Genomic DNA, 72,089 nt, shown 5'->3' on the forward strand with positions numbered 1-72,089 from the left:
TGTGTCTACCAGATCCCACCCATCTGCCCAAGCCGCCAGTGCCTCCGCCTGTCTTCTACTTTCCGTGGCGTGTAGTGGGGGATGTGACCCATCAAGTGTGAGATCCAACACTGCATTGCAGTCTCCACCCACCACTCAATTTTGTGTTACCCAACCTGATAAAACCCCACTTACATCTTGGAAGAACTGGGATTGCTCCGAATTAGGCGCATAAATACAACCCAGGACTATACACAGGCTGTCTAGCACTCCTCTAAGGAACACAAATCTCCCATCCCTGTCAATCTTTTGCTCCAGGACTCTAAAGGGGACAGTACTCCACATCCAAATGGCTGCACCCCTAGAGAACGCCGAATATTCTGTGGCATATAACTGTCCTTTCCATTTCCGAAACAGTTTAACACCCTCCCCTCTATTCAGGTGGGTTTCTTGTAGAAACGCTATGGACACTTGTCGCCTATTTAATTGTGCTAGAACTCTTTGTCTTTTGTGTACTGAACCCAACCCTCTCACATTCCAGGTGCAGATTTTATAATTATTAGGGGTCGACATGGTAAAGAATGTATTTCACTTTGGACGATACCCTGCTTCTCGACAGTTCCGTCATGACACAATATAGCGTAAGTGCGTAACTTGTACTGAACTCCCCAACTAGAAGGTCCCTCTCTCTAAACTGTGAAGGACCAAACCATCGTACCCAACTGGGGTGTAAACTGATCATAGTGGTGCCTATGCCTGGGGGGGTGTGCCCAGTCGATGTCCTGTAGCAGTTATCCACCAAAAGTCTCACCTTAATAACACCCCGAAATCAACATATGTCTCAGTAACGGTTCCCACCCTCCGAGTCGGCAGGACAAATTTGTGGCTACATTACCAATCTGTACTCGCAGAGTCATACCTCACATGTCCGCTGCCATCGGAGCCTTATGTGCGGGAACAGTTGCACACTTGCGTCCGTGTCCGATGCAGCAGTGCGTGAGCTGGCTTGGCTATTTCTTACCACATCACAGGTCGCATCGTGTTCTGCCAGCGCATCAGTTGTCAAAACTGCAGCTTTAAGGGAGGACCCTGCGGTCTCCCGGTCTCGCCTACTAGTGCAAGGGGGTTCCACTTCCACCTCCATTGGTTGTTCCGCTCGCGATTGTAGGGTGTCCCGATCGTGCTCACTCCGCTCTCGTAGGCCATCGTCTCATGACTGGGGTGGTGTGAGTGATACCTCCATCTATTCCGAGGCTTCTTCCGGGGTATCAAAGAAAAGGGTCTTGTGGTCATGAACAATTCTAAGCCTCGCTGGGAAAAAGAGAGAGTATTTTATGTTCCGTTCCCGCAATGACCGTTTCACCTCCCAAAAGGATGCGCGAGCCTTCTGCACTGCTTGGGTGAAATCCGGGTAGATGGAAATTGTTCTGTTTTTGTATTTCAACTGGGCTTTCTCTCTTGCAACTTTCAGTATTACATCCCGGTCTCTGTAGTGCATAAGTCTTGCTATTAATGGACGGGGAGGGGCCCCCGGCTTCGGTGGCCTAGGGGGTACTCTGTGCGCCCTTTCTATTCTGTACATCGGGGTGAGGTCCTCAGGGTTTATATTCGTCTTCAGCCAGTCTTCCACAAAACTGGTCGGGTTAGCCCCCTCGCTGCATTCCGGCACACCTATAATGTGTATATTGTTGCGACGGGAACGCCCTTCCGCGTCGTCCACCCTCTCCCTTAAACCTTTGATCTGTTTCTCCAGTACCTCCAGTTGTGCGGAGTGGGCAGTCTGTTGGGGGATCAGTTCAGCCAGTGTGAGTTTATGTTCGGCCACTTTTTTTTCTGACAGCTTTTTATGGTCATCTTTCAATAGTGAGAGTCCTGTGGACATCGTGTTCATTCTGGATTCAAGGGCTTCCCTGGAGGCTCTAATTTCCGTTAGTAAAAGGACCAGTTTGGTGTCCTGTGCCCCCACACCCGTCGGTGGGATGATGTCTTCTGTGGAGTAGGCCAGAGGATCCTCCAAACCAATGGAGGGGACCATCGTGCGTGGTGCTGGGTCAGTGCGGCGGAGTCCGTTGCGCACCATTGCGCGGTTTCTCTGCTTGCTCTATGGAAAAAATCACAGCGCCGTGTGCGATCGCCAGTTCCCGGCGTGTGGCCCGCCGTACACTCTCTCGGTGATATCTGGGGTCAGGGCAGCCTCATCACGCGGCCCAAAGCTATCTGCCGAATTGCAAATTTACCGAAAATCCGCAAAATCCGTGAGTGGAACGGATTTTCCGCCCATGCTTAGTAAGCAGTCTCGTAGTGCCCTCTGCAGTGGTTCATGCCCCTCGTGTCCCAGGAGGGTAGGTGGTCCACGCTCCACATAAACCAACCCTGTGCGTGGACAGCACCCAGGGTGATCACCGGGCGCCAGATACTGGATGTGCGGTGTATGCAAGTATTTTTCCGGGCTGCCCCTCAGGTTTCTTTCCACTCGCAGTTGGCCCTAATGCAACGGCGCCATCTCGTAATGACAGCCGTCGCTGTCCGTGGGCGCGTCTTGTCCGGGCGGATTCCCGCAGCTCCGCTGCTTCCACCGGCACCCAAGGCTCCCTCCGCGAAGCCACCCGACTGCACCCAGTCTACCATGCAGTGGGCCCCTGATGCACCGCTTCCCGGGAAACGTGTGGGAAGGTGAGGTGGTACGTCCTGACTCACCGCCGATAATCGGCTCGGGTACCCGGGTGTCGTCGCCTCAGCGTTGGGCCACCGGCACTCAGCGCAGTCGGTCCCCCTGGGCCAGCAGACACAAAGGGATGCGGGGTGAGGGACACAAACCCCGTGGGATGGCAATAAGAACCTCCGTCGGGAGTCTCGTGGGAAGCGGTGGGCGTGCCTTCATGTCTGCCGAACGCAGCTCGCCTCCGGTCCGTCGCTGGTTTCACTGTGGGTCGGGTCGTCTTCTTGCCCACAGGCCCCGTATACGCCACAGAACGATGTTGGGTTCAAGTAGTTCCCGGACCTCAGATCTTCTCCCTTTGCTCGCCGATAGGTACTCCTCGCCCAGTATGCTCAGGAGAGGGGGTATTTAGCACCGAGATTGCAGGATAAATGCCAGAAATGGGGGTTTTTAGACCGAGCGAGCTCGGCTCACGTCCTACATGGTCGGCTGTTAGCCACGCCCCCTCTGTGTACGGCGTCTATATGTGCACGGTGTGTCATAGTACATTCGTCCCACATAATAAGAGACACTTTTTGAAGCAGGGTGCCTAAGGGTCAGTTTTTGCATACTGAGCAAGTGGATTCATTTTCAATAGAAACAGTAGTTTAAACGTGGAGTGTGCTGTTTTACCTCCAGTTAGCAAAGTGGCAGCTATTCCAGAAGATGCAACTGCCAGAGCCTATAATCCTAAAGAGCGTATTTTTGTAAGTATTAGGTTGATTAAGTTAGTTTTCCCAGTCCCTCCTGGTGTGTCTAAGAAGAATATTTTTCCATCTTTTGTTTCCACACTTTCAACAATGGTGTTGTATGCTATTGTTTGATCGGGCACTAAGTTTGGCAAATGTTGTGCAACGTATTGCAGTAGGTTCTCTGTAGAGTTTTCAAGATCAGTATGGTAGTACGGTGTATGTATAGTTCTATTTGTTTGCGGCAGTTTGAAATCTTTTAAAGTTTTTTCACTTAGTACATATCCCGAGTCTTCAAGTAGTATGAGACCCTGGTTAAATATGTCATTACTCATTGGTATTGATTCATCATTTGTTTCTTGACGCCTATTGTGTAGTACATCTTCACACAAATCTTCTTTGTATTGGTCCCATAAAGTGAGAGGATCAGATGGGTTACAAAACAGCAGAAAAATAACAACCAATTACTTAGCTTTGATGGGGAATATGAAAGTGCAGGATCACCTAACGTATGTTTCCAATGTTGGTTGTCTTCAATGAGCCCAAGTTGTTTACATGCTGCTTGATAGGTAGGCATTAGTTGTTCGTTAACAGTTAAAAGACGGTGAAACCCTGTTGGTCCGCGAACATGTTGTAAAAGAATGCGTAAGTGGAAACACTCAGATTGGTTTGGGTGAATAGTGTACATTCTACCAAGATCTGAGTCTTTTTTTACACCAGGGTGTCCTAATACCTGCTGGCCACGTTTTCTGCGTGTGAAATTTGATTTGGACCATGTATAGTATTGTGGAACTTCTTGGTATAGCAATGTTTTTGCAAAGTCGTCGGTGGCACACAATTTAAAGAAGGCAGTAAGCCTTGTGTGGGTTGGGTTCTGTGCTACATGCATAATGTTTTTGTTATTGAAATATACTCTTTGACCATTTTCAAGATGCACAGCTAGATGTGTGACAGTGGGATGGCGTTCATGAATGTGAAACTCTAGAATGCGCCAGACCGCTTCCGAAGTGCTAATGTACCGTCCATTTAGATATGTGTCTATCTCATTGTATTTGTTTTCAATCGCAGAAGTTGCTTGATCAGAGCCTTTGTTAATGTATTTGCAAATTTATTTGATAGCTTTAACAGATTGGCAGTATTCAATATTAATGTGAGCATTGAAAGTGTGACACAGTACTGGTGAATATGGAACGACCCACTGATTATTGACAGTGACTTCCTGTCCTCTAACCGTCATTGTGAAAGTATGTCCACCATGTTCGGTGTTCCTCCTACGGAAAATGGGGTAGCCGTTAACCCCAGTTTCTGTTTCATTAATGAGAGGGCGTCTGTATTTTTTTGTGCAAATCCCGTTTTTCATACACGGTGAAAGAATGTTGTTTTCACCACATGGACCATGTATCATGTTTTTCTTGACAATAAGAAATAGTTTTGGATCGTTAATATGATCAGGCAGCTCAGCGGAGATAATGAGATCAACGTCATCTGCATGAATTTTTGGTTCAAGCCACAATAGTATGTGGACATGAGGTAGTCCTCTCTTTTGCCATTCAATAGTAAATATGTAAGCTTTAGCAGATCCAAAGATACCTTGTTGTGTTAATAGTTTCATTAGTGTTTTTACTTTCAAATTGAATACCCATGCAACAATGTCATGTCTATCGCATGCTTTTTGTTTGGGGAACAATTGATCATTAATTTCTTGCCAGTCTGGATTGCATGTGAAGGTAATGAATAAATCTGGTCCGCCATAGTGCCTGACGTATGTCATAGCATCTTGTGTTTTTTCGTGCATGTACCTTGGTGATCCAGTGAAGGTAGCTGGTAAAATAACGTGCAGTCCAATGTCTTGAGCTTGTAAGTTGTGATCTTGATTGACTTCATCTTTTAAATTGATGTAGTTGTCTGCGCGTAGTTGTTTTTGATTGTGTCTGACAAAGTCTAGTCTTTCTGTGATCATTTTGGCCACCATATCTACAATGTATTGATTGAAGAGATTGCGGAACCAAAGCAAGGTATTGAAAGGTGTATTTCTAACCATAACAGTATAGGCATAGTACTGCATGCATGTAACTATTTTGCTTATTGCAGAGTTTCTTTGTGGTATATTGAGACAATAACCATCTTCACCTTTAGGGAATAGGATGGGGTATTGCAAAGGATCATAGGATCTATGTAATTCAGATACTTTGCGTAGTACTCCCTCTCGGGTATGTAATACAATGTCGCGTGGCCCCTTGTTCTCGTTCACTAAAAGAACTGCAACTTCATCGGTAGTTGGTGCATTAAATCTTCCTGCATGTGTATTTGGTGGGGGTTTATCAGCGTGTATAATAATGCGCAAATCTTCCTCTTGTGAATTCATTTCATAGTTGTTCTTTAGTGAACGAATGTATGTGTTATGATGGTGCAATGTGTCTTGTAGTAGTTGAATACGGTCTGTGTTCACATTTGGCACCATGCATGAGCGTGCGTGTATTTGTTGCTGTTGAGATAGGAAATATATTTGTAGAAACTGTGGCGCTTTCCCTTCTATTGGAAGCATACTTCCAATCAAGTGGTATAACTGTCCCTGTATTTTAAATGTTGGCATGAAATTTCCTTCCCTAACTTCATGCGCACCAATTAATGCCATTTGGAATAGAGTATCATAACGGCGTGTGTTTGTTAAGAAATGATTTGAAAGTGTGTGAGTGCCATCCAGTAGTTGTCTAATGAGTGGTGGTGGATCTTCAATGTTGTTAAGAATTACTTTTCCTTATGAGCAGCAAAGGCCTTTAGGTTCTGCCTTCCATTTAAGTGCATTGCAGTGAGTATAGACATTGTCCATGTCTCCAATTTTTACATGTGTATTGTTGCAGTAGTCATGAAGTGGGTTGTAGTTGAATGCAGACCTGAGAGTGTGTTTGTGTTGTACTGTATGTTGTTCTTGCATAGTTGGAGTTATGAAAGTTTGCTGTTTTTGTATGTTGTGTGTGTGCTGTGGTTGATTGGGAATGAATGTGTGAGTGTTGTCTTTGTTGGTCTTGCTAGTGTTGTTAGTGTGTGTGGTATTAGAGGTTGTTGGCTGTGGAGTACTGTTATCATGCCGTTGTGAATTTGTTGTATTGTTTGTTTGTGAAAGATCTGATGTTGACAGTGCATCGATGTTATGTAATGTTTCTTCATTATTTGTCTGTGTCAGTCTTATGCGCTTATTCCTGTTTGCGCGTTTTTTATATGTAGTCCGTGAAAGATGTGTTTTCCTCTTCACCATATTGAAATGTATGTGTAGTAATTTTGTACAAAAGAGAGAGGAATGTAGTTACATGGATGTTCGCTGTTGGTTTGCTTAAACTTTTTTGCGTACTAATGTGTGTTGAATTGGTCCTTATCCTTTTATTGCGCCACACATAATTAATTTAAGGTGTACTTTTTGAGAGTGTCCCTTTGTGTAAGGGTATTTGCTGCTTTTTTTTCCCTCTAAATAATTAAATTTTGTCTTTTTGTTGTTATTGTGCTTGTAAGTACTGTCAGTGTTGTAGTGGTAACGCAGATTTGAATTGCTATGTTGCTGAAAGTGTATATTTTTTTTGCAGTCTTTGTATGCCTTTAATATTTATTTTTTATTTTTAGGATGGCTGGAAGTAGTGGCAGAGGTTCAAAATCACAAAATGTGACCTGTTTAATGATGATCGGTTTTTTTGGAAGGCTCTATCCTTGCTCTAAGTTTTTTATGCCTTCAATAAAGTTCTGTTTCCTTTTCTCAATTGTGTGGGCAAGCCCTGGCACTGTTGAAGTGATTATGGGCAGTTGTATTATTTTTGTAATTGGTATGTATTCTTTTGATCGTTTTATGTTGTTTGCAAGGTGGTAGGAAAGTGTTGTGTGACCTGTTGAATGAATAAGCTTTTTATTTGGAAGGCTCTTTCCTTGTTTTCCTTTTTCTATCCCTTCAATACAGTTTCCGTTTCGAATTTTGAATTCTGTGGGCAAGTCCTGGCAGTGTTCGTGTGATTATGCTCAGTTGTGTTATTTATGTATTCTTTTCAGCGTATTATGTGACCTGTTTATACAGTTTCTGTTTCGTTTTGGCAATTCTGTGAGCAAGTCCTGTCAGTGTGTATTTTTTTGAGCGTTTTATGTTGTTCGGAATATGGGAGGAAAGTCTTGTCAATGTGCACTCGATCGCGTTTCTCCGTGAAGAAATGTCGGCTTCTTTTCTTCCTGTTTACCCCCCGTTGTTGTTGTCCAAGGGTTAAAGAGTTTTTATTTTTTTTACCAGAAGTCGTGTGTGTGTTTTTCTTTGTGCGTTCTGATTGGTGTACTGTGCGATTAACCCTGCCCCCTGTGTGACGTCATTTGAGAGTCCTCGTCGATAGAAGGCATGGCCGCTTTTTAATGTAATGTGAGGAAGGCGTCCAAGTTGTCTGGGTAACTGAAACGAATCTATGTGTGTATATTTGTTATAACGCGCACCTCTGTTGTTTTACTATAGTTGTCATACCGCGCTCAATGTGTGTATATAAATTCATTGAAAGGGCATTTCCGCTGTATGTGTTGTGATTTGCCAACTAAATTTCGTGTAAGTGCATTTCCGCTCTATGAGTGCATATTGTGCGTTCTAAATTCCGTGAAAGCGCATTTCAGCTGTCTCTGTACTTATGTAAGTGTGTTGTGAATTAGCTTGGCCGATGTTTGTTCTCTGTAGTTGGCATGGCCCTGTAATTGCCCACATTTGTTGTTTGAGACGCCCACGGCCACGTTCTTACAGTCGACCACGCCCCCAAGGGACTACTTTAACACTTTTCGCGTTTTTGCTTTTTTAATGTATATGGTGTAGACATCTAAAGGTTATGTCCTTCTGCAACATCTTCCCTTTCAAGTGGTGTATTGGGTGTAGTGATTGGTGCATTACTTTTGTAGTTTACCTGGCTCAAAGGTTTGTGTTCTCTCTTTATAATAGTAGTATAGATTGATTACAAAGGTAGTAAATAAGGATCTCAACCGCAGGTGAATGATTTACTGAGCAATGATACTGAAATTTAAATTTCAAAAGAAAAGCATAAAATGTTGAAATAGCAATAGCTTTAGAAAAAGGGCACATTTAAAATGATAGACTGATTTTTATTCAACTTTCCAAATGCTTGGACATTTTAAATTGTTAAAAATAATCATTCAAATACTCTTATGAAGAAGACCCAATAGCACAAAAGTGAAGTTAGCTCAAATATTATCCAACAATTAGGAGCAGAAAGATATCCAATACTTTACTGAAACCCAACTGTTGTATTTTACTGCAAGACTGGGGGCATGTGGGCAATTTTCCTTGATTGCATTAGGTTCATTGACAGGAGGCCACTTTTTTCCAAGGATTGACAACCTTCAAGAAGGCTTGCTTCAGGTTGGTGTTTCCCAGAACCAGAATGATGGGCTGAGCAGGAGTACAGAAATCAATGATGAGCCCAAAAATAAACTGGCAATTACTTGATTCGAAATGTAGCACAGCATACTGTGCAAGGACCAGTAAACTGCATGTCGGTAAGAGTGAGCCCTTCATCCTGGCTGCTGCAAAATGAGCCTCTAGTCTTGGCTGACTGAACCCGGATGCATTCTCTTTCATTCACCGGGTGTGTTTACTGAGGGACACACAGATGATTGTGGTGGAAGCAATGTCAAGCAGAACAGGCAAGATGAAGCCAAGAACACCAAATAATTTGGCGTATAATTCTTGTGCTTTCGTATCTTCACTTGCGGAAGAAGAGTTTGCTGTGAGATTAGTTGTGGATTTCTGTGGATGTTCTCCTCCTGAACTCAAGCACATTGACATACTGAGGATGAAGGATCCTACCACAGATCCTAGGAGCAACCGGGGAACCACCTTAGAGATCCTGGGCTTTAAGATGAAGAAAATGCGATTGCTGAAGTCTACGATTTTCACACAGTAGAAGACACAGAGACAGGCGATAAGGCAGGAATTGCAGCTACCAGACCACAATGTCAGTTGAGATAGGACTTGTGATACTTGAGCACTGCGATAAACAGGTGACAATATCATAGTAGCATACTTTGATAACATGTGCCAGAGATCCCCAGAGCCACTAAGATGAGATAGCAGGTGTTCAGTTTTTTTCCTTTGGCTCTGACCCGGAGAACGAAACCCATGATGAATGAACGGTACAAAATTCCAATCCCATATGTTACTGACGTGATAATGAAATATTCTTTATTAAGATTATCTTCAATCATCTTTTTTTATCTTGTTGCAGATAAAGCCACAAACAACTGCTCTGTTGTGTTCTTAGGAGAGGTGGTGAGTGAGTGTCAGAGGCAGGGGTTCTTTCCGTAAATTGCAGACTTCCACCAGCTGCTCCAGGTTCAAGTTACCAACAGGAGCATTCTCCCAACAAGTCTAAATATGACTTAGAATTGATGCAAATCAGGTGGGTTGCATTTTCTACTCCATCAATCACAAGCCCAAACCATTTAATTTACCACCTAGTCCTACGAATGTCATTCACCAAATGCATGCAGTAGGTTTAAATTTCCCTATGCCTACAAACACATTAAGCACACTACAGTACATGTAAACAGATGATCATCTTGGTTGCATTTTGTTTGGCATTGTCCCTCAACATTTTAGGGTTTTGAAAATATAAAATAAAAACAGAAAAGTGAATAGTGATCTTGCATCATCATCATCAACTGAGTAAAATAGTCATCCTTGCCAAATGCATTTTTATGTATTAATTAGTAAGGCACATAGAGCACAACATAATAGCATCTATGCATTTGACAACAAATGCAGTGATCAAATACTGCACACACTACAGCAATGCATGACTGGTCTTACTTCCTTATTAAACATGACCATTGATTGGGTATGGCAGTACTTATGGGAGGGAGGAGCAGGGCACAGCCCTACTTACTCTTATATAGGCTGTGGTGGACAGGGCATCTGTGCACTTCAAAGGCATACCTCTAGAGGCTTCTCTCCACTTCAAAGGCACAATTGTGTATTTAAGAAGGACTTCAGACATCAACTCTTCAGTACATTTCCGGACCTGTAGATACTCTGCCAGGAAGATGAACACTGCAATGGCTGCCACATGGTTGGAGGGGGGAGGGGAATGCTCCATCTTGCTGGGCTTGGGTACAGGGCTGCCTGGTGGGTGTTGTAGTGCAGGCCTCCCCCAAGCCCTCCCTAGGAAGATGGCTACCTACCTGTTAGGTGTAGATGAACACTGCAATTGCTGCCACGTGCTGGGGGGTGAGTGTTCCATCTTGCTGGGCTTGGGTACAGGGCTGGCTGGTGCATGTTGTAGTACAGGCCTGCAACCCCCAGAGTCACCTCACTGGTAAGAAGGCTGCCTACCTGTTAGGTGAAAGTTACCCATACACTGGCTGACACATACTGGGGGGTGAGTGCTCCATCCTGCTCAGGGGTGGGACAGGGGTGCCTGGTGGGAGTTGTGTTGCAGGCCTCCCCCCGCCAGCCCTCCAAAAGAAGATGGCTACCTACCTGTTAGGTGTATATGGAACACTGCAATGGCTGCCACATGCTGGGGGGGGGTGAGTGCTCCATCTTGCTGGGCTTGAGTACAGAGCTGCCTGGTTTGTGTTGTAGTGCAGCCTTCCCCCCTCCCCCCAAGCCTTCCCTGGGACAATGGTTACCAACCTGTTATTTTTTTTTTTGTGATACGATAGCTGCCACATGCTGGAGGTGGGGGTGAGTGCTCCATCCCACTCAGGGGTGGGACAGGGGGGCATGTTGGGAGTTTTAGTGCAGGCCTCCGATCCCCAGAGACACCTCCCTGGTAAGATGGCTGCCTACTTGTTAGGTGAAGGCGACCCATACACTGGCTGACACATGCTGGGGGGTGAGTGCTCCATCCTGCTCAGGGTTGGGACAGGGGTGCCTGGCAGGAGTTGTGTTGCTGGTTGCCTATACACATGCCACCCTGTGAATGTTGTGTAGGTTTGGGGTGATTTGGATGGAGTGAATGTTCCATCTGTGAGGCCTTTGTTGTGTGTTGTGTTATGGTGACTGGACTTGTGCCTAGGAGGTGTAGCTTTGTAGTTGTGCAAGACAGTACATTGCAGTGTGATGGGATATATTTGATTGTACTTACCAGCCTGGACTCCCCCGGCTATTCCTGTGAGACTCTCTGGATGCAGGATGGCAAGCACCTTCTCTTCCCAATCGGTGAATCTTTTGGGTGGGAGTGGAGTGCCACCGCCAGTCCCCGTGGCCAGCTCACGGTTCTTGGCCCTCTTCTTCTTGACAAGTGTCTTGAGATCATGCCACCTCCTTATGATTTCCTGTTTGTTGTGCGGGTGGTCCCTACTGCATTGAACTTCTCAAATATCCTTGCCCACATTTGTGATCTGGTGGCTGCTGGTGTCTGGTGGACCAGGGTGCCAAACAAATGTGACTCAACCCTGATTATCCCATCTACCAATACCCTCAACTCAGTGTCCGTGATTCTGGCATTTTGTGTGCTGCCATGGTGTGTGGTGTGCCAAGGGGTTAGAGGTGCAGGTGTGTAAGTAGTGGTTGTGGTGGGGATGTGTGTGGTGTTTTTATGTGCAAAGGTGTTAGAGGTGTAGGTGTGGTAGTGATGGTGGTGGTGGTGATGTGTGTGTGCTGTATTCTTTTGTCTCTCCTCCCAGATCTGGTAAATTTCCTTCTCTTTGGGAGTGTTGGAAAGGATTGTGGTCAGGGAAGTGGCTGGTTTTATACTCAGCTATGTGGGTGTTTCAAAATGGGTAATTTCTGTCAGGTGTGTTGTGTGGGTTGTCATGGCATTTGTAGATTTTGGTTTTGGCATGGGGGTGTCTCTTTGGGTTGTGTTAGATGGGTTGGGGGCAGGACTAGTTTGCTGGGTGCACTTGGTAGCCTTGGTGAGTGTTTTCAGGTTGGCCGCCATGTTTTTCACGGAGCGTCTTCGGCGGTGGCTATGCTCCAGCCCCTCCGCCGTATCTCCCATTCATCACTGTCTGCGACTGCGGCGGCCCGATACAGTGGAACGTACCACAGTCGCATCGGGGATATCATAATGTGTCGTGCGGTGACTCAGCTGCACTGGCGACGGGTTGGTGTGTTTCCGCAGCGAATCCGATCACCGCAGACGGATTTTCGACAGCTCCGCTTGTGTCCGGCAGTCTTTCGGTAGCTCTTACCGCCGCTGTCGGATTTTTTTTGGCAATTGTCCTAATGGGTCTGCCGGTGTTGATGCGGTGCCGGTGGGCGGTTGTTTTCTGCTACCATTGCGGTCGGGGTGGTTTTCCGACCGTCATCCTAATGGGCCCCTACATTTGGAGACATATTTTAAGTTATAGTTGTCACATCCTATGATGTCCCGTCGCTAGAAGCAAAACAGCAGCAAAGATACGGAAGACGGTCTACACAGTAGGAAAGAGGAAGGTTTTAATAGCTCTCCTAAACTGAGTGAGATTGTTAAGGCTACAAATATGAGGGGGCAGAGAATTCCAGAGAACAGCCACTCTACAGTGGAAAGAACGACCTCCAGCACAAACTTTCCTGACAAGAGGGACCCGCAGCAAATGTTGGCCCATAGAGCGAAGCTGATGGGGGTGAACATAGAAAGAAAGCAAATCTGTCAAGGAGATAGGGGATCCAAGTCTAAAAGCTATACAGAGTGCTTTAAACTCAATCCTTGGAGCCACGGGCAGCCAGTGAAGGTGGCAGAGACTGCCAGACACTGAGCAGACTCTACGCAAGCCCAAAAGAGCTCTAACTCTGGCATTCTGAACTCTCTGTAACCTTAGTACTTCTGCCTTGTTTACCCCTAGGTACAGAGAGTTCACATAATCGAGCCTAGAGATAATCACTGCCTGAATAATGAGCTGTCTGGTCGGAGCATCGAAGAAGCCTAGGATAGGTCTCAGCTCACGAAGGAGACCGAAACAGGTACCCGCTACCTTCTTTGTTCGAGTCTGGAAACTAAGCGAGGAGTCCATCCAGACCCCCAAGTTCTTTGCCACCTGTTTAGGAGGGGGAGGGGTACCTAGATTCCTGGGCCACCAGTGCTCATTCCATAGCCCATGGTCCTTTTCCACCAGCAACACCTCCGACTTACTAGCATTCAGCTGGAGGCAATTGGCTGTCATCCAGTCGGCAACTGCCGCAAGATCACCTTGGAACTTAGCGGCGTTGGCCCTGGAGTTACCAGAAAGTGCTACCACCAGCTGTGTGTCATTGGCGTAGGAGACCACCGTCAGCCCTCTGCTCTTGGCAAAAACAGCCAACGGTTGTACATATAAATTATAGAGCAGAGGACTCAAAGATGAACCCTGTGGTACTCCGTGCTTCTTGGGAAAGGTTGATGAAAAAAGGGGGAGCAGTCACCTGGTAAGACCTATCTGAAAGAAATGATGCAAGCCACTTCAAAGCAAGGCCACAGATGCCTGCCTCTTTCAACCGACGCAGCAAGATGGCATGGGACACCGTATCAAACTTGGCACTGAGATGCACAAGGATCAGTGCCGACGTCTGTCCTGCGTCCAGTGCTGCCCAAAGATGTTCTTGTACCGTCAAAAGCGCTGACTTCGTACCATGGCCAGCACGAAATCCATTTTGCGAGGGGTCAAGTATATTATTGCTGGTCAGGTGGTCCGAATGAATGGAATTAATATATGCTTCCACAATTTTCGCAGTCCAGGGGAGCAATGAAATCGGCCTGAAATTCTCAGTTTTTTTGGCATCCAGGGAAGGTTTTTTGAGCAATGGCAGTACTCTGGCCTGTTTCCATGCTGTAGGAACGATCGCTCAACTAAGTGATTTATTAATCACTTGGCTCAGGGAGGGCAAAATAGTAGGTAGAATTCTCCTGAAGTGGACAACTTTGAAAGGATCGGCGGATGAGCCTGATTTGATTTTTGCACAAAGGGCAAGTAGCTGGTCCTGCTCAATCTGAGGAAATACCTCTAAGGTATTAAGCGTCCAATTGCTAAGTATTTCAGGGCAGTCCAGAGCAGTCATGGGGAAACCTTTGTAGATGTCTTCTATCTTTTTGAAAAAGAATAAGGCAAGTTCCTCACATTGCTAAGTCGATGAAATTAATGGGCCAGCTGTCTCCTTCTGATTTTTTAAATCTGACACAATAGAGAAAATACTCTTCGCAGGATTAATACTATTCCTAATTCTTAAAACATAAAAAGCTGCATGTTCAGTGTGAATTGCCCTGTGGTAGGCCCTTACTGCATCCCAATAATGTGGTTTCATTAGAGGGTCAAAGTCCTTTCTCCAGGATCCTTCACATTTTTTACAGATTTTTTGCAGCAAAGCTAGTTTATCATTATACCACGGATTGGACTTGGACATACGATTAGGGGACCACTTAGCTGGAATTAGCTAATCCAGTCAGAAAAGGCCAAATAAGCTTTGTCAGGATCTGTGGCCAGCTCTGGAACAGAGCTCAAAAGTAGAGTTTCAAATTGATCCCAATTAAGCTTATGCCAAGGGCGTTTTGAGGAATAGGTCTTCTCTAAATTACGTTTGGGAGCTATGCCCTGAATACACAAAGGGACCAAAAAATGGTCAGACCAGGTCATGGGTAACGGCGATAGTGTAATCAGGGAAGGAATGTTGGTAAAAACCGGATCCAGCAGGTGACCGGCTGAGTGAGTGGGACCTGGAACCCGCTGGTCTAGCTGGCAGGCCGCAAAGTCCGCCAATAAATTCACTGCATCTACATCAGTGTGGTTATCAAAATGAAAATTCAAATCTCCCAAGATCGTATAATTGGGAGAGTTGACCAACAAGGTGCATACAGTGTCAATAAATGCTTCCGGTGGGCGATATATTAGTAACCCAGTCATTGTGTAGTTGGAATTAAAGGTGATTTTGAAGCAGGCACATTCGCAGCCTACAATGGGCCGTTTAGTAAAGGAACAAGCATAAACCGGTTTTCACAATGGCTGCTATGCCACCACCTCTTGTGTCTTTATTAAGAGTGTGTATGACATAGCCGTCCGGAAGTGCCAGCCCTGGGATCGCACTGAATCTTCAGAGAGCCAAGTCTCCATTAAGAACAGGGTGTCTGGCCTTTTGGTTTCCAGAAGGTCGAGAACATCCACACAGTGTTATATATGCCCCCAGTAGCGGAAATGACTGAAGGAGGGCGGAGCCACGTCACTCCACACAAACAGCACACGCTGCGATGGACCGGGGAATGGCTGAATGGGAGCAAGGAGCAGTGAACCAAAGTGCAAGGTAAGTAAGTTTAAAAAGATATTCCCCAGAAATAAGCACAAGTTTAAAACAACATCCGCTATCAAAATGCGCCGGCTAGAAATGCGGTGCTACCTGTTGGAACGCGGCCGCGAAAGTACCCTGGTTAAATATGCCCCCAGTAGCGGAAATGACTGAAGGAGGGCGGAGCCACTTCCCTCCACACAAACAGCACACACTGCGGTGGACCGGGTAATGGCTGAATGGGAGCAGGGAGCAGTGAACCAAAGTGCAAGGTAAGTAAGTTTAAAAAGATATTCCCCAGAAATAAGCACAGGTTTAAAACAACATCCGCTATCACAATGCGCCGGCTAGAAATGCGGTGCTACCTGTTGCAGCGCGGCCGCGAAAGTACCCTGGTTAAATATGCCCCCACTAGCGGAAATGACTGAAGGAGGGCGGAGCCACATCCCTCCACACAAACAGCAGACGCTGCGGTGGACCGGGGACTGACTGAATGGGAGCAAGGAGCAGTGAACCAAGGTGCAAGGTAAGTAAGTTTAAAAAGATATTCCCCAGAAATAAGCCCAAGTTTAAAACAACATCCGCTTTCAAAATGTGCCGGCTAGAAATGCGGTGCTACCTGTTGAGGAATAACCCTGCTTAGTCTCTGGGAGATCTACTGCTGTCCAGGAAAGACACAGTACTATGTGGCATCCATAAGGAGTAATAGAGGAATGGAAAAAAGGATTGCAGCTATCTGGACTTTTATCTAAAGAAGATGAAGTTAACTTATTATATCATAATCTAGCAACAGAGCACTACTTGTAATTCTGGCCATTAGTCTCACATAAAGATGAAAACAACAGGTACAAGAAATAGAGAACCAGCCTCATGTCAGTATCTCACAAAACATTTTTACACAAAAGGTGTGCTCGGCTACTTAAAGTAATGCAAGATTCAGGCAAACCACATTTAACTACAAATTATAAGTTTGATACATTTTTATGGAATTTCGTGATAATTTAATGACAAAACAATTCACACACTCATAATTGCCTGATAGCAGAATTAAAAATTAATGAACTTCACGATATACTGCAGTCACAATAACAATTTCATCCACCCCCATTTGTTTGTTGTCTGCACTCTTTATACAGCTCACCCACAAAAGGACATACCAAAAAATAAATCACCACTGGGGTTCTAAAAAATTGAAACTACTAAAAAAGTTAAGAAAATTGAATTTCGGCATGTATTGTTTTTCCATTTCCGTTAACTGTTTAATAATAGCACAAATCATTTCAATGTTGCCTTATTCCATTATATATTACTACGGTTTTGCTTCTTAACTGATATTATTCTTCCTATTACAATTAACTAAAGATAAACATCGATACTTCACCAACTATTTTCTTCACATGATCACATTCACTTTCTATTTATAAACAATTCCTGCAATGTTTTTAATTAATTTAAAAGCAAATTAAGCTATATAATGTCAAACAGTTTTTTCTTAATAGAACAATTTGAATCTTATCTGCTAGATGTCCAGTTTATCCTCTCTTCCCCAGGGTCTTTCAGTCTCTCAGGGGGCGATTACAAGCCCCTTGTTCCACTTTTGCGTCATTTTTAACATGGGAAAAGTGACACAAAAATGGCACAAGGGCCTTGTATATAAGCCCCTCAGATTCTATTAACTCGTCCCTAAGGCTTCACCATCTTCCTATCAGCATGCATGATTAATGGTTACTGTCTCTACTTCATATGTCTCTCGATGCATTGTTACACCAATGTACCTGATCTAAAGCACTATAAGGTACCATCGTGAAGTTTGTAGTGTTTGACAAAAAATTTAAATAAATAAAATAACATAAAGTGTCCCAGGGGTATATAAATCAGATTAAAACATCTCCTCCATTCCTGAGGTTCTTGAGTAATATGTACATTGGTGCATTGAAAGTTTAAAACAATAATGAGTCTGTTCACAAAGCTGTTTGCAAAATAAAGACAATTAGATTTCTTGTCTACAAAAAAAAAATGGATCACAATATCACACCTCCTTCATTACATACCAAACTGTTATGTGGAATCTTGTAATGTTTGTATAACATCTCATCTCTAATTCTCTTTTCACAATGTAGTTGTGACATCACTAGTCATCTGTAATAACGAAACATAGTTCCTCTACTGTAATAAGTTTTTAAAGTTGAGTTGTGATGCTGCAATGTCAACTACCAATAGGCACTGTGAAAAGCAGGTCGAGGAGTAGAATTCCAAGTACAATGTATTTATTAAAAGGTAGTAAATGAGCATCCCAGCTGCAAGCGGGTGATTTACTGAGCAATGGTACTAATATTCAAATTTCAAAAAGGAAAGCATTAAATGTTGAAATAGAAACAGCATATTACAGGTAGTAAAAGGGCACAATTAAAATTATACACCCTGATGCGAATTCAGCTTTCTAAATGCTTCAAAATTTTTTAATTGCCAAAAATAATCATTCAAACGGTTAGGAGGGAAAACATCTGCAAAACTTCAGGTCATGTTGGTTTCTCAGATACCTAATTGGGGAGGAGTGTTGCTATTATTACAGTATGTAGTCCGGGTAACCCCAACTGGTGTATTTTACTGCCAGACTGGGGGCAAGTGGGCAATTTTCCTTGATTGCATTAGGGTCATTGACAGCAGACCAATTTTTTCCAAGGATTGACAACCTTCCAGAAGGCTTGCTTCAGCTTGGTGTTTCCTAGAACCAGGATGATGGGCTGTGCAGGAGTACAGAAATCAATGATGAGCCCAAAAATGAACTGGCAATTACTTGATTTGAAATGTAGCACAGCATACTGTGCAAGGACCAGTAAACTGCATGTCAGTAAGAGTGAGCCCATCATCCTGGCTGCTGCAAAATGGACCTCCAGTCGGGGCTGACTGACCCCGGATGCGTTCTCTTTCATTCGCCGGGTGTGTCTGCAGAGGGACACACAGATGAGTGCGGTGGAAGCAATGTCAAGCAGAACAGGCAAGATGAAGCCAAGAACACCAAATAATTTGAATTTCCATTCTTGTGCTTTTGTATCTTCACTTGCGGAAGAAGAGCTAGCTGTGAGATTAGTTGTTGATTTCTGTGGATGTTCTCCTCCTGAACTCAAGCACAAGGACATACTGAGGATGAAGGATCCAACCACAGATCCCAGGAGCAGCCATGGAACGACCTTCGAGATCCTGGGCTTTAAGAAGAAGAAAATGCGATTGCTGAAGTCTGCGATTTTCACACAGTAGAAGACACAGAGACAGGCGATGAACCAGGAGTTGCAGCCACCAGACCATGCTGTCAGTTGTAACAGGACTTGTGATACTTGAGCACTGCGATAAACAGGAGACAATATCATAGTAGCAAACCTGAATCCTAATGTTGTACTTTGATACCATGTGCCGCAGATCCCCAGAGCCACTAAGATGAGATAGCAGGTGTTCAGTTTTTTTCCTTTGGCCCTGACCCGGAGAATGAAAGCCATGATGAATGAACTGAAGAAAATTCCAATCCCATATGTTACTGACATGGTGATGAAATATTCTTTCTTAAGTTTATCTTCAATCATCGTTTTTTGATTTTGTCGCAGATAAAGTCACAAACAGCTGTTCTGTTCTTAGGAGAGGTAGTGAGTGAGTGCCACAGGCAGGGGTTCTTTCCATAAATTCTAGACTTCCACCAGCTGTTCAAGTTACCAACAGGCGCATCCTCACAACAAGTCTAAACATGACTTTGAATTGATGCAAATCATGTTGGTTGCATTTTCTACTCCATCAATCGCAAGCCCAAACCATTTAATTTACCACCTAGTCCTACGAATGTCATTCACTAAATGCATGCAGTAGGTTTACATTTCCCTATGCTTACAAACACATTAAGCACATTACAGTACATGTGAACAGAAGATCATCTTGGTTGCATTTTGTTTGGCATTGTCCCTCAATATTTTAGGGTTTTAAAAAATTTAAAATAAAAACAGAAAAGTGAATAGTGATTTTGCATCATCATTAACTGAGTAAAATAGTCATCCTTGCCTAATGCACTTTTAATTATTAATTAGTAAGGCACTAGAGCACAACATATTAGCATCTATGCATTTGGCAGCAAATGCCGTAATCAAATACTGCACACACTACAGCAATGCATGACTAGTTGTGCCTCCTTATCAAAAGATGACCATTGATTGGGTATAGCAGTACTTATGGGAGGGAGGAGCAGGGCACAGCCCTACTTACTCTTAAATAGGCTGTGGTGGACAGGGCATCTGTGCGCTTCAAAGGCATACCTCTAGAGGCCTCTCTCCACTCCAAAGGCACAACTGTGTATTTAAGAAGGAATTAAGACATCAACTCTTCAGTGCATTTCTGGACTTGTAGATACTCTGCCAATAAGATGGACTGCTTTGCTGCTGCAAGGACTGACACTCTGCTGGACTGCTGCTCTGAAGGAACCGCTGACCTGCTGCCCTCTTGCCTGGAGAAGAAGAGCTAAAACTGCAATCTCATTATGAACCCAGGCCCCAGAGTAACTCAAAGGGCTAGTCTACTGGCACCTGACCTGAGCCTTTTAGACATAACAGGCTCCCCAACAAATCCAGGACTTCAGCAAGTTCCTGACCCCCAAGTGGTGCACCTCAGGTCCTGGATCCTTGGTGTTTCTCAGAAGGTCTTGAAAGAAAGCTTTTGTGCTCTTCGCGACTGTGAAATGGTCAGTTTGCACTGGAACAGAGCTGATCACATCTAAAATTAGAGCGAGACGCCACCAACCCATCTCTTCACACAGCAGTGTTGACAACCGACGGAGGACCATCAGCATGAAACTTCAGACCACTGCCCACGACATCTGACCTGCTCTTTGCACCATGCTGACCACAGCCAGTGATGCTCTCCTTGCTCCCTGTGAACCCCTCCAATGGGAATTGGACTCTTGCCACAAAAACTCGACCATAGATTGGGTATAGCAGTACTTAATGCATGATTATTCATGACCAAATGCCTGACTGCCTTCCAGATCAATTGAGTTAATCAATTTCTCCTGTCAAGTAGGGCCTAAAATGTGCATGATAATGTTTATATTAACAACTGCATTTATACTGCTAATCCACAATAATGCATAACAGCTTATGTGCATTATTTAAAGCCTGGCAGCAGAGCATTTGGGAGAACAGCCAATTACATGCCAATAGAGTCTCTGCCAACTCTGCCAGTGACAATCATTAGAGATTGATTCTCCACCTCAGAGCAGCTATCCTCAGTGCTTTCATAGATATTCTCCATTTAGGTCTGTTTGGAATGGCACTCCGGGCAGGTAAAATTAGCAGTGGCACTGATGCACAGTGAGTTTCCTCTCTGTTTAATAGGCCCATTGTATATTATGTTTATCGGAAGCAAATCCCTCTTCAGCAGTTTATTAAGAGACCGAAAAGGTACATGGAGTCCTAAAGCAACATAGCAACCTGGCTGGCATTCAACTTTGCGGAAAGTGGATGCACTTTTTGGCAAAATGACACCCTCTTACATAAGCAACATTTTTTGTATGGCACAGTCCTCTAAAGTGATAGTGGAGATTTCTGTTTTTTTAGGGGGGAGTGGCAGGAGGGCTTTAGCATGCTAGATGAGAGCCATATCTTTTTATAAGAATAACCTGCAGAAGAATTCTGCATTAAATTGCTTGTGAGGTACACTGTTTGCTGTCTGCTCTTTGACTGGTAAGTTTTTGCTTCTGATGCCGGTTACCTATCCATTGGTTTCCTGTCCAACTGCCTAGGTTATATCATACAACATTCTGATTCCCCAGGGGACAAAGGCCTATCTGTGCCTGCTCTGACGTGCATAATTCTCGGTATAACCAAATCCAGAGTAAGCCTGCTACAGATTTAAAACTGCTTCTTGCTATATGTCACTGGGGGGCCTCACCTCAATTGAACTCTTGTAACATAATATACGTTTTTACACAATTTTCTTTATTACTCCTGTTAGACCTGGCATCCTTGGCGTGGTATCCCCCTAACCTTCTGACTTCAGACTTCCTGTTTTAGCTGACTTTGTTTTTGCTGGCATTAGGACTTTACACACTTTACCAGTCCTCATCAGTGCTAAAGTGCTTCTGCTCTTTGCCTAAAACGTAGTAACATTGGCTTATCCCCAATTGGCACTAGTAAAACAGCACCACATGTGTCCAGGGCGTGTAAATTTAATTCTAATGGTGGAAATGCAGTACTGGTTTTGTCACCCACTTCAGTAGCTCTTTAAACATGTCTCTGGCCTGCCACTGCACAGCCTCTGTGGGTAGTTTTAAACTACCATTTCGACCTGCCTAAATAAACCTCTTGCAAACACAAGGAGATGATGGACAGAGTGCTGAAACATTTTAGACACTCACCCCGAGTCACAGATCTGTGTTGAGTCCATAATCTTTCTTTGGCTGACTTCACCACCCCAGTTCAGACCCAGCTATATGCTAATCAGTCTTGACCCTGTGCCTCATGAGAACAGTCCAGCCCGAACTGCCAAGCCATGCCTTCCCTGGACCGGAAACAAGCATTCAGGGATTGGTTTCGGGGTAACACCCATCATCAGCCAGGCTAGCTTGAATCCAGTAGCAAAGTAATTTAATGTAATGTAAATATAATTTATAGAGCACAGCTTATGCCCGAGGGCTTCTTGGCACAAGGGACCCACGTCTGGGCATACCCTGCCAACTTAAGGCAGACAAAGCAAACACAAGGAGATGATGGACGAAGAACCAAAACTTTTCAGACACTCACCCACAGTCACAGATCTGGTTTGAATCCATCATCATTTTAGCTCAGTTAGCCACCCCAGTTCAGACCAAGCCATATGTAAATCATTCATTCATTCATTTCAATCTTTATTTCGGCATGAATACCATAAAAGAACAAATACATTAATACAATAAAACATTTCTTTTTAAAATGCACAACATGCTATATAAATACATTCAATTTTCATGTCGATTTTAAAGTTGCGTGAAGTTGAGTCAAGGTGTTTAAAACATACGTAATACTTGGTGAGAACACTTATGGGCAACAGGAATAGAATTTCATTGATTAACCCTCAATTAGTACTAAACGGCACTTTTGACATAACAACATTTTACAGTTTGTAACCCATCTTTCTTCTCAGGAAAAAGATACTGTGCAAAAATCTGCTTACACTAAATACAATAGGTTGACTAGTATTAGACAAAAGAATCCTTAAAGCCTGGGAACACGATCTTACACCTAATGTTAAACATATAGGTTTAATCCATCTTTTTCTAGCCTGGACATATGCTGGGCAGAAGAAGAGGATATGTGAATCATTTTCTTTTTGATTACATCCACATATGGTACACAGTTCATCTTCTACATGATCATGATTCTCCGAGTTTGCACCACCAGACCAACGGGCTAGTGTTGAACCAATCTGAAGATTTCCGTATCTGAATTTCATAAATAGGGTCTTTGCTAAGGGTGGTTCTATTTCATCAAGAAAGGTCTCGAAGAATGGATCATCTTTAAAGGTAAGAAACCTTGTTACGAGTGACCCACTAGAAGAAGCGTTTTTGATCATTTCCATAATGTACGACCAAAAGCACTTTTTTACCATAGTTTTTGCTTGGGACGGAAGTGAATCAGGATGTTCCCAGTAATGCGACAAACCTAGTAGGGTAAGCCAGAATTTAATATGTTTGAACCAGGGTATCACCTTAGAGATGTCAAGCTCCATAATTTCTATTAACCCATCCTTATATACTTTCAGCTCAGGTACACGCCACAACCTAATCCATAACAATAAAGGACGTAGAATGATATGGTGATCCGTTCTACGGAAATTTAGGTCGAGCTGGAGTGGGACCAGCGGAGTACTTCTAGGGACTCTGACCAGACTTCGCAAGAAGTTATTGTCCAAGACCCTAAAGGTATCTTTAGACCCTGGGCCCCAAATTTCTGAGCCGTATAGCACTACAGGTTGGACCTTAAATTTAAAAAGTTCAACTGCAGGAGACACGGCCTTACTTGTGCTTTGGCCCTGCTCTTTAAGAATGGGTTTTGTGTTCTGGTTAAACATCATCTTGCATTTTTCCAATTGGGCTTTCCAGGTAAAATTAGAATCCAGGGTTACGCCTAGATATCCAAAGTGTGGAACTGATTCCAATTTTAGTCCATTCAAAGTTAGGCAGCCCTTATCAGTCTTGGTTGGGTTTAGGACCATACATTTTGTCTTTTTCCCATTTATCTCCAATCCTTTCTTAATGCAATACTCATTAAAGGAGTTTAAAAGAGCTTGGAGACCTTTTTTTGTCTGGGAGATCAAAATAGTATCGTCCGCAAACAATAGGGAAGTAACTTTTTCGCCATTCAACTTTGGAGAGTCATTTTTACATCCCTCCAAGTATGTAGGGATGTCATTCACAAATAGCGAGAACAAAGTGGGGGCCAGTACACACCCCTGGCGCACACCACGTTCGATTGGGATTTTTGGAGTTAATTCACCTTTAGGGCCCCATCGTACTCTGGCAAAATTGCCTCTATGGAGTTCTTTTATTTGCGCTATCAGGGTGGGTGGCATCCCTACTAGGCTTAATGTTTCCCACAGTAAATTACGTGGGACTAAATCGAACGCCGCCCTTAAGTCAACGAACGCGACATATAGCTGTCCCTTTTTGATCTTAATGTACTTCCAATAAAGGCAGCAAAAGCGGAAGATTTGATCAATGGTGCTAACTTTGGATCTGAATCCCGCTTGATATCTGGACAAAATTGCCTTTTCCTCCAACCAATCATTAACTCGAAATAGGATATGTCTTGAATAGATTTTTTGTAAAATATCCATAAGGCTTATTGGGCGATAGTTTGAGGGATCCATCCTGTCACCTTTCTTATATATTAAGACTATTTCAGCCCCCTTCCAACTCTCTGGGAAGTCTAGACTCCGGGATAACTCGTTACACAGATGGTTAATGTATGGAGCCCAAATTTTTGATTCGTGCTTGTACAAGTCTCCCGGAATCTTGTCTAACCCAGGGGCTTTACCAGACTTAATCTGGATTATTGCCAGTTCTGTCTCACCTAAAGTAAAATCCAGGGTATCCCCCGGAATAGCGTTACTTGGAGTTCTATCTAAAATGGGTGCCTCATATTCCTTATAGAGGTTAGAAAAGTGGTTTACCCATGTCTGTTCGTCTAAATAGACGTCCTTGACCACTCTGCCTTGATGGTTTCCATTCGCTATCAGCCTCCAGAAGGCTATGTTATCTCTAGTTTTTGCTGCATGCAGCAGATCTGCCCATTTTGCTTCCTCCCATGCCATTTTACATGTCTTTTGGACCAGTTTATAATTATTCCTGGCTAACAAAATGTCTGATCGAACCTTCGATTTTATCGCGGTTAAAAGTGCCCTCTTGGACTCCCTGCAGTCCTTGTTATACCAGGGTTTACTATGGGGCAAGTTTTGTGTTTTCTGCTGCCCTTTCTTTGGCATCTTAGTGACTAGGGGTTTTAAGGCATCAAAACATTTTTGGTGTAATTTCATAAAAAGACCACCACTCCCCTCCTTTGGGGTGTCATTTAAATATCCTCCAAAGATGCTAGCAAAAAGCTTATAGATTTCTACTATAATTTCGCCATTATCCAGTATTAGTGGCCATTTGAGGGAACGTCTATTATTACTAATATGTATCTCATTTTGGTCACAGTTGGTTACTTCTCCAGTCAAAGGAGAAACTGAATCTCCTCATAGGGAGTCCTTGATCTGGAGAACTAGAGGGAAATGGTCGCTTTCTAATCTTTCTATTACCTCCATGTCAAGAAGGAATTCCCAAGATGGCACTGAGGCAATAATGAAATCTATGTTGCTTTTATAGTTCCCTCTATAGAAGGTAGGCTTTTTCTTAACATCTGATGGTAACCGTCCATTGCACGCTCTAGTGCAATGTTCCGCACATAGTCTGTTCATTTGGAGGGCCTGGGGGCAGCATTTAACTGTTTTTATATTATCTAGAACAGGGATACCATTTGCCTCATCTTCTTCTAAGAAGATGTCACTGAACCCCACAACGGGCTCAAAATTGCAATTAAAATCCCCTGCCATGATCACATAGTTCTCTCTAGTGTCCAAGTTACCCAATAGGAGATCTAGATGGGTTAGTAAAGGAGATTCCTTTGCAATAGGTGTTGATCTATTGTAGACGTTCACCAAATAAAGTTTTTTCCCTCTAGAAACATTAATTTCCAAGATCAGTATATCAGGGGAGTTGGTATCCACCACTTCTATATTCACTTTTAGATTAACCTTTACCCAAATCAACAGCCCTCCCGAGGGTCTTCCACTTCTGGAGGGAATCGCACTGATACCATAAGATTCATAACCTAGCCTGTGAGTAATTTCAATTGACCAGGTCTCTTGCATCATGCAGAAATCAAAGGTATCAATAAAGCTTGACCATTCCGGGTCCCTTAGGTTTTTTGAAACCCCAGCAATATTCCAGGAAACCAGTTTGATAGGTTGCCATGATTCCTGAATTTTTTGCGTCGGTACATCTCCCACCACCTCAGGCACAATGATATGGCATTCTTGGCTAGTTACATCAGATTCCAAAGACAAATCATTTTGGAGTACAGCACTTCCCCTTATTGTTGGGCTGTCCCCGATTATAGGGACCAACACAGGTAATACGGTTGCATCCTCCAAAAGTATTGTTTCGTTAGTGGTAACACCAGCTCTTTGAAAACAGGGTTCACTCCCTGTTCCCCCCCCCCCCCCAACAATTTAACATTCAACAATTCGTTTCCATCCAACCCCTTAGACTGTTGGCATCAATCACAGTCATCTAGACCGCTGAAAATGTCAAATCTGTTAATGGTTTCTAAAGGGGTGAAGGGCTTTAGGTGGTCCATTCTTCTGTTAGGGTTGTTTTGCCTATACGGGACACAGTTCCAACCAAAAGCTCCAGGTGCAGGTGGAGGATTTGGGGGATAAAAGGGCTCCATGGGATTAGGTCTGGTAAGTGGTTGCATCATTTGTTGTGTGTTACCAGCCCTCTGCATAACTGGTGGATAGGCACAGGATGTAATTTGGGATGTTACATGAGAGGCTAGTTGTTGCTGGGAGGGAAAAACCACAGACCTAGGGTAGAAATATGTCAATGGTCTGGGTATTATGCAGTTATTTGTAATTCCCGGGGGCCAATTCAGTACAAATTGTACTGCATTGGGATCCCTGAAATTTACAACCACCACGTCTCCCTCAATATTTTTTGGTCTGCTCCCCAACCATTGGAGGCGTCGGACATGGACAATTTCTCCATTTATATGAGGTGCTATAGGCCTGTAGAGACCTAGCCAGTGCATGATCTTATTTTTTAATTGTGCAACGCCCTCCCTTTTACTAGTTGATAACACCGGAACCCCTGTTAGAACTACCACAAAGGGCACTGCCTCTGGTGGTAATTCTGGATTTGGAATCGGTTTGGGCCTTCCCCATCCTGGCTTTTGTCCCCTTGCTTCCATCAATTGATTTTCATTTGAAATGCTAGCTACTTCATTAGATGGTTTAGTTGTGACAGTAGCTGGCTTAGAAGCAGATTTATTTTGTGGGTTTTTTGGGGGTGGGATTAATTGAACAGTTGTTGTAATGTTCCCTTTAGGCACCAAATTAAGGGGGTTCACCAACGGTGTAGAACTAGCTGATGGAGCTGGGGCAACTGGGCTGGGCTTGGTCACGCTAGATGTTTTGTGCGTTATTAGGTTTGATGTTTTTGGAACCAATTCGCCCTTATTTCCCAGTGCACTTTCAAGTGAGCTTAGTCTTGATTCTACTTCAAGCAACCTCTCCAAGATCGATGCAGAGTAGGTTTTGATTAAGTTTTCTATAGAATCTAAAGTAGCAGAATCACAGGCTATAATAGGCGCCTTAGACTGCACAGAGACTTCCATAATATCCTCCGTGTCTATGGCCACAGCAGTAGATGGCGGAGAAGCAATGATGATAGGCCCTTCGTTGTCAACACGTGTAGTAACAGTGCTGACTGCAGGACCTTTAGCCTTTTTCCCAAAATCTGAGTGACTTAATTTTGATTGCGCTTGAACCCCCCCTTTTCGTCGTTTTTTGCATGGAGGTGGCCCATGTACCCTTGAAACTAACGAGGGTTTCTTTACTCTACTACGCACTACTTTTGATGGTATAGGAGTGGGCGGTCTTAGGGCATCAGGGGTGCTCGTATGTGTAATGACGTCAAGACCAATCGTATCCAGTTGGGGAGAGTTAGTTATACAGGGGGTACTAACTACTGGTACCACGTGTTGACTGTCCATTGTGTGGACAATGACGTCAGCTAGCTGGGAATTTACACTAGTGTTCACGGGAGGTATGGATAATGGCGACAAGTGCCGATTTTTTAAACTTTCCACAGAGCGGCGGCGCTCTGCACGACGCTCTGCCAGGACTATTTCCAAAGGCATGTCTGGGGAAGCTTTGGTGAAATAATCATCAAGAGTTTTGTTTAACAATGCTCCCTGTTTTTCAGACATGCCAGCCACAGTTATTAAGCCACAACGATGTTTTCAAAGGGCACGAAGACACAACGATTTAAAAGCAAAGTGTCACAGAATAAATACCAGGGTTATATGTCCAGTCCGGTCTCCTCGGTTCTCGGAGGGTCTCAGAGGGTCCGCCCTTAGTCCGGGCTTTGTCCCGGGATATGTCCCGCACACGCATCCCGCTATCGCGTTGTGAAACCAGATCTTGTACAGGCTGTAGAAGAGGGGGCGGGGACACGGGAAGAGGCGGCAGGTGTGCTTGATGTTGCACGCACAGCCTGTTGGGCCTCGCAGTCCCGTCCTCCTGGTCACAAACACTCTTCTCCCTGGGCAGGTCCTCCTGGTCACTCCACGAAGCAAAAACGGCAGCACAGAGTCCAAATCTCCTATGCGAGCGGCTCCCGCGGAGCGGGGGCCGCGAGGAGTTTTAAAAGCACAGGGTGGGAGGCGGAGACACGGGAAGAGGCGGCAGGTGTGCTTGATGTTGCACGCACAGCCTGTTGGGCCTCGCAGTCCCGTCCTCCTGGTCACAAACACTCTTCTCCCTGGGCAGGTCCTCCTGGTCACTCCACGAAGCAAAAACGGCAGCACAGAGTCCAAATCTCCTATGCGAGCAGCATATGTAAATCAGTCTTGTCCCTGTCCAGCCCGAACTGCCAACCCAGGGCTTCTCTGGACCGGAAACAAGCATCCTGGGACCGGTTTCAGGGTAACCGCCCTCATGAGCCAGGCTAGCTTGAATCCAGTGGCAAAGTGACCAAGGGACCCAATTCAGGGCATACCCTGCCTACTTAAGGCAAACAAAGCAAACATAAGGACATGATGGACGGAGAGCTGAAACTTTTCAGACTCTCACCTCCAGTCACAGATCTGGGTTGAATCCGTCATTGTTCTTTAGCTCACTTCACCACCCCAGTTCAGACACAGCTATAGGGAAATAAGTGTGACCCTGTGCCTCATGGGAACAATTCAACACATAGGAATTTGAGTAAACTTGTTGTGACGTGAAGGATTTGCATTGAATCATATGCCCCACGCACAAACTCTAAACATTTTCCCCGTGTTTAGCACATGTTTGGTCCCAAAAACAAGATAGCGATAAGAGCATTCTAGTTTCTGATGTTATGATGCAAAAGATCAAAGTTTTTGTATATAAATGTGTTTGTACATAAGTATTTCATGCACTTTCTATTGTGAATCATCATAAGTATTTTTTATGTTTTGTATGTTAATTTGAAAAATGTCTGTCTCTTTACTTCTCATGCAACTAAAATATTTTTGGTAAATACAAACAATTCCAAAGAAAGGAATGGTTTAATAAAAATTCCATTCAAACAGAAAAGGTAGTGGTCTGTTTGTTGCTCAAAAATAATAAGAGCATAACGTCAGACAGAGTCAGGTTCCTCTTTTTGTATTCAATTTAGTACGGCCCTACCCGGTTCAGGTCCTTTGGCCCTACCCCCCCCCCCCCCCCCCCCCCAGTTTTTGTACTTTTAGAAAGTTGGCATTTGTTTGCCTTAGCCATTTGCTGCCTTTGACCTGTCTCTTGTCACATGACTGGGTGTGGTTGACAGATGGGCTTTACATACTCCTCCTAGATAGCCACACATAATGGGAGCTTAGGTGTGACTGGATGAGCCATCACTGGCAGGATAGGAGTGAGGAGCTAGACACAGTCCTAATTATACTTGAATAGGCTGTCGTGGACAGGGCATCCGTGCACTTCAAAGACATACCTATGGAAGCTTCTCTCCACGTCAAAGGCACAATTGTATATAATAAAAGGACCTCAGACATCAAATCTTCAGTACATTTCTGGCCCTGTAGATACTCTGCCAAGAAGATGGACTGCTGTGGTGCTGCAAGGACTGCCACTCTGCTGGACTGCTGCTCTGAAGGAACTGTTGACCTGCTGCAGTCTTGCCTCGAGAAGAAGAACTTAAACTGCAATCTCATCATGAACTCAGGGCCCCAGTGTTACTCAAAGGGTTAGTGTACTGGCCTCCTGAACTGAGCCTCAGAGAAATAACAGGCTCCCCATCAACTCCTGGACCAGTCAGCAGCAAGTTCATGACCCCCAAGTGATGCCCCTCAGGTCCTGGATCCTTGATGCGTCTCACAAGAGCTTGAAAGCAAGCTTTAACGCTCTTCACAACTGCAAACGGATCAGTTCACACTGGAACAGCTATGTTCAGACATAAGTTCAGAGCGAGACACCACCAGACCGTCTCTTCACATAGCAGTATCGACAACCCAGTGAGGACCACCAGCATGAAACTTCAGCCCACCGTCCGCAACACCCAGCCTGCTCTTTGCGCCGCGCCGACCACCACCAGCCATGCTCTCCTTGCTCCCTGTGACCCCCACCAATGGGAATGGTACTCTTGGCACAAAAACTTGAAGATGTAAAACTTCATAAGGACTAATCTGGGACTGTATCTGACCTGCGCTCCATTGTTTTTGGCCTGAACATATGACCCTGATCCAGTCCAGCTCGACCAGATATTTATGCTCTTCACCTCAAGCAATCCCTGTCGCTGACCCAATTCAGAAAGGATCTAAAAACCTGGCTCATCGACTGAACCCCAGTGTCCAGATGGATCAGAAGCCCCCCCTACACATCCCCCACCTCAGTGCCTTGAGACTCTCACGGGTAAGTAGCCACGCTTTACAAACCCTGATTGATTGCTTGATAGGTGGTATTTTTCACCATATTCTTCAAAAATGTATAAGTTTGGTGCTGCGTATTGGGTTTTTGTCATTATGGCCTTGTTATATATATAAAATGAAGCTCTGTTTTTCTGACCTGATGTGATATCTTTTTGTGTGGTTATTTCACTGTTTTACAGTTTGAAGTGTTTCATAAATACTTTACAAATTGTCTCTAAGTTAAGCCTGACTGCTCTGTGCAATCTACCAGGGGGTGAGCACAGGTTAGTTTGGGGTTTGCTTGTGCCTCACCTTGACTAGCATTGTGGTTGCTGCCTGACCAGGGCTCACACCCTAGTCAACCATCATCTCAATTTCTAACATTGGTGATCAGTGGTGAGGATTGGATTGGTGTTTGTGCAGTACCATACAGAGATTTTCTGTACCCTACTATTCCATATCTAAGACCAATTCAAGTGTTAAATTATCCCGTACTGACCTTTTTTTGTTAAATAAATTCCTACTCTACATGATTGTTATGCCTGTGGGCCCACCTGCAAAGCTGGAGTTTGAGCTTGTCAACCTGGAGTGCTACACGGTGGCTCAGCTCAAGCTGTTTGGCCAGGAGAGGGGATTGCCCGCTAAAAAGAGCATCAAGAAGTTGGAGCTCCAGAAGGCCTTGCGGTCATGGGCAGAGGCCTACCAAGCAGCCAGTCACAACAGATGACCAGGAGGAAGAAGAGGATCAGAATGGGACCTACACAAGAGTTTTGAAATGCAACATGTTGAGGAGGAGGTAACCTACTCCCATAAAATCCTCTGCGTGCAGGGAGCAGTGTGTCCTCTCACAACCTGTCCCCAGATGAGCTGGGCAGAGAGGGATTACAAGCTGGAGATGGCCAACCTCAAGATGGAGGAAAAGAGACTGGCCATAGAAGCAGAACATAAGAGACTGCCCATGGAGACAGAACAGTAGAAATGGGCCATCAAATTTAAAATTACCTTGTAGTGCTTGCCTCGTGAGAGGATATTTAAGAAGCTGGACATCAAGGCCAGACAGACACAGGCCAGCAGTGACAGCGACAACATTTCTTCAGTGCACTCTGGAGTCAATAGGTCCATAATCCCAAAGATCTGGTGCCTGACTTTGTTGTGGGAGATAATATTGGCAAGTTGTTTGAGGCTTATGAGTTTGCCTTACAGATGCACAAGATCCCTGATGAGGATTGACAGAGTTAGTTTGTGGAGGCATATCCCTAGTGAATTGGGGAATACCCTACTGACCCTAGAGAAGAGGGACATGATGAGGTGTTCCCCATGAAGGACGCCCTTGTCAGAAAGTATGGCCTTACCCCAGAGAAGTACAGGCAGACGTTCAGGGACACTCAGAAACTGGCCCAGAAGACTTGGTTGGAATTTCTGGATTCCTTTTGGAAGGCACTAGATGGTTGTGTGAAGAGCAATGCGGTGAAGGATTATCAGGGGCTGCATAACTTTTTGGGAAAAGAGCAGTTGTTCTCTCTTTGTTTTGCAGATCTGAGCCAACACCTGGTTGAAAGTAAGCTCTCTTACCCCAGGGAGCTTGCTAAGGAGGTGGACCACTGGGTTAGCACCAGGATCTACTAGAAGGTATCTGAGAGGGGGGTCACCACAAGGCTGGGCAGGGTCCCGATCAGAGGAAAGAAGGGGGATACAAACATAAAAATAAGGAGTTTTCCAAAAGGCCCTAAACTAGTTTCACAGATCATGACTACCATCCCCCAACTGAGAAAAAGAAAGGATGATTCCTTGATAGTAAGTCTTCAGGTAAGGCACCCCCCAAGTACTATGAGTGACAACAGGAACGGCACTTCAACGGGGTGCCCAAGCAGGCAACGCCCCCCACTGGTGAGCAGTCACTGGAGATGGCTAGTGTAGTGCTTGGGTAGCAGATTATCCCATTTAGTGGGGGGCAGTATAGAAATGTCCCTGGATTACAAAGAAATACTGCAGAGTAGTCAGATATCTAGTAACATTAGGAACTACGGCAGAGGGTCACCATCAGTGGGCAAAGGGTGGAGGCTCTGAGAGCCACTGGAGTCAGCATGACAACTGTCAGATGTCATCTAGTGACCTCAGAGCAGGTAGTCCTTAATGTAATCCACCAAGAGGCTGCAACTGACAGCCATGTGAGCCACTATCCAGTGGCTCTGATTCCCTTTAAGTGTGGGGGCGGGGAGTCTCAGGTTTCTTAAGGATGGATGTGAGTCGATCCATCGCTGTGGATTGTCTGCTTTGCAATGACTTGGAGCACTCCATGTGGAATGAGGTGGAGCTCAGGTCCCACTTGGAGATGTTAGGGTTGCCTAAGTGGGGGGACCTATCCACACGGTCCATGACCACGTGAGAGGGTATTAAGGAGGACTGGGAGCATGAAATATTGGCCCAGGGACCTGTCAAAAAGAGGAAGGGCAAGGGGTGCAGGAAACCCACTCCTTAAACTCCCACGGTGGGAGGAGGCTGAGACTGAGGGGATGCTCCAGACACTACAGTGGAGGATGCTGCTGCCCAGGGGAACTTTCCTGAGCTGCTCAACTGTCAGAAAGAAGGGGCCTACCAGGGAGTTCTACAAGGCGCAGAGGGAATTCCCTACTCTTGTGGGCCTATGGTACTAGGTCGAGGCCAAGGCAGCTGGTAATACCGATGGTGATAATCTGGTTTACTCAGAGAATGGTCTCCTGTATAGTGAGCCTAGGATTCCTGAGCCTGGTGCAACACTGTTGTTGGTGGTCCCCCAGTGCTACAGGTCCTCACTATTGGAGCTGGTTCATGATGTACCCCAGGCAGGGAATTTTGGAGCAGAACAAAACTTTTGGCAGGCTTATCACCCACTTTTACTGGCCTCAAATGAGGAGGACTTCAAGTGTGTTCTGCAAGCCCTGTCCTACCTGTCAGTCCAGTGGTAATGGAAGAGCAGGGCTCCCCTGCAACCTTCCCCTGTTGTTGCCCCGCCCTTTCAAAGGGTGGGCATCATCATTATTGGGGCCTCTGGACCCCAAGTCAGCCATGGTCAACAGGTTCATCCTGATCTTGGTGGACCATGCAACCCAGTACCCTTTGGATATCCCTCTGAGAGCAGTGGCTGTGCACGCAGTGGCCAGGCCACTGATGGGGATATTTAACCTTGTGGGCTTCTCCAAGAAGGTTTGTGTCAGACCGTGGTATCAACTTCATGTTGGGTACACAAAGGCCTTATGGAAACAGTATTGTGGCAACCTACAAGATTTCCACGCCAAGACCTGGAACACCCTCCTCATTGACCTACAGCAGACCCAGGACCTACTGACCTTCAGGTGACTCCTCAAGACCTGGCTGTTCGAGCAGTAGCAAAACCCTCCCCCCTACCCCTACCCCCAGCGCCGTAAAACCCTCACGGGTGTACAGTGCACTTTACAAATGTTGTAATTGATTGATTGACACCTTACCACCCTGAAAATAATGGGCTTGTTAAAAGGTTCAACAGAGCCCTAAAAGGCATGATAATGGGCTTGTCAGACCCCATGAGGTGGAGGTGGAGGTGGAGGTGGAGGTGGAAATGAGGCATCCTCCTGCCATGCTTTTTATTAGCCTACTGGGAAATACCTCAGAAAGGTGTTGGCTTCAGCCCCTTTGAACCTCTGTACTAGTACCCTGTGAGAGGACCTCTCAGTCTAGTGAAGGAGCGCTGGGTATAAGCTCCCAAAAGAGCACCTAGGTTGTGGTCCGCTACATGTTGGTCCTCTGTAACCAGAAGAAGCATTTTTAGAAGCCAGTGCAGGAGAACCTAGAAGCCAGCCAGGAAGCTATGACATGTTGACTCCAGACGAGTTTCAGTGTGGCCAAAAAGCAGGGGTTATGGAGCCTATGTAGCTCAGAGCCCTACAAGACCACAGGTATGGGCCATATGAGGTGAAGGAGTGCAACAGTGATGTTCCCTACTTGCTAGACCTAAAGACTCCCAGGACCCTTTAAGAGTCTTACATGTCAATCTATTTAAACCCCAGTTTGAGTGGTATGAGTTGACATGCTCCTGATCATGGACGATGTTGTAGAAGATAGAAGTGAACCTCTCCCCAACCTCCTTTCCTCCAAGGAGCAAGCTGAGTCAGTGGAGGGTGTCAGTGTATTCCCCACCCTGAACCCAGAAAAAAAGAGAAACAGCCACCAGCTGTAGAGGACAGGTTGCCTCATGCTTCTCCCTTATCCCAGGACTCCCTACATGGTGTACCCATGATATTAAAAAGAAAAACCAAAGGTGGTGATGGACGGAGCGTTGACTATACAAACACTCACCCCCAGTCAACTGATCTGGGTTTAATCCATCACCGTTCTTTAGCTCACTCCGCCACCCCAGTTCAGACATGGCCATATGCAAATCAGTCTGACCCTGTGCCTCATGGGAACAGTCCCGCCCGAACTGCCAAGCCATGTCTTCCCTGGACCGGAATCAAGCTTCCCATGATATTAACACCGGGGCCGCATGCCTGTGAAGAGTAAAATCTACAGGCTGTCTGATAAGGTGTATGCCAGCATTAAGGAGGAGGTCTCCAAGATGCTGTAATTAGGGGTTGTTGAGGCCTCAAACAGCCTTTGGCGCAGCCCAGTGGTGTTGGTCCCCAAGCCTGCTCCTCCAGGTGTTACTCCAGAACTTAGGTTCTGTGTGGACTACTGTGGGCTCAATGCAGTCACCCATACTGACACACCCCTCATCCCCAGAGCTGATGAGCTCATAGATCGGCTAGGAGTGGCCAAGTTCCTCAGCACGTTTGATTTAATATCTGACTACTTGCAAATTGCCTTGATCAGGGAGCAAAGAAAGATCGCATTCTCTACCCCAGAAGGGCACATCCAGTTCTGGGTGATGCCCTTCAGGTTGAAGAACGCCCCTGTCACCTTCCAGTGGTTGGTCAACTAGGTCCTGGCTGGGTTGGAGAACTTCAATGTCACCTATATAGACGACAATGCGGTCTTCAGTTCTAGCTGGAAGAACCACCTGTGCCATCTCATAGAAGACCTTCAAGCCCTGCAGAGGGCATGTCTGACTATTCATGGGCAGTAAGTGCCAGACAGGGCAGGGTTCAGTGGTCTACTTGGGTCACCAAGTTGGAGGAGGCAAGGTGCTGCCCCTCCATGCCAAACTGAAACTATTCTGGCTTGGGAACCTGCCCTAGACCCAGACAGAGTTGAGAGCCTTCTTAGGCTTCACCAGCTACTTCTGGAGATTTTTCAAGGGATAAGACACCATTGTTGCCTCCTTGACAAAGCTGACTTTCACGAAGCAGCCACATCAGATGATCTTGACAAAGGCATGCCAGAACGCTTTTGACACCATGAAGGAGGCCATGTGGACAGCACTTGTGCACAAGGCCTCTGACTTCTCCCAAAAACCCATTGTGCAGACAGACACCTCAAAGCATGGCAAAAGGGCTGCGCTTTCACAGATGAATGAAGAGGGCCTGGAACAACCTCTAGCCTTTATCAGTGGACGTTTGCTTCCCAAAGGAACAGAGGTGGGTTGCAATGGAGATGGAAGCCTTTGCAGTGCTCTGGGAGCGAAATAATCTTTTGCCAGTTCAAACCTTCCTTTTTAATATACATAAGTCACCCCTGGGGTAGGCCCTGGATGGCCAGAGGAAATGGTGCAATGTATTTAAAAAGTAGGACCTGTACTTTTAAGTTTTACATTCGCTGGTGGTGAAAAGCTCTTAGACTTGTTCACTGCTGCAAGGCCTATCTCTCCCATCAGATAACATTAGAGTAGCTTTATATACATTTTATAAGTGTAATTTCCAAATAGGAAGAGATAACCAGTTCACTAATCCGAAGGCGAATAATGCAGCACTTCCCCCCACACAGTAACTGTGTGATGATCTAGCTAGGCACTTTACCGATAAAATTGATCTGATCTATCAGTCCTTTGATACTACCAGGGAGGAACAGGGAGAGGGAGATGTTCCTAAAGAACCCTGGTTGGTAGAGGACTCTGCTTGTGTGTTGGATTGTTTTGTTCCCATAACCGGAGAGCAAGTAAGAATCCTATTAAGTCAGGCAAAATTGGGCTCGCCTTTTGATCCTGTACCACCGACAGTGATGTCAACACTTAGCCCCATCCTAGCTGATGCACTTTCCAAAATGTATAACATCTCGCTGGAGACAGCCATATTCCCAGATGTGTGGAAAAGAGCACGGGCCAAGCCTCTCCTAAAGAAGGCGATGGGGGACCCTAATTATAGACCCATCTCACTCCTTCCCTGTTGTGCGAAGGTTCTGGAAACTTTGGTAAACCAACAGCTGTCCCAGTATCTGGAACATAACCACCTTTTAGACCCCTCACATTCTGGCTTCCGTGCATCTCACAGCATGGAAGCTGCACTGCTGGAAGTGACAGACTCCATCAGAATGACACGTGATAGAGGGACTCCAGTGATCCTTGTCCTCCTCGATCTGTCAGCAGCTTTTGATACCATCTCCCATCGGATATTGCTGGACAGATTGAGGGGGATCGGGGTGAGGGGTAAAGCTCTTGACTGGATCCAGAGTTTTTTATCGGGGCGGACACAGAGTATCCAGATGGGGTCATTTATATCCCAGACAGCGGGGGTAGACAGGGGTGTTCTGCAGGGCTCAGTGCTGAGCCCGACCCTGTTTAATGCCTATGTGACACCGTTGGCAGATATCATCACAAGTTATGAGTTTAAAATCATCTCATATGCGGATGACACGCAGCTAATTATTCCCATTGAGGAGGATATCATGTCTACCCAAGGGAAATTTAGAAGCTGCATGTCTAGTATCGCTGCCTGGATGAGGAGGAATTATCTGCAACTGAACTCCTCAAAAACTGAAATCCTGCTTTTTGGAGAAGCGGAGACAATCTGGTCCCCCGAGTGGTGGCCACCCGAGTTAGGGGAGGCCCCTCCACCCAGGAGTTAGGCCAAGAATCTGGGTGTTAGGATAGACGATCAACTATCCATGGAGGAACAGGTTAAGATAGTTTGTGCTTCGGCACTATGAGGATGCTAAGAAAAATCTACCCCTGGATTCCTCTGTCGGTAAGGAATATTCTTGTCCAGTCACTCGTGGTGAGTCGGCTGGACTACGGCAATGCGCTGCTGGTGGCGGCCAGGGAGGACTTATTAATGTGCCTACAGGTGGTGCAGAACACCGCAGCCCGTCTGGCCTTAAATAAGCTAGCACGGACTTCGTCCGCCCCCTTACTGAAGCAGCTTTACTGGCTCCCAGTGAAGAAACGAGCCATTGTTAAGATGCTTGTTGTCGTCTTTAAATCATTACAGCGGAAAGGACCGGTTTATCTGAGCAATAAATTTAGGCGATATCTACCGGCCTGAAAACTGAGATCCAGTAATGCCAACCTTCTGTGTTCACAGAAGATACATAGGGCAAGACTGGGCGGTAGAGCCTTTTGTCATCTGGCCCGAGACATTGGAACAAATTACCAGCAAATATTAGGGCTTGTAATGAACTACCCAGGTTTAAAAAATTGTTGAAAACATGGCTGTTTTAGTTGCTTGTGTCCCCCTCACCTTTCCTTCACAGCGCCGAGAGATCCCTTCGGGATGATTCGCTTGCGCTTAACAAGTACACAAAGTAAAGTAAACTAAAGTTCATGTTTGATGTTTCTGGTACCCTAATTTACAATCAAAAATTATTGTGAAATTGGATTTTAAATTACAATTCAGAAAATGCCACTTTTAGAAAGTTGACATTTGAGTCCCTTAAACATTTTGGGGCATATTTAGGAGCACTTTGTGTCATGCTTGCATCAGGCTGCGTGGTATATGCATGGCGCAAACCTCTTCCCCATGGAGGTTTTGTGTAAGGGCTGGTGTGTGGCACTCACGCCATGGGTCCTCCATCAAGGTTGAATCTAAGGCTTATTGGACACGTTCCCATATTGTCCAGAGACAGAAAGATGCAAGAAAAGGCAGCATATCACGCTTAAACATTTGCTAGTAAGCCAGTTTGTGTTTGGTCACCAATGGAGGCAAATATACAATGGCAACTATTTCAGTTCCACAGTCTAGTGCAGTCGACTCCTAGAACGAAATCAAGTTGGAGGTATTTCTCTTCCAAATAAAAAAAAAACACTGAGGAGTTTCACCTGGCTTTATTGATATAAACGAATGTTTAATGAAAAATGTGAGTTTTGGAGTTCATGTACGATTTAGTAAAGTAATTGAGAAGAACTCTGTTGACTCTAGACTTTATTATTTGTGAACATCCATAGTGGGCAAATACAACATTTAGTATGCCACTATGGCAACAACTCATTTGGCCTACTGTTATACAGTTAACGTTTGCTCAAACTTTTACTTTGCTAAGTCCCTAATTAAGATTTAGGGGCTGATTATGATCTAGTCCAGAAAGCATTCTGAATGCTTTCCGGACGACTAGGATCGAGCGAGTCCAACCGAGCGATTTGAATGCATCTGGAAGCTTCAGGGTACAATTTGGTTGGACTCCCATTGAATTCAATGGGAGCCTGTATTCCGAAAAGCAACACAGGCTCCCATTGAAGAAATGGGTGGCTGGGGAAAACCATGCACCCTGTGGTGGGCACCCCATGGTGCCTGCCACACTGTGCATGGTTGGGAAGAGGGTACCCGTGGGCACCCTCACGGGCCCGATTCAGAGGGTCCTGTGTAAAGGGGGGCCTGCTGCGGGCCCCCAAAGACAAGTCCATACAGCTGTTTTATTCTGGGCTAACCAAATAGGAACAGCTGTCCGAATCTGTAATCGTAATCGCTTGCTCAGAAACCGAGTCCATAGAGCTGTACCATTCGGCTTTGAAAGACTTCAACTACACGAATGCCTTTCGAAACCGATTCGGACAACCCTTACAGTTTCCGGGCATCGTAATCGGTCTTTCGGAACTGTGTACGATTCGGTCAGAAACAAGCGTTAAGAATCGGATTCGACAAACCAGAATCCGATTTGAAGTCCTTCCGAACGGGATAGAAATTGACCCCTTAGTTTATCATGCAGGCTGTAGAAGGTGATGTATGGTCTTCAATCAAATTCTTAAGAATGTTTGAACATAATGGATACTGTCGGAAATTGCTCTTAATAATTTAATAAACATGCAAAGTTATTGTACGTTTTAGGGGTCTTTACAAATCTCATTACAAAAATGTAATTGTTTGTAGGTTTGAATCATTTAAAACTTTACTTTCTGTTCACATGACAACCATCAGCATTGTTTACTGTTACATATATTGTTTAAATGTATTTCTTATTTTCTATGCTGTCAACAATGTCCTTTAAAAGGAAGTTACCCATGTCACCTTACCAAAGGAAAACAAGTGGTTTTTACAGGCAACAAGTTTCTTTTTTGGGCAATAATGGGCAATATTAAAACATACATTATATCAAGTTTGTCGACTTTCACTTTCCGTTTAATGATGTGGATTGCCTGCAACTCTGTTTTTTTCTTGGTAGGTGGGATATCCCCTATGGTCTACTCAATTTCCTGGTTGTATTGCACATGAATAAATGAGCACATGTTAATATAGGTCCCAGCTGCAAATGGACAGTCAGGGTTACAACTCACAATGGTCTTAAGCAAGAATGTGTGCTTGCTCCATTGTTGTCTTCTTTTTATACATGACTTTCCTTCTTCATTGAAGAAACCTAAGGGCAATCCTCCTACAATAAATGGCATACAGGTTAATTTTTATTAACTATATGTCAACGATTTAACCATTCTGACCCACACTCCATTGGGTTGAAAAACAGTTGAAGGCCCTAGAACTCTAATGTAAAACAATTAGGCTCATAAACAATACAATCAAAGCAAAGCTATGCAGATTTGTAAGTTCAAGGCTCCATATGCATGGCATATGTTCAGCAGAAAATTGGAAAAGGTACATTATTACAAGTATTTGGGTGTGGTGTTTGATGTGACTATAAATTTTACCATACATCCTAAGCAAATATTTACAAGGGAGAGACAAAGGAGAAGGCATTGGATCTGGGTGCGACTATGGCAAAAGTTGCTCAGCTGTAGGGTGAAGCCACATAATACCCCTGCAAGGACGGACTTTAAGACTTTGACACCAGCTGACCCATAAGCCTAGGAAGGATCTATCTAGGGTCAGGAGTGTTGGCCTTCCTATGCCTCCTGAGGAGCAGACCTGCTGATGGACCCTGGATGGTTCCCCAGGAACTTCTGTGAATTGGCATTTGAACCCACTGACACACAGGTGCCATGCAATTCCCAGAAGGCTGTAGATCTAGGAAATGCAGCAGGGAGGATATGCTGCTTGTTGGCTCTGTAACATGTTGCCTCAAGTAAGAGACAAGCCCAGCATAGGAAAGGTCTGGTGGAAGGAACCATAACACCCAGCTCCATGCAAACATCACACTTTTAGAGGCCAGGAAGCATGAAGAAACAGCTGCTCTTAGTAGCTAGGAATAGCTAGCAGGAGCAAAAAAGCGCTAATTATTCAAATTGACCCTATAGAGCCTTATACATAGCCTGGTCTCCCTTTGGGGCAAGCAGAGAATTAAGCCAAAGTAGTTGATAGAAAATGTTTTCCCCAGGAAGTGCCCAGCCTCCTGGGGTCAGCTCAAAAACATAAATTTAGTTTTGATGAGGAGGAAATATGTGTAGGACGGGTTCCCATGCCCAGAGCCACCTTTAGGCCCGAGGGCCCAACCTCCTGAGTCACCAATAAACAATGTGTTGTTGGACCCTATCACCCTCAGGACATAAAAGAGAACAAGGAGGAGGGACTGCAGGGTTCCACTAACTTCTCTGACCCTGCCTGGGGTGGCTGACACACCTTACTCTAAGCCTCCCACCCACAGTCACTGCATTGGGATGAACAATGGTTTCGACTCCCACTGCTAAAAGCGCCACAAGGAGTAGGTTTGAGCTGTGTGGAGTCTGGACCCTAACAACCCTGGCACCATCCGGGTCACTTGCGGGTAGGGGTACCCAGTGTTTGCAAACAATAAAAGTAAAAGAGACTGCAGCATGAGCCTGCTAAAAAGCAATCAAACAAGAGGAGAAGCTAACAATCTAATATATGCACCGCAGACGTGGGAACACCCAATAGGTCCCAGCAAGCTCACATAAATTTGCATATTTTACTCTTGATGTGTCCGAGGAAGTACTGGAGCAACGTTAACATTGATACAAATGCTTTGGGGGGCTGAATGTAGTGCAGCAACCCCTCAAATGTTTCCAAGAAATGCTATGTTTTGGCATATGGACTCAGGAGTACAGTTGCCTCTAGAATCAGGTCCTACAATTGCAGTGTTGTAGTTTCATAAAAGAGTTTGGATCACTTGATAGTCAATTCATGGTTAATTGACGATGGAAGGCTCCACTGTATATAATATATAATGGTGGATAATTGTTAATGCATTCATGTCAATTGTGTTACATTGGCAAATTATAACTTGACTGATGTTACTAATGTGGTGACACCCTGATGATGTTGGTAGACCTGCCTTATAGATATTGGCACACCCATGTTTTGTGAGGTAGCTTCTAGTGTAGGTGTGGGGTATTGTGGTTATAGGGTTCTTGGCCCACTGGGGCTGTAAAGAGATAAGAAGGTGTCACTTCATGAATTTAAATCTACCTGCTTGTATATATTTTATAATTTAAAGTTTAGCATTTAGTACTAAGTGTAAGCCCACACCACCTCCCCTGAGTAGGACTTGGACTTTTCTGCTTTACTACAATGAGAGATTCAAATGATACAACGCTTCATTACCAGTAAACAGAAACTTGCAGCCTTATTATTTGCGAAGGACGTTTTCACCCCCCCCCCCCGTACCCTCTACACACCTTAAACATCAGTCGCATTCCTCTAGGCCACTGAAGGCCTCAAACCTGTTAGAGAGCTCTAGGGGAGTAAATGGTATCAGATTTGACATATTACCATTGGGACATGTTTTATGGTTTAATGGTATGGTATTCCACCCTTGTATTGCTGGTGATGGAGCTAGATGGTGCATATATACAGGATTCAGGGCAGACTCCATGTTGAGGAATTGAGAGGTGAGATAGGTATTATTAGTTAAGTATTGTGGGGGAAAGACAGTGGATCTGGGGTAAAAGTACGTCAGGGGACGTGGTACAATGCAATTATTTTCATTGCCGAATGGCCAATTCAAAATATGGTGAACTGCTTTTCTATCCCTGAAATTTATAACCACAACGTCACCCCCTATATCCTTCGCTCTGCCCCCCAACCAAGACAGGCGACGGACATGGACTATTTTGCCATTTACCAGGTTGGGTTTTGGTCTGTACAGAGAGAGCCAGTGCATTATTTTATTTTTTTAATTGAGAGTATCCCTCTCTTTTTCCATTTGGCAGTTCGGGGACCCCGGTGAGTACAACCACATATGGTAGTGCTTCCGGTGGGAGTTCCATAGGCGGTCTCCTAGACTGACCCCCTCTCCCCCGGGTAGTCTCTTTCCCATCGGGTCTAGGGAGTCTATCCGGGAGAATACTAGGTTCCCTAGTCAAGGTGTTAGCTGAAGTAACAGCATTACTAATTGATGTAATAGTACTTGGTCTACCCTGGACTGCTATTGAATCTGTTGACAGAGATTTGTTACAAGTATTGCCATCAGGTATTATCGCGGCCGCATGCAAGCGGTTAGGGGCGGCTGAGAATGCTACTGCTGCCTGGCTATTACCTGTAGTGGATGTAGGGGGTGTAGAGACCGCAACATTTTTTGAAAGGGAGTGTGTTGTTGTGATAACTTTTTGTTGTTGCACTTTTGAGGGACCTTGTGACCGTACAAAATTCCCTAGTGCAGTCAAATCCCCTTCTATTTTACCTAGCCTTAACTCCATCCCCTTAAATCTTTCTGCCAGTGCAAGCATGTAACTACGTACAATCAGCTCAATAGTCCCCTGTTAAACACAAAAGACTCTGGGCCCGATTCACAGAAATAACTTAAGACAAAATCCTAAACTTACTACTTTTGGTATTCACAGAAGTTAGGATTTTGTCTTAAGTTTGTTTTAAGACAGACTTAAGACAGACTTAAGTTAGGATTTTGTCTTAAGTCTGTCTTAAGACAAACTTAAGACAAAATCCTAACTTCTGTGAATACCAAAAGTAGTAAGTTTAGGATTTTGTCTTAAGTTAGTTCTGTTAATCGGGCCCATAATGTTTCAAAAAGTGCAAGCCTTTGGAACTTGGATAAAAATAAAATATTTTTTCTCTAGTTCCAATCTAAAAACATAATATAATATGCATGATAGATATTTCTAGGTCAAATAAACAAACAGCATACTCAAAAGGTCAAGTGTAGTGGTTGAAAAGGGAAATGTCCTTTAGAACGAAGCCGGAATCACGCTGTGCCTTTACAGTTTCGGCAATGGAACAAACATGTTGTTACCCCGCATTTGTTCAGCAAGCAAGTCATTACAGCGACTTGCATTGGTGGAATGGTGTTGGATTTTAAGTCCAACACCTCACCTACTGTTCCGTAGACTGGAATTGGAATAGTAAATTATACTATTCCAAAGTCCAGCGCACCCCTAAGGCAAGTCATTATAACGACTTGGGTGCTAAAGGAACGCGTCATAACAACTCATTATTCGTAATGTTGGTGTTGTGAAGGCATGCGTGCTAAACGCATGTGGGATTTTGACATACATTTGGGTGGAAATATGGGTGAAGGTATGGAAATCTCTGCTGTTGAGGCAGGTGATCAAAAAAATACCAGCTGTTTTTTAAATTTTTAGTGGTGGTGAAAGTAGGTTGTGCTTTTAGAGGGACACATTGGTTCAGATCTCATTTTCATATTAGGAAATCTATCTGTTTATGCAAGTACACACCGGCACAGAATGTGCCAGTACCAGACATTCAAATGCAGCAACTTGATCTACGGCTTCTCCATCAATCTGAACTGTTTGTGCACATGGAGTGGTGTGGCTCACTGGTTAGAGGTGGCAGACCCGGAAGCAGAGAACGGCCCGGGACCAGGGTTCAATTCCCGACATGGCAGGGTCGTGGACCAGGGTCAGCGGACTCGATAATTCTCGCCTCGGTGCCTACTCTAACCAGGGATCCCACTCGGCAACTCTGGGCATTAGCTTGCCTCATCTCTACAATGGGCCCCCACAGACGCCAGGGATGCCTGGTTTCACCTTGGAGATACACAGTAGGGACCATCTCACAGGGATAGCCAGGACGGGTTCCCCAGCGGTCTACAGTGCCACGACGCCTCAGGGCAGCAGTGTGCTTTACAAGACACATACATACATACATGTTGACTGCGTGAGTTAAATGATCTTTAAGATTGTAACTGGTAGCCCTCCTTCCCAAATAATTGATAGGTAAATCTGTCATGTCTTTGTAGCTCTAAATTCTGGTATCTATTAAGGGACCTCTGCATCCATCAGTTAACTATTTGACTTGTCAAAATAAGCTTTTTTAAGAAAACTGTGTTATGTCATGGTTCAGAAGGCCCTCTTTCATTTTACCCCTATTTGTGCCCAGTCTCCTGTTGTTACCAAACATGACAATTCCTTGTAGTGAAGTGTTTATATAGGATAGTCATTCCATGTCAGAGTCCCTTCCCTATACCTTAGATGGCTTGAGAAGTCTGGGTAATAGAGTATCAGGTGTGCACTTGATTTAGCCAATGAGAGACATCCAGGAATGAATGGATGAAATGAAGGTTGGGTACTAATGCTTGGTTGCTAGGGTTAGAGGATTGTAGAGGAAAAGGTGCATACACGCGATGTATGGGCGGGGGAGTGAAAAGTCACAAAAACAACTGTGTATTCTAATGAGGAGATATCAAGACTTTCAAGAGCCTGAAAACAGATAACCCTGATATCTCTGGTCCTTTCCAACTGAAAGGAACTGGTGCTATGTATGCTCTGGTCTTATTAGACTACTTTTGCAGCGGAGTGAGGTTTAATTGTTTGTCAACTGACTACAACCGCAGATTTTTAAGTGATTTTTTGCAAAGAAAGGGTTGTCCAAAGCATTGACCACAGATAAAAGTGTGCAGATGGTACCTAATACCCTAAAAACGTTGTGAAGAAATTGGGGGTCACGCATATATGTAGACCTGTCTGTTTCTCGAAAAGTAATGTTAAGATTGAATGATTGACTAGAGTTCTAAAAGAAGGAATCCAACTGGCAATGGGTGGAAAAAAAATTGGAAAGAGTCTCGTTGTGAACCAAGTAACACTTTGTAACAATGGTGAAAATTCTTTGTTTGAAAAAAAGAGGGGAAGAAGACCATGCACTTTGTTGTGGACCGTGGATGTCAGAAAGCAAAGATAAGAACGCCTGATTTTAGACACATTTCGAAAGGGCCTTTGATGGTAAAAGTTATTGAGTGCAGTACATAACCATAGAGTATTGAAGGAATTCAGGGTGGGTGATGTGGCGAAAAGGAAAGTGGATGAACTAAGGAGCAAAGGTTTGTCTAGGTCTTCAGCCTTTTTGTGGTAAGGAGAGTGGGAACATTTGTTGTGGCGTTGAGTGATAGGAATGCTTGGAATAAATGCAAGTAGTGTGATTAATCAGAAGTCATGATGCAAGGGTAGGGACTGAATTCTGCGTTGTGTCTTGTATGTGGATGAGGAACAGCCAGCCTTGACTGAAACAATATGTGGAACAGTGCAGTAGTCTGTGTGTTTCTTTTCCCACTGTTTCCTTGGAGTGGGTATTAAATTGACATTTGATCTATGATCATTTATAGGACCTCATAGTTAGCATTATTGGTATTTAGGATCATATTACGATGTCGGTCGGACTAGCGTCCAACCGACACTGTAGTGGAAAGAGACTGCCTGATAAGGTCCCTTTTCCATGCTTATGATCCGACCGCCTTCACATCAGTTGGAAAGTGAATATTTTCTATTGCAGCTTGTGCTGCGGGCTTCAGTACAATGAGCAATGGAAAAAATACACTTTTAAAACATCCATGCACTATGTGGCAGGCATCATACTGCATAAACAGATATTATGTTAAATCTATTTGCTTTTTCACATTTTAATATTGGGAGTTTTGAGGGAACTGATTAAAATTGTTTGCATCCACTCAATAGCTACCCAATTTTAACATCACCATTTTTCACATATTTAATTTGGCACTGTATTTCAGTAACCCGCATTAATACTCTGACACTCCTACCAGAGACATTTTCTGAAGTCAATCTATCACTACCACACTGATAGATATACTGCATTTTCTCCTGTGTAAGGAGAGCCCAAATGATGTAGGGCGGAATCAGGCGGGAACTGATGGGCACTTTTTTCCAAGAAGGAATTTTGAGTGCAGAATGACACATAGTCACGTCACTTTAACTATCACACAGTATTGTGTTTTGTGGTTTTCAAAGTAGCTACGTGGTTTCTTTCTGACTCCCTGGTACTTTTTCTAGTTTTTCAGGGGTTCCCTGGATACCCGCTGAACATGGGCTCAAATACTGCAGCTGTTTTAGGTTATTTATGTCATAGGATAGATACAAAATGTTGCAGGCCAAAGCCTTTAAATTTGGTATTCTAAGTTCAAGAGAGTATCTGCATTATATGTGCTGTCACAATTTATTAAATATGTTATTTAGACTGGCAAGGATTTTCAATGGCCACATTTTCAGTGGGGTACCCTGTATTAGATGGGTACTGCTTCTCATCTTGAACATAAGATGTATGGCTCTTTCTCAAGACTTTTGGATTTTCACACAATTTTCTAATAGGCACATGCAAGATTTTTTTCTATACAGAGTTTTGCATATGTGTCCTGAGCAGGAATATGGAGAAGATGTAATCTGTTCCCTTACACAACTGTTTTCAATGCCTACTACATTTACATGTATTGGAAAAATAACTCTCTTATCGACACAGTTAGGCTCCAGCGGCAGCTCTCCGCTAAGGCGGAGGAGCGCTGCTCCACTGAATTCTGAGCACTGAAAAAAGGAAAAATAATCCATTATCAGGCAGGTTTATGGGGTGGAGCGGGTCTTGGCTGTGTCACAGCCAGCAAGGGAAGGAGTGTGAGCATTTAAGTGCGCATGACAGTTTGGCCGGTCTTCTTGGGTCAGGCAAAGAGTTATGCGCACTTTGCATGTTCCACACCAGGCTGTAAATCCCAGCCTGGTGAGTAACATGCACAGTCTCCCACCGCATGTCTGAGCAATGAACCATAAAAACACACAAGATGATGGACAGAATGTTGCACAATGGCAAAACATTTAACCCCAGTCACAGATCTGGGTTTAATCCATCGTTATTTTGCTCACCAAGCCACCCCAATTCAGACATGGCCATATGCAAATCAGTCTTGACCCTTTTCCTCATGGGAACAGTCCAGCCCGAACTGCCAAGCCAGAAACCTGTCCTAGGATGCTTGATTCTGGTCCAGGGAAGACCTGGCTTGGCAGTTCGGGCTGGACTGAACCCATGAGGCACAGGGTCAAGGCTGATTTGCATATGGCCATGTCTGAACTGGGGTGGTGTGGAGTGCAAAAACATGATGGATTTAAGCCCAGATCTCTGTACTGGGGTAAATGTATGACATTGTTCTGTATTCTGTCCATTAACTGTTGTTTTTGCATGAGCAATGAACCATGCCATTCATTGCATTGCAGGGCTGTGATTGGCTTAGGGGACCCTGGGTGTGTTTCTTGCTTCAAGCAGAAACAGAAGAGGATGATGCGATAGCGGCGGTCTGGCACTGAGATAAATAACTTTTTTACTTTATTTTGATATTCCCACGCGCTACTCAGTGGCAGCTGCTACTGTTGGGAACTCTCTAACTGGGTGCAATTTGGGGGCTGAGTTTAAAATCTTCCTTGGCTTCTTTTGTTTTTCCACTAAGTCTGCACAAGGTCACATCTATCGAAGAGTCTCTGGAGAATTAGATGTTTTCCATGCAAGAGTAAATTTTGTTGCAAATGTTCTAAATGTATATGTATGCATGTATATGGGATTTCTATAGGACAAACCTAACCAAAAGATGATGGAGCACTGTACATGGCCAAAGGCAAACTTAATGTCAACAAGTGATAAGAGAGATAGCTGTGTTGTGAATAGTTACCGCACTATCATGTAGTGTTCTTTTAAGACATGTGTCTTCAACTCTTTCCAAAATTGGAGCAATTCTCCCAGGTACTGGTATAGGCCTAAATCTCCATTACTCCTATATCTGAACTGCAGAATGCTCAGAGTGTGTAGGACTACACACAGGCACTTCAAGGTTTTAGGTGCAAATGTGGGAGTGCCAAGAGGAAGTGCTTGAAAATGGAGAGAAGGAAACGGAAAAAGGAAAAGAGTTGCACCCACATCTACTTTAGTAGTAGTACATGCTTACAATCTAACCCAGCCATGTCTTGGAGTAAGTCACACACATAGCTGCTCAAAGGTAGTGTAATGGAATCTAATAGAAATCATTGGACACAAGAAGTTACATTACAGCACAAAGATCTACACCTAAAAAACTAAGAAATACAAGAATACAAAATGTCACATAATTTTACACACTGCAGAACCCCAAACCAACCACTTTGAACTAGGCATTGAAGACACATATAAAAATTAGATTTTAAGAATGTAAATATAACATGTGCAAATACTTGGGCAGTTAAAACATGTAAATTGTTAATGAACTGAAAATAAACATCTCATATCTAACATTAATACTCACATACTCAAGACACAGTATAGTATAAACAAATGCACCAACTGAACTCACAGACACATGCACACATGCACAAATGTACACACATACCACACACACAAAATGATAAGCACCACAACTGTAGCTGATGTTTGGCTCTATGAAATCTTGGAGCACAACGGAAAGAGGGCAACATCCAGTATGCAGGCTGTATTTATGTGCTTTCCTTTGTGACAAGCATCAGTTGTGTCCTATTGTTCTCTGCTGGTACCTGGTTCCTTATTCTTTTCAATTCATAGTTCATACTTCGCCAAAATACATTTGGATATCTCTGCTTCTTCTATGTAGAACTAAATGTATGGAATTTATGCCTAAAATACACCTTTAAAGTTACCAGTAGTAAATTTGGAGACATATTTTAAGTTGTAGTTGTCCACAGCCTATCATGTAGGTAGGTTTGGAGACAGAAACTCCTACTACTCGGTGTAAATCTCCACCCTGAGTTATTGAATATCTGTCTGGAGACTTACGCCTAGGTGTTGGTGGCATAATTTTGTGTGTGAAGTGATTTGTGCTTGTAGATTTATATTTGTGAATTTGTCCATAGGTATGGAAACAATCCACTGAGCAGGATAAAAGATAAAAGCTGAAGTTATGCATCAGTTTCAATAATGTAACTTGAGGAATAATCCTGGTTAATCTCTGGGAGATCTACTGCTGTCCAGGAAAGACACAGTACTATGTGACATCCGTAAGGAGTAATAGAGAAGTGAAAAAAGGATTGAAACTATCTGGACTTTTATCTCAAAAGGATGAAGTTAACTTATTATATCATAATCTACCAACAGAGCACTACATGTAAGGCTAGCCATTAATCTTACATAAAGATTAAAACAACAGATAAAAGACATAGAGAGCAATCCTCCTGCCAGTATATCTGATAATATGTTTATACAATATGGGCCTGACTACGAGTTTCGGTTGTCCTCGAGCTGGTGGCACATCACCGTCCGCTGCGAGACTGCCGAAGCTCACTGCTGCCCGCCAGCCAGATTACCAGTAATCTTTTAGGCTGGTGACATGGTGGCCGAGCAGCTGTGCTGTTTAAAGGCTCATTGTGAGACTTAAACAGCACCACATCTGGACCACCAGTGCACGTTGCTGCATGCAAAGGAATGCACCATGTCCAGCATTCCCTACATGCATGAACTGGGGTTGAAAATCTACAGGGGAGCACAACAAATGCCCCCCTGCATACACCTCAATTCACAGAGGCAAGAGGGGCCCCTGTAGAGTCCCATTTCTTTCCTCAAAGCCAGCAGTTACATGAAGGAAGAACCTTCATGACACCACTGGTGGTGATGAAAACTGTAATATATGTGGCAGTGCCTTAGGGCACCAAGAAGGATATTGCAAGCCTCAGACCGCCACAAGACCACCAGAGACTGTGGTTCCGGTGGTGAAATGTTGGTCCAATTGCCAAAGTCTTAATAGGGCTGTCAGACCACCAGTGAGGCAGCGGCTGGACTGCCTCAACCTTGCCCCGCGCGAGTCTGTGGTCCTCGGACTGCCAGACCCGTAATAAGTGCTTATGTGTGCTCTGCTAAATAAAGTGATGTGAGATACAGGCAAACCACATTTGACTCCAAAATCATGAGTTTGATAAATGTTAATAGAATTTCATGAGAAAAAATTACAGTTTCACACAGTCCTCAGTGCAAGAAAGCAGACTTAAAAATAATGAACTTCACCAAATACTGCAGTCACAATGGCAATTTCTTTCACCCTGTATTTTTTATCTTTTGCATTCAACTTTATAACTCATCCTCAAAAGGACATACCAGAAAAAAAAATCACCACTGAACTTTAGAAATTAGAAGCCCTCAAAAAGGTAACAAAATTAAACTTTGGCATTTATTGTTTTTCCCATTTCCGTTTATAGCTTAGCAATCACACAAATAATTTGAATTTTGTATTTTTATATTATCTATTACTACATTTTTGCTTATTAACTGATAATATTCTTCCTATTACATTTAAATAAAGATAAACCTAGATAAATTATTAACTTTTTCGATCACATGTTCATATTCACTTTCTAGTTATAAACAATTTCAGCATTGTATTCATTTTATTTAAAAGCAAATTAAGCTGCATAAATTAAAACAGTGTTTTCTCTTCCAACTGGTGCAGCTTAAGATAGTTCATCGCGTATACTACACTAGGGTCACCCTACACACCATAGGGAGGGCCACACACTACTTTTGTCTTAGAGGCTGAGGAGAGACGGGAACATTCTTTCACACTATATGGCAATGCCCCCAGATTGCAGAGTATTGGGCCAAAATCATGAGAACACTGTCACAGGTGGTGGAGGTGTCGGTTGTCATGGAGCCCAAGTGTTGCCGATTGAACCTATGGGAACCGAATGATCTTTCCCACTCTGCTCAGGACTGGGTGACGCTGGGTGCAATGTATGCCAAGTGTAATATTTCCAAACACTGGGGATCCGAGGAGGTACCGACACTTAAAGACTGGTGCATGGATTTGGATGCAGCTATGATGGCAGTGAGAGTGGTGTATCTGCACCGTGGATAACCCCGAAAATGGGGCAAAATATGGGGTGCCTGGCACAAATACGGAGGTTATCTATGTGATCCACTAACGCTAGATGGGGAGAGTGAGTCTGACTGAGGGATGGGGGGGAGGGAGGGGCTTCAAAGATGTGCCAACAAGGATACATTTGTTACATCAGGCTTTGTTGATGTGTATAATGCCACTAACGTCCACTATACCCTGAAAAGCCCAATGTGTGTGCAATTTGACTGTAATATACCCTGCTAATGTGTTCAATAAAAACATTTAAAAGAAACAAACTGTGTTTTCTCAATAACACAATTTGAGTCTTATAGGCTACATGAAGTCCAGTTTTTCCCTCGTCCCTGAGGTCTTTCAGTCTCTCAGATTCTAATAAGTCGTTCCTAAGGCTTCACCATCTTCCTATCAGCATGCTTGGTTAATGGTTCCACCATCTACTTAATATGGATCTTGATGAATTGCTACACCAAAGTATCTGACCTAAAGAACTATAAGGTACCATTGTCAAGTTTGTAGTGCTTGGCAAAAATGACATAAATAAATTTCCCCAGCAGCACTTGAAGCAGGTGCAAACATCTCCCTCATTCCTTAGGCTCTTGTATATGTCCATTGGTGCCTTGGCATTTTAAGCAATTACAAAACTGTTTACATAAACTATTTACTCATACAAAATACACACAATTAGATTTCTTGTCACAAAAAGCTCTTAGTAACACAAAAAGAAATAGATCAAAATAGCACACCCTTTTATTGCTATTTGGAGAACAACCACATCACTAATTTTCTTTTCACAATCTAGTTGTGACATCACTGGTGTTCTATAATAACATGACATAGTTCCTCCAGTGTAATAAATTAATAAAGTTGAGTTATGACGGTGCAATCGCCACAGTAAATAGGCACTGTCAAAAGCAGATCAAGGAGCAGAATTACAAATGCAATGTATTGGTTTCAAAAGAGGTAAATGAATGACTCACTGAGTTATGCCACTGAATTTTAATTGCTGTAGAATTTTAGAGATAGTAAAAGGGCAGTCTTAAAACAACAAAAGCGGATTAAAATTCAGTGTCCAAATGGTTCTAAATTTTAAATTGACAAAAGTGATCATTCAATAGCTAATTTTATGCAGACCTACTTTTTAGCACAATGGATCAAATATTGTACAACAGCTAAAAGCGAAAAGACATTCAGGACACCAGGTCAGGTTGGTTTCACAGCAATCTTCACTGAGCAGAAGAAGAATAACTATCATTACTGCGGCAGGTGGAGATGCCCAGAGATCCAATGGCATGTGGACCCACTGAATCCCAAATATTGATGTATTGTACTACCAGACTAGGGGCTGGTAGACAAATGTTCCTTGCTTGCATTAGAGTCTATAACACCCTTTCTATGCCACAGGACCAGCTAATTTCTTCCAAGGTTTGACAACATTCAAATCAATCAATCAATCAATCACATAATTTGTAAAGCGCACTGCTCACCCGTGAGGGTCTCAAGGCGCTGGGGTGGGTAATGCTGCTACTGCTCGAAAAGCCAGGTCTTGAGGAGTTTTCTGAAGTTCAGCAGGTCTTGGGTCTGCCATGGTGGATGAGGAGGGTGTTCCAGGTCTTGGCGGCAAGGTGGACGAAAGATCTGCTGCCAGAGGTCGTTCTTCGGAAGCGGGGACTGGGTCTAGGGCGGGGTCTGCAGAACGGAGCTGGCGGGTGGGGGTGTAGAAGCTGAGGCATCTGTTGAGGTATGTTGGTCCGGTGTTGTGGAGTGCCTTGTGTGCATGGGTGAGGAGCTTGAAGGTTATCCTCTTTTTGACCGGGACCCAGTGCATGTCTCTCAGGTGGGGTGTGATGTGGCTGCGGCGAGGGATGTTTAGGATCAGGCAAGCAGAGGCCTTCTGGATGCGTTGGAGCCATCTCAGGAGTTTGGCTGAGGCTCCTGCATAGAGGGGGTTTGCGTTGTCCATCCTGCTGCTGACGAGGGCCTGGGTGACCGTTCTTCTTGCTTCTGTGGGGATCCACTTGTAGATCCTGCGGAGCATGCAGAGGGTGTTGAAGCAGGAGGAGGAGAAGGCGTTGACCTGTTTAGTCATGGAGAGGGTGGAGTCGAGGATGACCCCTAGGTTGCGTGCCTGATCGGTGGGTGTTGGAGCAGTTCCCAGTGCGGTCGGCCACCCGGAGTCATTCCAGGCCGAAGGGGTGGATCCGAGGATGAGGACCTCTGTCTTGTCCGAGTTCAGCTTCAGTCGGCTGTTCCTCATCCATTCAGCGACAGCCTTCATTCCATCATGAAGGTTGGTTTTGGCGGTGTGGGGGTCCGTGGTGAGGGAGAGGATCAGCTGGGTGTCATCGGCGTAGGATATGATGCTGAGGTTGTGCCGACGGGCGATGTGGGCGAGCGGTGCCATGTAGATGTTAAACAGAGTTGGGCTGAGGGATGAGCCCTGGGGAATGCCGTATGGATGGCGGAAACTGCCATCCATGTGGATTACAGACTGGTTCCGAGTGGCTGACAGGATCCTTGAGCCTGTCAGAAGCCAGTTGGAATGACCAGCTAGTTTCACTTCCAACCGACTGTATCGTAATCAGCTGCTCGAAGTGAACCTGACGATGTCGGACGTAATGCCTCTGACCTAAGGTGGGAGGCTTTACGACGGACATCGTAATCGGTCTCTAAATATGACATTGAATTGATGTAATTCAGGTAGGTTTCATTTTCTACTAACCTCAGTCCCAAGGTCAAACCATTTATTTTACCACAGTCCTACAAATATTCAGAAATGCATGCAGTAGGTTTACATATCCTATGCTCACAAACATATTAAGCGCATTACAGTACATGTAAAGAGAAAATTATTTTGGTCGCATTCTGTTTGTCACTATCCCTCAACATTTGTAAAGTACTCAAGCATTTAAAAATGGAGAATAAAAACAGAAACGTGAATAGTGAGTTCACATTATCTTTAACTGACTACAATAGTCAGCCTTGCAAATGTATTATTATTGGTTCATTAATGTAGCGCACAGTGCACCATATAATTGCCAATATGTACTTCAGGGCAAATAAGGTGATCAAATATAGCGGCTAGGTATATGTAAGTAGGTAGAGGTTAAACAACAGCATAAGAATTCACCGTAGTTGTACAATTAAATTAGTACAATTGAATGGATCTAGTAAAGGCTGGGTATTGCAAAGAACCTTAAAGTAAACTACTGTACATTGGTGAAAGTGCATTAAAGTAAACATTTTTACAGTTATTGTGGAAGCTGCAGCAATGCAAAAGTCCACAAAGAATATATTTTGTCTTTGTTTCTGAAAATCATAAGGAATAGGCCTTTTGGAAGTGTTAACCCCTTCCATGCTGATGACGAACCCCAGCCGTCATGCACTACGGTGCTCGTGTGCTGATGACGGCTGGGGTTTGTCAGGGCCCGCCCCTGTTCGTGTTGTTTACAGCACACCAGGGGAATCGCGGCCGCATGGAAGGGGTTAAGGACGTTATTCCTTTGTTGGGGTGCCAGCACAGGGAATTTTGTGTCTCCTCTACCACAGGGTGGTGTGTTTTTTTTAATTCAAATTTGAGCCGGCTATCAACGTTTCAGCGTTTTATGGTTTCTAGATTTGGTATGCTGGAAGACCAGTTTATTTATTTATTTAGTTATTTTATGGTATTTAATAAAGTGCAAGCATTCACTTCAGGATGGGAATCACTTGGCGCTAGAGGATAATCAACAGTGGAGTGAACATGCGGGATTTACTAATTACTGGGAGAAAAGTCAGATTTTTATGTCCTTTCTAAACTTAAAGTGGTGTAAGGAACCATATTGCCAGCAGAATGCCATTCCATAAAAGAGCTCCTTGGGCACAGAAGGCCTTCAGACCCTATTTGGTATATCTGGCAACACGGACCTTAAACATAAATTTGTTTATGGGCCTATGTTTTCGGGAGGGTCTGTATTTTGTGAACTTGTTAGTGGGGGAGTTTGGGAGCATTATCACAATAAATTCTGCAACTCATGCACGCTAACACATTGGGCATTTCCTAATCGAGGTAGGAGTTTACCACTGCACCACCCAACTATTGGATGGTTTAATTTCATTGTTGTTTCTGTTGGGAAAAGATAGCTTTAACCATTCCTCTAACCAATGAATTGAGGCTAAACACAGCATTGAAGATAAATAACAGGAATCTTACTTTTGATTTGATTGAAATAATTTTCCCAACAAAGTAGGGAGAGTGGGAGGGTTATCTCATGCCCTGAGGAAAGCTGGATACACCATAGGAGTTTTTGAAAATGGTTAAAACGTGTATGAAAGTATTGAACAATGGATGTATGTAACATCATCTTTCATTATACAGTCAGGTTCTGTTACTGTTTAGTCATGACAAGGGTACCCATAGAATAAAAAAAGAGAGATGTCTTAAGGGAATACCTTTAGCCATTTTAGCGCACAGTTGGATCCATGCATTTATCCAAAACATATTTATCAAAAGTTCCCAACCAGTGGTGGAGCTCATTCAAGTAGTTCATTCATACTTGGATAACAAGAAGGCAGCCATGACAAAACATGGCACTACCAATCATGGGTGAGGTGGCTTCTAATGCCAAAATATATCTGTGAGGCGTTAGGAGTTTAGATAATAGGTTAATCGCATATGAGTAGCCCACACATCTGTTGTGTTTAGTTGTATCAGTTACGAGGGAGATAAGAAGGCCCATTCCTCTCACTCTCCTGATAGGTGTGTAAATGCTGAAATATTTCTAGGCATCCCCTACATAACAGCTGCTTCTCATCTTACAACACCTTCCATCCTTGTTTTTCCGATGTTAGTACTTTCTTACCACATACTTACTGGATACTGTGAATCGTCTGGTTTCTCTTTCTTTGCATTGTTCCTGTGGCATCTCAACAGGGCACCTTGCACTGGGCCCAGTTCTTGAAAAAGGGCCTGTCCTCATTCCACCACATAACATGCTTTTACACAATCACTGACAAGAGTAGCAGGTACCTTTTTTCGATGAACTTATCAAAGACTGGGTAATGCCAGATCCCTCCATCACAGGATACAACTCTTCTAGGTGAAAGTAATATTGGGATCAGTAAGTAAGATGTGTGGGGAGAAAGCATAGGGAGCCTTTGAGGACCTACAAAATGGTGGTGTAACACATGCCTGCCTGCTACATTTGCCTGGAGGCAGCAGTACCCACCACACCTTGGTACGGCAAGATACAATATTTTGAGATCCTGCAGCATGGCATTGGCGACATTTGGATGCTGCATGTGTTGCTAGGTATTACTTGAGTAATAGCAGCTCATGAAGAAGAAAAAAGCAGCACATGCAGGTGAGGACACTCTTTGAAGTATAGATGTGGTATTTTTATAAACTGCTTCTAAAGCCCTGATAAAACTGGGGCATATATTATACCATTTTAGAACCACCCAGTGCTATCGCAAGCTACCCTGTCAAGATCAAAGCCATACGATCACCCAACTTAACCTAGTTGCTAAACTTTTTGAATAAAGCTTAGTGTCACTCTTGATAAGAGTGATGGGTCTGTAAGAGTCAGGATCTTGAGGGGGCTTCCCTTTTATTTGTAAACACAGCTATCATTGAAGTGGCCTAAGAGTCCGGGTCAGGTTGCCACTTTGTACCCCTTCTAAGATTTTAGCCATATCTGCTTCAAGCACAGGAAAAAAAAACTTATACAACTCTAATGGATTTTTAATATGTGCCCACTGTCTAACAGGAAGGCAGGGTCTTAAATACCTCCCAAATTTCATTATTACGGAAGGGGCATCCAGGAGTTTATGCTCTTCAGAATAGTTTATGCGTTAAAACTTTATTCGGATGCCAAAAAAAATTCAGCCATAAAAGCACATAGCTAAAATCGCACATATAAATATAATCATATGAAGCATAAAATCCATATTGTGTACACAATAATATATTAATGGGGTACGATTAAAACACATCTAAAAATAATATGTACAGATATTTTTATAGTTGAATACCACAAATCAGTAATATAGACGTGTCAAAGTCCAACAGATCAAGGAACAATAAAAAATATAGGGGCATATTACCAAGCAATAGCGATAATTATCGCTATTGCTTGGTTAGAGACAAATATTTATCGCCGACCTGCGGCGATTTTTATCACAGATAAACCTTGGTATTACCAAGGTTTATCGCAAATGCGATAAAAATCGGCCGCAATGCATGAATATCGCTGAAAAGTCAGCGATAGTCATGCATTAGCGAGCTAATGCTCTTAGCCATGTTATCCACCTCCCATTGGATAACATGGCTAAGAACTGCTCAACTGCTCAGGGCAGGTGTTAGCTTTTGGAGATATTCGCGCTTAGCGCGAATATCTCCAAAAGTTGGTAATAGGAGATAGCGATGTTAGCGACTGTTTCCAGTCGCTAACATTTTGGCACGCCCACTTACACTCTCTACACCGACATCAACAAATCCCTACTCCGCAAACTCCAGATGCTACAGAACACCGCAGCCAGACTCGTCCTTGGCATCCCACGGCACAAACACATCAGCCAACACCTGCGGAGGCTCCACTGACTACCCGTGGAGAAGAGAGTCACCTTCAAAATCTTCACCCACACCTACAAATGCCTGCTCAACATCGGACCCAAATACCTCAACGACAGAATAAACTTCCTCTGCCCAAACAAAACCTACATTCTGCCAACCTCACACTAGCTGGAACACTGCGCATCCACAGAGCCAGAGCAGGCGGAAGATTGTTCTCCCATATTGCAGCCAAAACCTGGAACGAGCTACCAACAGACATCAGACGCACCCCCTCCCTGAACAACTTCAAGAAGACCCTCAAGACCTGGCTCTTCGGCTGAAACGAATCTGCATACCCCCCCCCCCCCCCCCCGCCCCTCAAGCGGCTTGAGACCCTCAAGGGTGAGTAGCGCATTCTACAAATCCCTGATTGATTGAGACTGCAGTTTCTTGCAGATTGGCTTTGCCAAGGTAGGACATCCTGAGTTAACTACTTTTTAGGTGCCACCCAAACCCCTTAATCTTTGATGTACAGTAATTAATTATTGGGATGATTGCACTGCATCAACATCTTACTGCTTGCAGTTGGGATTGAATAGCGCAATGAGGCCTTGCAGTCAAGCAGGAGTCAGCTGCATATAACATAATGAGCACCAAAAAGCCCTCAAAGAAAGGGACATCTTTTGAGGTAACCTGAATTGTTTCATACATATCATTGAAGTAAAGAGAAATGTAGGGGTTAGAGCAGGCACCGCCATCTTAACACTTTTTGTGGGGGCAAAGTTTTTACTTAGCTGTCCTTCAAGTGTGACCTTCAGTGTTCCCCACATGGAGTCTCATTTGAATTGACAAGAGTTCTTATTCGTTCCAGTGTCACTTCTGCAGTGGTCTTATGCGTAGTGGCAAAACCTTTTTTAATATTCTTTCACATTCTATGGAAGAAATTATTCTGTCATGCCACCAACAAAAGACAAATGTGGTAAATATATTAGTAAAAGCCTTACATGATCTACTTAGAAATTATCAAGATGTATTCCCATTTTGGAAGGATTAAGCATAGAGGGCTTCCAACTGGGGACAGGGTGGCCTGGGAAGGCAGGGGGGGTCTGATCTGGTCTCAGGGCAGAAGAGGCACGCTGTGGCCAAGAGAAGCATTTGTTATGTCCCATGAGGACAGAGACAAATGTCAGACTTAAAACTGTGCTGTGCTTTTAGTGAAAGAAAACAGAGTGGCAGCGAACCACTCTGTAATGGCTCTTGAGTAATGTCCTTTTTCACTTGTGTCCAGGCTGGAAGCAGGTGGAAAAGTGTGCGTTGGGCAGTGAAGGGCTCCAAAATAGCCCCCAAAGTCCCTCTCCACTTTCCTCATAAGGGGTCAGAATGTGGATATTCCTACACTTGTAGGAAGTCCAGCCTGCTGTAATGTTTTGCCAATCATATATCTGATTGCATTTTAAAATAGATAAAATCTGCAATATTTGAATTGTTAAATATGCCCAGAGCTGCCAATGACAGATAATTATGAGAAAGCGTTTATTGTTATTGGGGGGCCCATATGATTTGTGTTTGTTTTGTTTTGAGTCCTGTGACTCTCTGATCAAAATGGTTTATTAGCCTTCTTTTGATATAGCACCACAATTGTTTACTTCCTTTATCTCACATTTTTCAGTGAGGAACCTGCAGGCACACACTGATAATGGCTGTGATAGTACTACTAGAGCACCTTCCATTGCAGCAGTGTTTAGGGGGTACACATACATATTCTGGAATTGCCAGCATCCTTCTGCTAGATAAGTCATTTGCAGTAATTACATCAAGATGAGAAGTTACACTTCTTGGTAATTAGGGTGACTTTGTAATTGCTGCAGAGGGGACAAAGTGTCCATTAATCCAGGTATTGCACATTTTATATTTGCTGTTCTGAGATTATTAGCATCTAATGTGAGGCTGAGACAAAAGATAATGCCCAGCAGAAACCAAAATTTCATTGTATGAGGTTATCTACCAATTTAAATAAAGGGAGTAAATGTCCCTTAACATACTTGTAAACACAAAATAGGGACATTTGCAAAATACATATTATAATGGAAATGTTTGCCACTGGGTATTATTGACAGATTTGCTTTGGGATTGAGGACAGGTGAACATGAAACCAGTTGGATTTACATCCATTCAAAGCAATTGCCATGGTGAGCATGATGTCAGCAGTAACTTAAACCAGGGGCAGCTGCAGGTTTCAAAAGTCCATGGAAAATGTTCCTGCAATTTACACCCAGAGAAGTACTGCTAGCAGAGACTGCAGCAGCTCCTTGAGATTTAAGGGAAACAGAAAAACGACGAAAGAAAATGGAGTATGCATTACTAATTTTATATACCGTGGTGACATTAGCAACAAATGGGATTGGAATATTCATAAATGCATTTATTGTGGCTACTAATATCTTTCAATGGGCTAAAGGAAAAATCCTGAACACATGTGATCTCATCTTTATGGTTTTAGGGATCTCTAGCATTTGTTCGGAACTTACTATAATTGCATTTACTATTGCCTATCTGAAAGCACAGGATGCTCAACCAATGGGTTACGGTCATTTGGTCATTGTTCAACTTATACTATGGTCTGGTAGCTGCAGTTACTGGTTCACCTCTTGCCTTTGTCTCTTTTACTGTGTGAAGATTGTGGATTTTAACCACCACTTTATCTTCTGGATAAAACTGAGGATATCTAAGGTGGTTCCCTGGATCCTTGCGGGGTCGGTGATGTGGTCCTTTGCCCTCAGTATGCTAAGAAACGGGGATTCATATGGAGAATCACCTCACAATTCAATGACTAATTTCACCACAGCTTCTACTCTTTCAGATGCTAAAACAAAATCACTAAAGCTGTATGAAATTATACCTGTTGCATTTGGCTTCTGTTTGCCTGTGCTACTTGACATTACTTCCATCACACTCATCCTCACATCACTCTGCAGACACACCCGGAGAATTAAAGCGAATGCATCGGGGTTCAGCCAACCACGAATGGAGGCTCATTTAGGTGCAGTCAGAATTTTGGGGTTTCTTCTTCTGGTCTATTGTTTCTATTTACCAGCAGTTTTTTGCCAACTCCATTTCTTTGATCAATGGCAAAGTTATATTTCTCTAATCATTATGGACTCCTGCATTCCAGCACAATCCATTGTTTTGATTTTGGGAAACGTCAAACTGAAGCAGGCGCTTTGGAAGGTTCTTTTCATCTGTAGGAAGTGAAGAACTTTATCATTGGAAACATATGTGAGACTCACTTCATCTGTAGACATAATGTGTTATTCCTGTCAAATTTGTCTTGTACTAAAAAAACATTTTTTAAAAATATTACTGCAGTTAGTAAGTGAAATCTTTGGACTCAATTTCAAACATAGTGGTAGTGCTAAAACAGGTGCAAAGTGAATTTTGCCCATTTTGCATACTGATTCATATTGTCATAGTCTCAGTTGCTTTTATCATATTATGCTATGTATGTTATGTTACTTATTTTATGTTGTTACAAACACTTGTGCTCAGTTGATATAGTCAACGCAGTTGTAGTAGAAGTAAGTTAATCTGAGTAAAATCACAGATATAACTTTTACACATACCCCATCAGGAGCAATGTTGATAACAATTCAGACCATCCTCATGTGAGCTTTTCTGCTGTCTCAGGTGATATCTCTTACAAAGCATTATACAAAAAATCGTACTCATCACAAGAAAATAACATTCATATAAAGGACTGAGGGACTCCAGAGACAACATACCTACCTTTTTACAAACCAAATAAACACTGGCCCTCAAACACAATCTACCATGGCTACATGCATCGCCCCAAAAGAACTTTATCACCATTTCATAACTATATGGATCACAAAGCACACCCATTATTCCAAATTGCTTCCACCACCTATGTTAGATGGACATGATGGAACCTGCTTGAAAGGGCATGGCAGGAGCATGAACTTGGAAGCACCCTAAATGAGAGGATGGAACCTATGTACAAACCAGTGGCACAAACAAAAAAAGAACTACCCATGTATTCAAGGAATGAACAAAAACAAAGGCATGAAAATCAAAACAAAAGAAAAACTAACTCTAGTGTATCCCATCATGGCAACTAAATCAACATGAAAGCCACAAAACAACAAAAGTATGGCTTCCTCAAGAAACATAGCACCACCTAATTTCAGATGAATGGATGTACATACCCAACACAGCCAATAACATCAACACATTCCCATCAAAAATGGAATAACGCTTGTGTTAATCATGTGCTACAGAGATGTTGCATCAATAACGCATTTAAGCACCCATATGTTTAGATGTGGTCACACAACGCCAAGCTAGCATCACAATGACATAGAAAAAGCAATAAGCACACAGCCAATCTGAATCACTTGTAGACTGTGACCACAGAGAGTGGCAACTATATTGACACACTGAGCAACCAAATGTAGCAACGTGGTAATGACCACCTCTATAAAGTGGATGTCAAAAAGAGAAAACAGCCATTCTAAGTGGTACGTGGAGTGTCAACGAGCAGCGCCACACGACTGAACAGATTTGACAACCAATGAGAAACAATGCGGCATTTAACCACACGTTTGTCATACAAACTACAGAACAAAATCTTATAGAATCGTCAAACAAGCTGACATAAACTCTTGTCAAAGCAACTAAGACAGACAATCACATGCCATTAAGAGAGCATGTGGGAAGCCTTGTGGCCACCGCACTGTTGTGTTATGCATTGGAACCAAACCAAAGACTTGACATGCCACAATGCAGCCACAGTCAAATTTACTGTGCAACTTCCAAATCACTTTCAAAACACACAGCCTACAAATTCAGGGGCTTATTTACAAGCCCCTTACGCCACCCGTACGTCACTTTTCCCATGTTAAAAATGACGCAAAAGTGGCGCCAGGGAAATAAGCAACTCAGTACTTTGTGGAATAGAAACACTGCCAACCAAATTCCCTCTTTCAGCTATGAAAAATAAATATAAGCCCTTCCAGTCACATACCAGTACAACTTTGAATAAACACATCCAAAAGACAAATATAGTGCCTCCCCACAGCACTTGAATGGACTGTAGAACCGACACTACTTGATAATATGTAATGATGTAATCTCGGGCATTTCTTATACCAATCGTATTGCAAGATGGTGGACATTTTGCCAGCATAAACAACCTTTCTCCCAGGACTAATAATAAACCATAAGGCTAAAAGCCACTTCACTTGTAAATGTCCTAACAGCTGACACAAGACATTACTGCAAGTATTATTCCTTATATAATTTTTAAATGGCATGGTCATTTGGGTGCAGTCCTGATTCAAAATGTTTCATCAGTGTGTTCAGAAGTTGGAGTTAAGGAAAAACGCATATTGCTTTGTTAAAAAATATATTCTGCTTGTAAAAGTGTGTGATTTTTGAAGATACTCTCAGCAATGGGCTGATTGTAAATAATAGTCCAGTTTTGGTTTATCTTTCATGAAGACAATTATGTGTAGACAAAGGACAGTGGTAAATTTCATGGGAACTAAATGCACTCTCATGCTTAGAGACCAATTAGAGGGAGGGATGCAAATTAAGCTGAGACTGGAACTCTCATTGGAGGAACTTAGGGTTTAACAGAAATTGTCACAATCAAGTTGAGAGTAGGACTCCCATTGGATGAATGAATGAATGAGCGAAGCTTATGAAGCTCACAGCTACTCCCTGGAGGTTCACACATGACTGCACCCAATTGACAACTTAGCTCTTAACCCCTCCCCTGCTGATGACGGAACCGCTCCGTCATCAGCTACGGTTGGGCTGTGCTGATGACGGAGCGGTTCCGTCATGGCCCGGCTGCCGCGCCTGCGCGGCGCTGATTTCGCCCCTGCGCGGCGCGTTCTATTGAGCGGGGCGGGCCATGACGGAACCGCTCCGTCACGAGCAGAGCTCAACCGCGGCTGGTGACGGAGCGGTTCTGTCACCAGCATGCGGCCGCCGCGTGGCCGCCTGCCCCGTTGGCGCTGCGGCGGAATAGCCGCCACAGCGAAAGGGTTAAAAAGCCATGTTTTGACCTGTTTCTTAAAAGTTGTCAGATCAGTGCTCGCTCGCAGTGCCGCCGGAAGTTTATTCCATGTTTGAGCACCAAGGAAACTGAAAGACTTAGCTCCCTTAGCGATCTGATAGGTGCATAGTGACAGACGCGCCTTCTGAGGTCTCCAGCGCCCTTACCAAGGAGGGCTTTAAAAAATATGACCATGGCTTTGAATTGTATCCGCTCCTTTACTGGGAGCCAGTGTAAGGCCTTGAGATGAGGGGCCATATGAGACCTGGGTTTCAGTCTGAACTTAATGATGGTATTTCACAGGAATGGTGTGATAAGCTTACCTGCAAATCAAATACGGTTTCTTAAATACTGCATTAATGCTAAGCAAAAAATTATTTCGATGATCCCTGCAATCTTCTAAAAATGTCAAACACTGAAAAAGAATGGCTGCATATTCTACCAGTAGTTGAAACTGTCCACCTCACACCAAAGATGGAGACAATAATTACTGTGTCTTGAGTCTTTATACCAAACATTTTCAAGTGATCGGTTTTACTAGACATGATCTAACTACCAATGAAAAGCTTAGTTTATGATCTGATGTTTGATGTCTATGTGTTCCAATTTGCTTTTTTAGAAGATGTTTTATCTATAGTGCACAATTACTTTGACTGCTTTCCTATGTGGTTTTGTTGCAAGTTTGAAAATTATTTTATGTGCTTATACATTTAGACAGTATTTACACATTCCAATAGAACTGTATATATAGATTGACCTTGAAGTACATTTTTTTAATATGGGGATGATTGTTGTTTATTTTATTTATAGCATGGATGTAATGCCTCCCAATATTATGTTTATCTTTATTGCACAACACATAAAGGTGAAGAGGCTCATTCGGTGTACTCACATTTAAAAATAAAGTTATGTGGTATAAGATACCCTCTACCCCACATTTTATTCGGACTACCAACCACAGAGGCATTCCATGCCCCTATAGGGGAGTGGGGCTGGAGGAGGTGTTCCCTTACAAAGTTTTGGAACTGTGTTATAGCTTTCACTATCCATTTAACAAAAGGAAGATTTTAGTTCATTCCTTATAATACATGATCACCATTCTGCCAACCCTCTTTTTTAGGTTTTAGGTTGTGCAATATAAATCTTAAAAGGGGTTTACACCTCGCTCTGACTTTTTATTGCTTTGTGTGCTTGGCCTTTCGTAAACTATTTCCTGTTGTTCCACATGCGTTTGCTCTAACCAGTGTTGCAATACCAAAGTACTCCTTTTCGTCCACCGAACTTCTTTGTGAGGTTACTCTCTTAACTGAGCTTCTAGAGGATGTTGAGCAGATGCCAAGACTCAAACCCAGTTCCTCAGCCCCAAAGTCGGCAGTTCTGCCAGTTATGCCACATCCTGTGTCCTGCCCCCTTCTCTTCTGTTTTCAGTACTCTTGTTTAACAAGGCGTTCAGTGTGCTTTAAGCAAGACATTGAATAAAACGTTTCACTGTTGAAGCACGATCTTCTGTGTTTGTTTTTTTGAGCAGTCAATCATCTAAGGCATGTGAACACATCCAGACTCGAGGGGAAGGAGCACAGCTTTTCAACATCACCATGAGGAGTTTAAGGGCCATATGTATCAAGCCAAATTGCATTCGCAAATGCCGAAATTTGCAGAATTTCGGCGTTTGCAAATGCAATTTGGCCAAATGGTATGTATTAAGCAAATCTACTTGCAAAATAAGGACTCGCAAAATTTGCGATTCCTTATTTTGCAATTGTAAATAAGGAATCACAAATTTTGCGATTCCTTAAATGCAATGTAAGAAGCACCAAAAAAGTGCAATTTGGCCTTAGGGAATCGCAAATTACCACCAACTTCAAGTTGGTGGTAATTTGCGATTTCTTTGAAAAATGCTCTTTTTTCCATTTTTCAAAGTGCCATGTGACGCACATACATGCCCTTAGGGCATGTATGTGTGCCACATGTGCACCATGCTTACTTCAGGGGTGCAATAGGATGCAAAAGGGTGTCCTTTTGACACCCTTGCACCCTTGAAATTGCATTCTCAATTTACGATTCGCTAATTGCTAATCGCAAATTGAGAAAGTCTCCCCATTCATTCCTATGGGCCTCTAAGCCCATAGGAATGAATGGGGAGGTATTCCTTAATTGCGAATCGCAATTTGAGATTAGCAATTACGAATATGTAGAATTCGCAAAATGTATTGCAAATCCTACATACATAGCGTTTTGCAATTCACAAATAGCGATTCGCAAAATATCGCTATTTGGGAATCGCAAAATGCATTCTTGATACATATGGCCCTTATTCGTTTTAGAAACCATAAACCATGCAAACTGATTTTGTTATACAAAATCCCATTCGATTACAAATCATTGAAATCACATTAATACCTTAATAATTGATTGATATCTTGCTATTGGTGTCCCTCCATTAATTCCATGGCACTAGTACAGTTTCTTTTTATTTGAGGTGCAGTACATGAAGGTAGACTGGACTGACTTTGCTCATAGTTTTTTATGTGACTAAATTGCAGAAATGTATGAGGAGGGCGGCGGAACAGCTTTATTGTCAGAAAACAATGTGTAGGGCAGACTGGAATTCACGTTTCCTTCACGATTCCAGCGATTGGATGCTGAATCCCAGATTCTTTCATCTAATTCAAGAAGTTTGGGGCCCAATCCTGTTAGATTTATTTGCCAGCCGGTTGACGAACCAAGTTCAGAAATACTTCAGCTGGAGGCCAGACCCGAACGCGTCAGGAGTAGATGCCTTTCTCCAACCTTGGGAAGGGACGAAGGGCTGTTACGCCTTCCCTCCCTTCTCAATGATTCAGAGATTGTTGTGGAAAGTGAGACTCGAATCATGCAATATAATTCTGGTGACTCCTTTTTGGAAATCCCAAGTATGGTTCCCCGGTGTAATGGAACTGGCGATAGACTTCCCATTGTTAATCCCTTGTTGTCCGGGTCTTCTACAAGGCCCAGACGGAGAAGAACATCCTTTAGTCTTGGAGGGGAAAATGAACCTTCTTGTTTGGAGGATATCAGGGATTCAGGGAGATATTCTGAACTTTCGGGAGAAGCTAAAAGCTTACTGGAAGAATCATGGGCCCCTGGGACCAGAAAGAGATACAGAGGAATATGGAACAAATGGTCTGGTTGGTGCCTTGAAAGGGATCTGGATCCCGTTCAATGTCCTTTACAATATGTAGCTAATTACCTCGCTCATCTTTTTGGTCTTTCTTTTAGAACCATCAATTGTTACAGGTCAGCTATCTCTTCAGGTCATTGTTTGATTAATAACCTTGCTATCGGTAGTAATCCACTAATCAAAAGGGTCATGAAGGGTATTAGACTTAGAAGACCTCCTAGAGCTCGCTATGAATCTCTTTGGGATGTTAATCTGATTTTTAACCTTTTCATGTCCTGGCCTGTTAATCAGTTACTTTCTCTTAAGAGAATTTCAATGAAATTAGCAACCCTATTGTGTTTAATATCCTTCAGGAGGGTGTCTGATATTAAAGCTCTTGATCTTTCCTACAGATTTTATTCTTCTGAAGGTGTTCATTTCGATATTTGGAAAAGAACAAAAACGATGTCAGAATCTATCTTCTATCCCTTCTTTCATGAATGTGAAAAATTAAGTGTTGTTAATTGCATGAAGTGTTATGAAAATAAGATTTCAGTTTCTAGACCTCCTGGATGTAATCAACTTCTTAAATCTTTTGTTAGACCTTTTAGGCCAGTGTCATCAGCAACCTTAGCAAGGTGGATACGCCTGATTATGCTTAAAGCAGGTGTAGATCTATCTAGGTTTGGTGCTCACTCTTCTAGAGGTGCAATGGCTAGCAAAGTCTTTTGGGCTGGAGGTTCTCTGCCCGAAATACTTAAAGCTGCAGATTGGTCTAATGCAAGTACCTTCTCGAAGTTCTACTTGAGACCAATAGAACATGTTAGCGGTGCAGCTTTGCATGGCTTTAAACATGCATAATGGTAGCCTCCGGTCTTGTAATGAAATGTCGATTCTCCAATTAACATGAAGAGAGAATCTTGATTTCATTAAAGACATACGGAGGCTAACATTATCCCACCCTCCTCTCCCTGAGAGGTTTGGGTTGATTAATGTCAAATGTTTTCTTGTTATATCTGAAAACATGATTTTTACCTCTTTCACTATATGATATTTTTTTTGTTCCTTCTCAGATAACAATCTTAAGGAATAATTGTTTAGATGAAATCTTCACTGTACTCCTGTGTCATCGCAGCCCACGAGGAAGATAGGAGCCTGTTCATCCTGGTTGTCATGTGTTAACGTTCTATTTTATTGTGATGTAGTAATATTCTTTAAAGGGCTGCATGTTGGGCAGCAAATAAAAGTATTTGCATAATGTTAGCCTCCGGTCTTGTAATGAAATCAAGATTCTCTCTTCATGTTAATTGGAGAATCGACATTCTTCAACATGGAGATGCAGGGAGGAAAACAAATGGTAGTCTGGCAGTAGTTGTAGAGAGAGAGTATTACTAAGTAATAATCAGTGTCCTCTTTATCTTGATCTTTCCTCCAGTCAGGAAAACCAAATTAAACCAAGGAAAAGAAGAAGACCTTGATGGCCTGGGGTGACAGCAATGGCACAGACTCCATGCCATCTATTGCTGATGGTGCTGGAAAAGTCATGTTTAACATTTCTTACCTTTTTTTAACAACCAGGGCCTAACTACGATTCTGGCAGTCTGACGAACACCCGACTCGTGGAGGCGGGCCTCCACCTTATCACAACTTTGGTGGGCGAACCGCCATTACACAGCCCCAGCTGTCATTTCTGAAACAAATGGGGCCCTTCAGGGCCCCCTGTTACCCATTTGCATGGGGATGCATGCAGGGGGTCACAAAATGTGTCTCCCTCTGTGCATGCACCCCAGTTCCTGCCCGCATGGACTTCACAGTCCATGCATTGTAGAAACGTATTTAGGAGTTTCATTTCAGTGCCCATTTTTAGAGGCACCGCAGTGGGATCACCAAAAAAAGCCCGCCAGACACAAGGAAACTCGTAATCTGATGGGCGGTGTGGTAGAGAGACAAAATATTTAAATTAAAACATCGATATACAATAATATTGATGTTTTAATTTCGATGGTATAGAATATCGATGTGCAATAATATTGATAGACAGAATATCGATATTAAGGTTTATTAATAGCGAAATTGTGTTTAGTGTTATGTATTTTATTATGATGTTTATATGTTTGTTAAATATGTTTTCAATGTATGCTTAGAAATGAGTAATTTTGTTTACATTTTGCGTTTTAGTATCAGAGCGGGTTGTGGGTTTATAGGGGAATAGGGTGGGAAGTAATGTAATTATAATTATTTAATTATTATTATTTTGTAATTTTTTTTGATTATTAAATAATTATTAATTAATAATTAATTGGTAATTAATTATTATTAATGGGCTAATTACATTAATTAAAATTAATGTAGTAACATTTATTATTTTTTGTTATTGTTAATTATTAATTAATTGGTAATTAATTATAATTAAGTGGTTAAATGACAATTGCATTTTTTATGTGATGTATTTATGTGTAGTGGGTTGTGTGTCTACTGGGGAATAGGGTGTGACATTATTAAATTAAATGAATTAAAGAGATTGCATTTATTTATTGATATTTATTGTTAATTAATTGTTAATTAATTAATTTGTAATTAGTTTTTTTATTATTTCATAATATTAATTATAAATAAGTTATTAATAAATATTGTTTATTCTTGTAAATATCTTGTTCATCAATTATTAATTGGTAATTAACTATTAATTGGTCATTATTATGTGTTAATTAGTTAATTATTAATTACATCAATGTAATAATATTAATTATTATTAATTGATTAATTGATATTTATATTAATTGGGTCTTTTTGTATGTGTAGTGTGTTGTGTGTTAAAGGGGGTGTAGTGTGGGAAGTAATTTTTACCCCCATGCTATCCAACGCTTTCCCTACTGTTGCACTCTCTGGAGTGGGAATAGTAATTTTTACCCCTACGCTATCCAACGCTTTCCCTACTGTTGCACCCTCTGGAGTGGGAATAGTAATTTTTACCCCTACGCTATCCAACGTTTTCCCTACTGTTGCATCCTTTGGAGTGGGAATAGTAATTTAAACCCCTACGCTATCCAACGCTTTCCCTACTGTTGCACTCTCTGGAGTGGGAACAGTAATGTTTACCCCTAGCCTATCCAACGCTTTCCCTACTGTTGCACTCTCTGGAGTGGGAATAGTAATTTTTACCCCTACGCTATCCAACACTTTCCCTACTGTTTACATTATTATTAATACATTTTAAAAAACGATATTTTTAACTTCGATATTTTTGTACTACGATATTTTATTTTCAATATTTTTGTACTTACCTTTATGTAGAGAAAACTCCGATATTTTTGATGTCGATATTTTTGTGTCAATATTTTTGTATGTCTATATTCTGTCTGTCGATATTATGTCATAGATTCGGGAGGTGTGCACACAGGTTTGGCGCCGTGGGAGCTGCCTGCCAGCGCGGCAATCTGTTCCCGGACCGCCAAACTTGTAATCAGTCCCCGAATATACAATATGGCCTTCTGTAGTTTCCAGTTGCCCCACCTACTTTAGGTGTCTGCTGTAATGCAACAAACCTCTGTGTTGTCTATTATACTGCATCTCTTTCTGTTGCTGATCTTCTTCTGTCTGTAGCTTTCTTTCTCCTTTTTTTGTTAATGTGGCCTTTCCCTGACCCCTCTTTATAACATATCTTGTTGTAATGAAAGTTTGTTGTTAAAGTGAATAAAAAGGAACTCAAGCTCACAACATATATGTTGGCAGGATCCTTTATGGAGCAAGCAGTCTATAGTACAGGAGTGTAGATGGTTTTTGGCTCCAACAGGGTGTTGTATGCAGTTCACCCCAGGTTTAACTCTCAAAATAGAAATTTTGTGGAACTCCTTTCATACAAGATTCAATGATGTCATGAAAGAGCAGCATGGCAGGATGCCAGTACCAGATACCATTCCCATTCCCCTCCTTTCATTCCTGTTTTTCTGATTCTTCTCTAGCCATTTCCCTCCATTATTCATTTTTTACAACACTGAATTGTTGATTACTTGATTTTAAGAATGTCAAGTACATTTTTCCAAGTGTTACTATGATACCTATAAGTTCATATAAGTTTAGTTAGTTATTGGGTTTAAACTTCAGCAAAATACTGTGGTTGGTATGGATATTCTAAATTGTCTAGGTCTTAGAGTACTTCAGCCTAATATGCTGCTGATGAGGGCATGGACTATCTTGTTGGGGAAAGGGCAGAATCAGCTGCTTGTACACGTTGTAGTTTATTTTTTCCTATTTAATTATAACGGCTGCCTTTGTTAAGGTATTCCTTCCTTTGTTCCAAGAACAGATACCGATCCTTTTATAAA

General features: G+C 43.3%; 1 protein-coding gene across 1 annotated transcript; it reads right to left on the reverse strand.

Moving 5' to 3' along the window:
• Nucleotides 1-18,219: 18,219 nt before the first annotated feature.
• On the reverse strand, nucleotides 18,220-19,143 carry LOC147684064 (taste receptor type 2 member 2-like). Its single transcript, XM_086942592.1, has one exon. It carries the CDS (start codon nucleotides 19,141-19,143, stop codon nucleotides 18,220-18,222), a length of 924 nt encoding a protein of 307 aa, XP_086798718.1.
• Between the last annotated feature and the right edge of the window lie 52,946 nt (nucleotides 19,144-72,089).

Source organism: Lissotriton vulgaris, chromosome 11, assembly GCF_964263255.1.
Source record: "Lissotriton vulgaris chromosome 11, aLisVul1.2, whole genome shotgun sequence".
NCBI classification, from domain to species: domain Eukaryota; kingdom Metazoa; phylum Chordata; class Amphibia; order Caudata; family Salamandridae; genus Lissotriton; species Lissotriton vulgaris.

What these genes read in the sequence shown, in the direction of transcription:
- LOC147684064 (XM_086942592.1), bottom strand. Translation starts at nt 19,143, where the DNA reads ATGATTGAAGATAAACTTAAGAAAGAATATTTCATCACCATGTCAGTA.